The following is a 72,089-nucleotide window of genomic DNA, read 5'->3' on the forward strand; positions in this document are numbered from 1 at the left end:
CATGTAGTCATGCTTGTCATGCTTCAATCCACAATGTTCAACGCTTAAATTCAAAATATTTTGGCGCTTTCCGCCATTTTGTCTCGACATACGCCCTCTTTACTCATATTCTTTTGTGTGACGACTATCTGAATTATCACGACTTACCTTGAAGATGATAGTGGGCATAGTCTTCTGTAATTAATATTACTTTTGGGTCAGAACAGGGCGGGAGACTATCATCTTCGAACGAGACACTTCATATAATCTCGATCGTACAATTATATTATATGTCTCGTTCTCGATGATAGTTTCATGTAGTTCTTTAAAGCTCGAGTGATAATTCTTAATTCTTGCACTTTATTTTATTTTTAACCACAATACATTTATATTATTATTATTTTTATCTTACATCTATTCTAAAATTGCCTTAGCAAACTGATCGTTTGTAGCCAATACTGGGCGATTGTAAAACTTAAAGAAGGTCTGAGAGCTTGAAGACCATCCAACGCAGGACTTTATAACTGATATGTCGACCCCACGCTTATGAGCAGTTGACACTGCAGCGTGTCTCGTGTTGTACGCCGTAAACTTTTCGACATCAACTCCTGCTTTACCTAGTAAGGCCTTGATCCAGTGGCTAATAGTCTGCGATGAGGCCTCTTTAAAAGGTTTCATAGTCGACAGAAACAAATTCTTTGTTTCTTTCTGTCTTCGCTCCTTGGTATAGTCCAGATAGTCTAAGACTGCCGATGCGACACAGAGACCTGGTTTATTCTTAAAAAATGGCAAAACTAGTTGCGGTTGAAAAACGCCAGGCTTGGTAGTTTTTATTTGATCTGGAATCTTTATTTTTATGCCAGATTTTGATGTCTCAATATTATCTATATTTATTAGGGCTAAAGTTTGAAGTCTTTGGCCCGTTGTCAGTGCCAGTAAAGTTGCAACTTTTTCTGCTGCATCTTTAATTTTTAAGTCCTTCAGAGGATGTTTCTTCTCCATGTACTCAAGAACTGGTGTGACATCCCATGTCGTGTTGTACCTAGGTTTTGTAGGCCTCTGTTTAAAAACCCCTTTCAAAAATCGTGTAATTAAACCATCTTCATTAATATCATAAGCTGATATTAATGCTACTGTAGACCGAGTTGTGTTTAATGTGCTATATTGAGCTCCTTTTTCAAAGATTTCTGATAGAAAACTGATAATGTCTGTCATTTTAGCATTATACATGTTGATGTTGTTGCGGTGTGTAAAAAACCACTAGCGTTTCAAGCTGCAATTGTATTGTTTTAAAGTTGACTCGGTTATGGCACCCACCATGACATCCGCTGCTTCTTCTGGAACTCCTTTATTTATGTAATCCGTCCTGATAATTTTCCTGCCACCAATGAAAGGTGGGACGCTAGCGGATGACTCTCCTATCTGTAAGGAGAAATTAATAATTTAATATCAGGTTTAAAAACTATTGTTGGCTCGATTAGTAGTGATGTGAAGAGTGGATACCACGGTTGTGTAGGCCACATTGGTACTACTATTATGCCTATAGCTTGGTCATTTATAATCGTTCTCAACGTACGCGTAATAAGCGCAAAAGGTGGGAAAGCATAAAAGTTTTCACCTTTCCATGAAACCGTGAACGCATCAACAGAGCTGGCTTGCGGATCCAGAAATCTCGAATAAAATTTTTTACACTTCCTATTCAACCGAAAAGCAAACAAATCAACTGAAAAAGGACCTGACTGTTTTTCAATTTTTGAGAAAGCATGTCCTGACAGTTCCCACTCGGAATCAAAATTTAGATTGCGTGATGCACTATCGGCTTCAGTGTTCTCTGCAGACAGAATATAAGACGCTTTCAGCCATAAACCTCGTTCTTCGCACCATTTCCAAATCTTTTTTGATAACATACTTAGGTGTCGAAATCTTACTCCACCCGCTCTGTTGACATAAGCAATTGCCGTAATATTGTCTAGTCTAAGTAAAATTTCGCAGTTTGACAATTTAGATGCAAAGCATTTAATTGCAAAAAAGGCTGCCAATAATTCAAGATAATTTATATGCTTCTTTCGTTCATTCTCGTCCCAAAAACCGAAAGCTTTTACCCCATCACAGTAGCAGCCCCAGCCCGTCAAGGAAGAGTCAGAGAAGATCTCCATCGCGTAACTTTGAGTTCTGATCGGATTGGTTTCAATTGCTGCATTTACTTTCCACCAATTTAGATCCTCCGACATGTTCTCATTAATAATTATATTGCCTTCATAATTACCACCATTGAATTTTAAGGCCAGATATTTCCGTCTTTCCAATTGCTTGCAGTGTATGAAACCGTACGCTACTGCTGGGCAAGCTGATGTTAATATCCCGAGAAACTCTGCGAATTTCCTAATCTTAACCGATCTACCAACCTTAAACTCATTTACTAACTTGACAATAGTTTCTTTCTTTTTATTTGTTAGATTTAAGGAAAATTTCGCTGAATCAATGACAAACCCCAGATATTTACAGGTCTGCGAAGCTACAAGTGAACTCTTTTGGAAATTTATAATGAAACCCAGCTTCTCCAAAAGTTGTATTGACTTTCTCATGTTTTTCTCACAGGTAACTTTCGATTTATTTATAAACAAAAATCATCCAGGTATAATACTAATAATATCCCCCATGATCGAAGTGTATAAACTACTGGTTTAGTTATTTTAGTAAATACATAAGGACTAGAGCATAGTCCAAAAGGCAGACACAAATATTGATACAATTTTCCCTTAAATCTAAATCTTAAAAATTTTTTGTGCCCTGGATAGATCGGAACTATTAAATATGCATCTTGGAGATCCATACTTCCAAGATAGTCACCTGGAGATATTAGTCCTAGAGTGGACCTAATATCTTCTAATTTAAAATGCGGAGGATCAATGAATTCATTTAATTCTTTTAAATTAAATATAAAACGATTTGTGCCATCGGGCTTTGGAACTAGAAAATACGGAGATATAAATTGATCATCACACTCTTCACATCTTTCAATCGCGCCTTTTATAATTAATTTATCTATTTCTAATTGAATTTTTTCTGTTTCTTCAACAAATAAATTTCTTTCCTTTGGGGAAATTTTTTGCGTCGGTGTTTGGGTAAATGGAATTTTATATCCATTTATATAATTTAAAACAACTTTATCAGTTGTAATCTCTTTCCAATTGTTTATAAAATAACGCAAACGACCGGCTATTTTCTTTACCCTTTTTTATTTCTTCAACGATGACTGGTTCGTCTTCTTCGATGTTGTCTTGGACTGCTGTGTGTACGGCTGCTGTTGATAGGACCTATGTGTCCTCGGTTTGAACCTCAACGCACGGGATCTTTGGTTGTAGCCCACCTGACGGTATTCCGCCGGTGGGCGTCTCCCATTTCCCTGACTCTGATGTTTAGTTGGCAACTTTGGTATCGGTTTGTCTTTAATATTAGCACAAGCCTTCTCTATCTCCTTGATATCTTTGACCTTTTCCTTAAGGTCATCACCATAAAGCCATTCCTTTGATAACATTGTGTCCACCATCGGTTTGATGTTTTTGTTTAACTAAGGAGTAATGTACGACTTCCTCGCCACCGATTGTTGGTAAAACACATCTGTAAGGATCTGGCCGGCATGACTTATGTAATTAGTCAGAGCGTCCTCGTCAACACCTTCTTCTGGTTGATCTAATAACAGAGATACTGCAGCACCTAAAGCACATAATGCCGTGCCTACGCAATTTTGAGTTTCGGCAAAATGTTCATCTCTTTTCTTAGCTATGTCGCTAAGAAGAGGAATTATTTCCAAGTTTAATTTTGGTGCTTCAGTATAAAAATCACCTTTTCTCTTGTATTACTCTAAGATCTCTTTTTTATTCTTCTCTGGAAGACCCTCGATCTTCCATTTTCCCCACGTATCATTTACTTGTGGATGATACTTGATGTTCTTAAGATTGCCTTCATTTGTATCCAAGCCTAGAATTTTTAAAGCATCCTCTTTCACCACTTCTAACTGATCCGATGCTTTAGATTCAGACTCAGTTGATTCCGTCACCGCTTTTTCCGGTGTTTCAGTCATGACATTCCCAGAGTCAGACTCGATGTTTTTATCTTTCTCAGCATCTGAGAAATAATTTAAAAAATAAATAAATAAATCAGCAATTTTCTAGGGAAAACAGACACTTATTGTGTTCTTGTGATATTTATGTTCTTATTGAACTTTATCACTAAATTAGCGATGGTCGTATGGACCTGGTACTGTCGTGTGGACAGACCCCTCAATCTTCGTATGGAAAGTTGAGGATATTTGTGTATAAATAATTAGTGTAATTTACCTGATGTAACAATAGGCGGGTCTGAATCTACATGAGAAATAACTGCTGATCTTTGTTCTTGTTGAACATTTGCCAGCATTTCAACCACCTTTGTGAGGTTATCCACCTGAGCTTGTAATTTCTCCCATTTATCTTCTTTTTTACGTCTCGATTCTTTTAAACGAGATCGTGAGCGAGATCTAGAGCGTTTCTTGCCTATGTCGAGAATTTAATTTTTATTATAAATATAAATTTTTATTTTTTATTTCAACAGTTGCGTATAAAAACGTGTTGATATCTCAGCACAACGAAACAATATGAGTAAAGAGGGCGTATGTCGAGACAAGATGGCGGAAAGCGCCAAAATATTTTGAATTTAAGCGTTGAACGTTGTAGATTGAAGCATGACAAGCATGACTACATGAAACTATCATCGAGAACGAGACACATAATATAATTGCTTCCATGAAATAAAATAGTTAGATTTCTATAAAATCTCATAAACATGTTGTTGTTTATAAACTAGGACTTTTTGAAAGATGAAATTTAGGCCATGTCTATTGAGTTTTAATAACATTTACTAAAAATTTCCTTACAACAAACGTCTCTTTAGCAGCGGGAAAAAAGTCATTTTAAGTGATTTTCAAAACTTAATATTATATGTAGTAATTCAGTCAATGGACTTACAATTTTACATACATGTTATTTTTGCTGATTACATAACTTATAAATTGTTTTTTTGTGGGATCGCGGGAATGTAACAGATTAAAATGAATGGATTTTCCAAACACTAAATATGTGAAAGATCAATTTGGCTACTTATTTAAATAGAATTCGTCAAAAAAATGTTAAATTTATTTTCTGTAAAAAATTAATGTCACTGAGAAAATTTTAAATAACAGAAAAATTGTTCGCACTTGAAGCTAGACAGATTTCAACTTGACTTATGAGACTTGCGATGATTTTAACTAAAACTTTCAATGCTCATTTGGAATCTATGCAAATCAAAACAATACTCCGATTAAATTTCAAGTCTAGATCTAAAAATGCAATATTACAGCAGCGCCCAGCGAAGCGGGAGGGTAAGAGCTAGCACACACACACACACACACACACACAGCATCGTAAAAATCGTCAGGAAAGCTTCCTAGGAGTTCAAAACGTCAAAATAAGATATAAACTCGATTTTGGAAAACGGGGTTATACCAATAAATTCCCGATTTTTGAAAATTTTCAATTTTCTTAGCGGGAAGTTTTAAAATGCATTTTATCTTATAAATATGCCAAATACAAAATTTTCTTTATCTCTTAATTTAGATAAATTATAATTAGTGCTTTGTTTCATGAAAGTAAAATTTTTTGGCCTAGATTCCAATTCTAAATTGATAAGAAACTGATATGATTACTATTTACCAAAGTAATTTCTTAAGAAAATGAATAAATTTTCAAAATCTATCAAAGTAATAACTAGAGCATTTCTGTAGAAATTACTGTTACTTTGACAGATAATTTAGATAGACATTCAGAAAGTTCGTCATGGTAGAAAGTTATTTACATGGGGTTATCGTCCTGGCTTTGTTGTATGTCGCCTCCCACATATGTAGTCGGGTTGTCACTCAGAAGATGTAAACGTATCGAACCTTCTGTGGATTCATCAGAGGAGTAGAGACAGTGAAGAAAAAGATACCGAGTGCGGATGTCTCTTATCTTTTCTATTTGTATATTTTTGTTTTCATTTTTTATTCTCTTGAAGCGGAACCTCCCTGCTAGGGTTTACCCTATATCCTTTACTGACTTACCTGCATTCCTGCATACAATTATGTATTCTGTACTTAACCATTTCATGTGTAGCTTTCTTGCATACAATGATTAAAATATTCTTTAACGAAAATAATCGTAAGCATATAGAGTTTCAAGTATTTTTAAAATTAACTATGGGATATTATGTAAATTATTTACGTTATGTAATTTATTTTATGAACATAAAATTATCTCTAAGTTTGTTTAAGACACTCTTTGTTTTGATTAGTAATATGAAGAAAAACTGCAGTTATGAATGTGAATAACAGTCGATCTGTGGTATTAAACAATTAATGCAAAATTAGGGAAATTGTTTTGAAATTTCAACAATGAGGCTCTGAGGAGTTTGGAACGTAGAGTCGAATCCCGTATACAGATACCAAACTGGAATGAAACAGAGATGGAGGCCACATTAATAAAACATTAAGGTTTTGTAGAGTATGTATCGATGTAGTGTTTATATTATCTTCTTTGATGTCGACATGTGAATTGGACAGATTTGTTATTCAGAGTACGTACATAAAAGTGCTGAAGTCTTGCTTCGCTCCGTTTGTGGACAGAAGAGTTCTTGGATACCTCGTGTTGAGAACAGAGCCAGGCAGCTATACCATGCACGAAAGACAGACGTGGACGAACGTTTTCAAGTTCAGCATCCCGTTCTCTGCAATCGTCTGCCACTCACTCCCATCAAGACAACCTTCTTCCACCTTACTTACAAAAGAAAAAGCGCTACCCTAGTATTGCGACTTCCTTACTTTAACAACAACAACATCCATAGATGATCTTTGAGGGCTTTTCGAGATTAAACTAAATAGTTCAATTATAATATATGATAGTTTAAGTTACGACGTGATATTGTCAGGTGAAAAAACATAGTTGTATGAAAACTATATTGAAGTAAATTTATTTCCAGAATGTAAATAGCAACAGCAGAAATAGTGAGATTGTTAAAAAAAAAAATATAAGGAACGATCGAAGAGTGCGGCGAAGATGAGATCGTAAATTTGCTGCAGCAGCTTCGGCGCCAAGATCGACACGACAGTTACGCTAACGACCGGTAAATTCCAAACGAGTCAAGATAAATTAGTAATAATATTTATGGAATTACTAAAGTCAACACTCACGACGTAAATATTGCATTACAGATAGAATTCGTACACTATAAAACCCATCTTGATATGTAGCCTTACTAACACAGCTTGTTTTTAATTTTTCTTCTGCTTTTTTTTTTCTTCAAGTATGTGCATAAAAATATTCTACGATTACAAAAATCTTTTAATTTCTACTTATTCTCACATATGACGAATTTTAATTACTTTTTTATTGATGCTTTAAATTTTTGTCAATCTTGATTCAAGAAACTTTTTTCCTTCAAAATTTGAACTCTTGAAACTAGATATAGATATATTTCTTTCAAGAATTTTTGTCTTTTGATTCAAGATAGGCGATAACATTGATTCAAGATGTTACCGGGTTGTGTTAAGAATGGCTTTTTTTTGAGTCATTAATGTACTTATTTCCAAGAAATAATTTTTTTTTCGGCATAACAATTAAAGACTATTTAGTTTTTGAAAAATACTTTGATAAATTATTTTAAGTTTTTTAAACGATAATATTATTTTGGTTGAAAAACTAAGTGTATCGATTAAAGATAATATAGCTCTTACGCGAAGAAAATCTAAATCAAGACAAGAAATTCTTAAAGCAAAATAATCATTTGTCTTCCAAAATAAATTCTTAAATCAAGAAAATATCTCTTGAGTCAACATAAATTTTCTATCAGTGTACAACACGAAATTGTTTCAAAAATGTTGAAAACAAGTGCACCATAAAAGAAAATTAAAGTATACGGAGATATACTTCTCCAATTTTTTTCGTAAGCTCAAAATGATACTTGTATTGATTTACTAAAAAAATCCGAATTTTTCATCTTTCCAACTTAAAGATATACATAGCAAATTTCACTATTTTTAGAATCACCTCTCATTGAAAACAAATAAAACTTACTATCCACCCAAATATATTTGTTTCAATAGAATTTCAAAAATAAAATCAAAGCAAAAGAATATGTACATTATTAAATAAATAATTTATTGTTGTTTTTCACTGTTATCGTAGTTATTCATAATAAATGATGATCTAAAAACATCAAGCACAAAACCATTTCGAGTAATGTAGAGTAAAGAGTGAAAATTCTAATTCTTTTGTAGTATCAATACAGCTTTATTCCAAAAAATTTTTTTCTTTTATTTATTCAAAATCAGCATTAAATATAAATAAATAAAATATAATAAATAAAAATATATAAAGTGACACAGAATGGCTTCTTTGTAAAATCAACCATATTACTTCTGTTTTTCTATTTTTCATCTTTGATCGTCCAGTATCGACAAAAGTAAAAGAATAAATTTGAAATCTTGAAAATCAAAACTACTGTGGTAATGTACCCAGTATTTCAACACCATAAAAAATGAGACTTTTTCAGTACTTGAACAGATTTATGTAAACAGTATTATTAGATATTTCTGATAATAAACATAAGCTATATCCATATATTAATATTATTTAATATCTTAGCAATTAATTTTGAAAAGCTTTTTTAAACTGTAAATAAAAATAATTATATCATTAAATAAAAATAATTATATCATTAAATAAAAATAATTATACAATTATTGTTTTGAAAATTACTGATACATGCTAATTTACCTATAAAAATTTTACTAAACAATTAGTAAAAGGTTTATGAAACAAATAATTTTTCAGAATATCATTAATTAAAGAGTTAATTAAATCGTAAACGAGTTAATTCAGTATTAAACTGATAAGAAATTTTTTTTATTACTAATCTTAAATAACTAATTTACTCCAACAGCTAAATGAATTAGTAACTCGGTTTTTCAGTATACTATTCAATTTCTTTTTTTATATTGTATTGTATTTAACAACACTATTAAGCAAAGTCGTAATTTATTCAATGATAGCAAAAAAAAAAAAAATTTGCTTGAATCGAGAAAATAGATTGAAAGAGTTTCATTGTCTTGGATCAAGACGAAACATTTTCGAATCAAGTAAAATTTACTTTGAATTGGCCAATTTGATCGCAGTTGATGCCATTCGAAAGGCCTTGACCAAACTTAAATTTGGAATACAAGTTGGACCGACTCGGACCGGTAGATTTTGAGAAATCTCGAAAAAAATACAAAACAAATTTGTTTCAAATGTGGTTTTTTTTAAATAATTTTCAAACGACTTCACCGATCGATTTAAAAAATTAGTCAGCTCTCAACATAAAAAAAACCACTTCGATCGCCGCCAGTCCGGTCAAAATCGGTTGATTCGTTCGTGAGTTATCGTTGACGAAAAAAAGTGATTTTTTCGAATTATACCGGAATTTCCGGTCTGATCAATTTGTGTTTGAACTTATGTTATCGAATTTGAAAAACTGTGCCGAATGCTGCCAATTGCGTGAAAAACGGTTTATTCATTCAAAAGTAATTGCAGTTTGAAAATTTGAATAGCAGTGTTTTATTAAACCTCTATCAGATTTTCGAGCTCGAAGAGCTCAAAAACTTGGAACAGCTAATCCATTAAGGTCGGAGAGCTTACAATAATACATAAATTATATTTTTGAGCTCAAAGAGCTCAAAAAAGTCATAAGTGAAATTTTAAGCGCTTAGATATGGAATTAGCGGGAAGTTGCAGAGATGGCCCTTAGGTTCAACCGTTTTCCGAATTTCTTTCTGTGTAATATTATTATTCATCACAAGTAGTCATATTCTATTCTCTTAAATGTTCATTGTGTAAACAACTTGATTCTAATATTTGTACTATCATCGAAACAAAAGTTTAAGTTGTATAAAATTGAAACATTATTAATATGGCATTTTATGACAGCACTTGAATAGCTTTATCATATTTGATCAGTGACATTATTATTAATAGGCACTCTACGATAATGACTTGCATTATAGATTTTTCGACCACTTCTAACCTGATTTTGTTACGTCATGCTTTAGTGATTATGATTATACATCTTGGAGTGTAACTTTTGATAAGGAATACAAGAAACGATCTCCCAAGACTCTCATGGAGTATTATAGACACTTCTACAGAGTTAAGTTACCGGTGTCAAATCAGTGTAAAAACGAAGTAAATGCTAGGTAATCCAACCCTGTTCAATTTAAAAATGTTAAAACTTTCGCAAAATATCAAATGAGATTTATTTTATCGGTTCTTTGTCAATTTTCCTTAATATTTTTTACAAACGAAACGATTTAGAAAAAAAAATTTTTTCTTTCAATTTTCATTTTTTAACGTTTTTTGAATTAAAAAAAAATTTTCTCAGCCACGCCGATGCTAAAATACGACAGAAGTTACAGAAAACCTTGTTTTCAACATCAAACAAAAATTATTGATTCTAAAGCTACTTTCGAGAGCCAAAAATTTTTTTCAAAAATTTTCTCTCCTTTAAGGATCTTTTTTCCGATTTATGAAATCACCTATAGTTATTGAGTTCTTTGTGGAAAACTAAGATTTTGTACTTTTTTTTTTTTCTTCAAATTAATTGTTGATAACAAATTGGAATCTATCAAAAAAAAACAAAAAAAAAAGAACACTATTTTCAAAATTATTAATTCTGCGCTGAATTAAACCTCGAAGTTTTATGGAAATTTTTTCAGTCGCGTCTCTTATCGGATGGGGTGCACATTCTAACCAGGTTAGTGTACACGGGTTCTGGTCCATTCAGGAACGAAAACTCCCTATTAACCATCTAGAGCTCATCGCCGCGTTTTTAGTTCTTAAATGTTTTGCTAGGGAATATGAAGATTGTGAGATCTTGCTTAGAATCAACAATACCACGGCAATTTCTTACATTAACTGAATGGGAGGGGAGGAGGTATGCATCCTACATTCCCTCTAAAGAAAATACTGATGCAGACCGGGAGTCCAGAAAGACTAATATAGACACCGAATGGGAACTGGGTGGATCGTATTTTAATCAAATTGTAAGTAGATGAGGATTACCGGACATTGATTTGTTCGCGTCGAGAAATAATGCAAAAATTTCGAATTTTAGCTCGTGGAAGAGAGACCCAGACGGGTTATTCATAGATGCACACAATTAATTGGAGAAAACATTTTTTCTATGCCTTTCCTCCGTTCTCGGTCATCGCAAGAACTTTACAAGAAATTAAATTAGACAAAACCGATTAGATGAACCGTTGATATTTTCACCATCATCTGATTTATTATTATCTCCCTGCAGGCTGCTGACACACCCATTGGCGGAACAGCTTACCCTGGTTGCAAGGAAGCTCTCAGGTAAACATCAACGAAGAGGACTACCAGAAGAAGCCCTGGATATTCTAATTTCCTCTTCAATGGACTCTACTATCCAACAGTATAATTCAGCATTTAAAATTGGTGGAATTTTTGCAGCAAATTTAAATTATAACCCTTGAATCCAGAGATTAAAATGGTGCTAAAATTTTTAGCAGCAAGGTTTGAACAGGGAACAGCTTATGGCGCGTTAAATACAGAGAGATCTGCAATCAACCTTTTCAGTTCAATAGACTTAGGTAATGATCCGTTAATAGCTCGTTTTTTCAAAGGCGTATTTGGAGTTCGGAGACAGTTCTTAAGTAGGCAGAAACATTGGAGCCTTTGGAGTCACTAGACTTGAAGACTTTAACTCTCAAGCTAGTGTCTTTACTTGCGTTAGCGACAGCTCACAGAGTTCAGACACTATCGCTGATTGAAATAGAAAATATTGTATTTTCGAAAAGTGGATCCAAAATCAAAGTAACGGATCATATTAAAACATCAAGAGTTGGAGCCGCACAACCGGTGTTTGTCTTGCTATTCTTAGATAGTTGGAAATCTGAATGCGTAGCCAGAGTCTTAAGGTTCTACATCAATCAAACAAAAGACCTCAGGGGTAAAACAGAAAATTGGTTCATTTCATTTGAAAAACCATATCACGAAGCCACATCTCAATCGATTATTCGATGGATTAAGCTGTGCTTAATATTCGCAGGCACAGATATACGCTTTTGTGCCCATAATACTAAAAACGCGGCCACGTCAGCAGCAGAAATTAAAGGAATAAACATCAATGTAATTAAAAGCACAGCAGGATAGTCAGAACAGTCCAAGACATTTGCTAAATTCTATAAGAGACCTATTGAAATTGATCGGGGTAATTTTGTAACTTCACTATTTCTTGATAAGAAAACCATAATTAAAATAGAGCTATTTCAAAGTGTATAAAGTAATATATCAATGAACAAAAACAAAAGGTAATAAAGATTCGTTAAAAACTCTGAACGTCTACATTTTAATCTCGAAGAACAAGACTTGAAATATAATTATCAATCAAACGAACTTACCTGTAAGTGGAGTTCGATTCTAATTATATGAGTTTCGTTCGAGATGATTACAACCCACCCTGGTTCCTTAAGGAAAAAAAAAGATGATTTAAAATTTGCACCACTAATGATATAAAAATCCGATTGTACGAGTGGCGTTAGTTTTAGTTTGAGGTGATACAAATATTGTATCACCGTGATGTAGATTTCTTATCACAATGAAATAAATTATGCGTGCGCTATACGCATGCGCCTGAATATTGTATAGGTTATATCTATTGTTGATGTTTTGTGTCGTGTGATTTTTTTATTTATTAAGAATTTGTTATAAAAAAACGTGAAAATAACATGGCCGATCATTATGTATGTTCAATGCTAGACGAATATTCTCTTGAAAAATTAATTTCAAGGTTTAAGAGTACGTATATTACGTCAAGTTAGTGCCATTCAAAATACATTAGATACAAAAATTGTATCACCGGGTGATGTAAATTTAGGTTCACCTCTGTTCATTTCACAGGTGATACAATTTTTGTATCACCTGATGAGATTTTAAAGCCACTTTTTTTTTCCGTATTTTAGTAAACGTTTTCCACCCTCAAATTGTAAGTAAGTATACTAACATAAAGTCCAAATAGCTAGGTAAGTTTTTGTTTATTTAAAATTCTTAGCTTTAGACTATATGAAGATTCAGCGGTGAAGGGCGGGTCGACAGTACGCGTAAATTTTAAGTTACTCTAAAATTTGTGGTTAAAATCTAGGGAAAAGAAGCGGTACTACGTTGTAATCATCTCAAACGAGACTTTCATATGATTACTATCGAACTTCACTTACAGGTAAGTTCGTTTGATTTATAATTTTATTTAAAACTACACATGTTCACTAATTCTCTCAGAAATAATAATAATTAATTATAACGAATTTCATGTAATAACTGTGTAAACTTTGATTGTAATGATTACAATAGAAATCGTACGTTAAAATCTAATTGTAATTTTGATTAATTTCTAAAAATAAAATCGATTTCCATTTCGCTGCCGAATGGCACTTTTTAACTTCCCGCTAAGAAAATCAAAGATTTTCAAAAATCGGGATGTTATTGTTTTCACCCCGTTTTGCAAAAATCGAGTTTTCATCAGATCTCAACGTTTTGATATCTTAAGAAGCTTCCCTGACTATTCCCGCGATGGTGTCCGTGCGGCTGTACACACACACACACACACACGCACGCGCGCGCGCGTGTGTGTGTGTAACCCTCTATAACTTTTGAACGGCTTGACCGTTTGGATCGAAATAAGTGGCGATCCAAATAGTATCATTGCCATTAACTTTCGTAATAAATTGGATTGATTCGGTTCTCCAGATTTTGAGAAATCTTAAAAACAAAATTTTCAACAAATTGTTTTTTTGGAAGAACTTCAAAATGGCTTGACCGATCGATTCCAAAAACCAATCCGCTCTTAAGCTTGAAAAACCATGTCGATTGCCACCAGTCTTGTCAAAATCCGCCGGTTCGTTCAAGAGTTATTGAAACCGAAAAATTTCGAAAAAAGTTGTTTTTTTACATAACTTCGAGATTTATTTTTGGATCGTGTTTGATGAAACAAAATAATTATTAGAGCCCAAAAAACCACGTCGATCGCCGCCAAGAACGTGAAAATCGGTTGATTGGTTCGTGAGTTATCGTTGTCGAAAAAATGAGGAAAAAGTGAATTTTTCAAATTTTTCTAAGATTTTTGGTTTGATCAGTTAGTGTTCAAAAATATATTGTAGAATTTAAAGAACTGGGTGGAATGCTGTTAACTGCGTGAAAATCGGTTCATTCATTCAGAAGTTATTGCAGTTTGAAAATTCAAAAAATGCTGTTTTATTACACTTCTATCAGACTTTTGAGCTCGAAGAGCTCAAAAATATCATAAGTTCAATTTTAAGCGCTTAAATATGGAATTAGCGGGAAGTTGCAGTGATGGCCTTGAGGGTCAACCGTTTTCCAGATTTTTTTAGTTTGATTTTCTATATAAAACGTATTTTTCAGTTTTTTTTACTATAATTTATTCTAAAAGATAGTATAGGGATGTCAGCAATTTGAATTCTTTAAAACTTTCAGAAATCGATACTTTCACGGTTTCTTTGCAAAATAACTATTGAATGCAGCAACGTGTGAAACAACTTTGTGGATTGCATCAGAAAGCTCAATAAATGAGTTTTGATTTGCATACCTAACCATCGGTCTAGGCAAAAAATCACCGACTTTCTTTGTCTACCGAATAAAATTTTACTTTTGCATTTGTTTTATATTAGATCATTATTTTATTAATTATTACGTCAGATGTGTGTTATTTATTTAGGCATTTTTACGATGTATCTGATGTACGTAAGCATAATTTTTTTTATAGTTCTAGTAGTTTTTCTTTAATTCATTATTCATTAAATCTACTTTCATTTTGGTTGCCGAATAGCCTTTGTTACAGTGTAGCAGTTTCTTTGCAATTAATTGTCGGGATACTTGATTTCTTCAATTTGAATAGTGGATCAAATGGAAATTGAAAAAAAAAAGATTTTCATCATGGAAACGGTGTTAATAAGTAGCTTTTTAAGATCTTGGAAATTGATAGAAAATCGCATTGTTCAGCTTGAAAAACTCAGTCATTCAAGGATGTGTATTTCTAAGCGTTTAGAGCTCTACAATAGCTGAACCCACTTTCAAGAGTGGTTTGCAGAAGATGCCGCCTTCTAGATTTTTTTATTTTGATTAAAAGTCATACAATCATATCACTTTGAATTATTGTTTTTTATTATGTAAGGTATTTAGCTTATTTCATTTTGAGTCTTTGGATGAATAATCAAAAGATTAATGTCAAAATTTTTTATTGCAAAATAAAAGTATCTAGCAAAAAATAGTAGTGTTTGCCGTATAATAGTATAATCTGTAATTCATTGAACATTGCAATTACTTATTGTTTGTACACTTACTGAATTGTGCAATAAGTGCTGTAGACTACAGTACTGAGGAAGATGACTGATATAAAAAGGCAGAAGGAGAAAGAACGATTTTTCTTTTCGACATACCATTTAATAATTACAGTTTTAATTATATATAATAATTATAGGTTCGTACACATATTTGTGTTCTAAATTTATATTGTTATAGCCAATATTTTTTTTTTTTATTAAAACTATCACGTATATTACATGGAATGGATTAACATTTTATAAAGAAAATCTACGCGAATCTAATACTTACGGTTGATTTTCGGACAAATTTTGTGCTAATGAAATACATAAATATTTTTACATGACATTTTATTTAATTTCAGTGTTCTAATATAATTTTTTATACATTTTTTAAGATTAAAAATAATGACCAATCAAGACATACTAATGCCTTAAGTGAAAGTGTGCGGATAATAATTTTAATAATATTATTATACAGAAAAATAATGATTCAAGATTTTCCATAGCTACAATTATATTATAAAATGTATTAGTTTTCATTGAAAAAATATACTTGGAAAAATGACGATTGTGATTCTTGTTAGTTCACTTGTTGACTTTAGTTATGTCATGAGTGAATAAAAGCTATTCGCGTAGGCTTAAGCGTGTATATAACCGACGACACGCAGAGTTAAATAACAAAAAAATTATAACGAAACAAATAAAATTTAATATTAACACTGAACTAAATCAACATACAATAGATTCACTCAAGCAATATCATGCTAATCATAATAATAATAATAATGATAATAATAATAATAACAATAATGGGAATAGGAATAATAAGTAAAATTAATAATAATAATAATAATAATAATAATAATAATAATAATAATAATAATAATAATAATAATAATAATAATAATAATAATAATAATAATAATAATAATAATAATAATAATAATAATAATAATAATAATAATAATAATAATAATAATAATAATAATAATAATAATAATAATAATAATAATAATAATAATAATAATAATAATAATAATAATAATAATAATAATAATAATAATAATAATAATAATAATAATAATAATAATAATAATAATAATAATAATAATAATAATAATAATAATAATAATAATAATAATAATAATAATAATAATAATAATAATAATAATAATAATAATAATAATAATAATAATAATAATAATAATAATAATAATAATAATAATAATAATAATAATAATAATAATAATAATAATAATAATAATAATAATAACTATTGTAATAAATAAATAAAAATTTAAATACATCGATACAGAAGTATCGTCATATATTTTATAAATTGAAACAAAGGAAGCTGAGACATTTCGAGTAAAAATTCAGCCTTTTCATTTTTCTCAATATATCACGCCAACATAATTAATCATTTTTACTAGTATTATATGTATTTATATTTATATATTTGTAATAATTATGTACAATCGCTTAATTTATTTAACTTATTTGTCGTATACTCATAAATCCCTGTATGCTTCCGAATTTGTCTTTTGAAAACATTAATTAACTGTTTAATAACTTAATATAAGAAAATTCATATAATATAATTTTTATTTGTGAGATTCATATCACAAGACATAACACCACAATTACAATAATGTACAATTTTATATCAAAAACGTCATCTTGCTCAACTAATTTTATTGTGAACACTTCATTTCACTATTGAAAATTTTTAGTCAGTTTTAGTTCATTACTAAAGTTCAGTACATTATCAAGGACGCATGATTGATCAAACTGAATTATTCAACAAACATGTAACTCAAGAGCTTAAGAGTAATTACATTTTATTTTATTAAGTATGCAACCATATTATAATTTTATTTCATAAAGTATCATCTTAGTTTGGTATAAATCTGAAAATTTAACTATCTGGACTTGTAACAAATGAAAATTAGTCATTATGTTTATGAATATGATACAATCTTTTGACAATATTGTTTAAAAATTCTACAAAACAAAATTGTAATTCAGAATAAAATCACTACCATTGACTAAGTGATAGTAATCAATCAATAAACATTTATTTTCAGTGATTTAAAATTAAAAAGTATATTCACTACACTGTAAAGTTATTTGAAATATCAGAAAATAATTTATACATATTTATGTATTTTTGCAATCAAAGAAATTTTTTATTGAGTAATTTACTTTTTATTTTTTGATTAAAAGCGACTTGAATATCATTTATTGTTTTCGTAAAATTTTCATTAACTAAATGATTAATGTGCAATTTATTTACTCAAAACTATTTCTTGGAAGATGACATAGAAAACAAAAGAACAGTTTAGTCTTTTCTTATTTATCTTTATATTCCGTAGACATGCTTTATGATTCAATTGAATTTTTTTGTTTATCGAAAAAGCTATGAGTATTATCAGGCATTTATAAATATTCTATAAATTTAATTGAGACATCGTTTTTTTTTTTTTTTTAAATTTTAATTTCTATGTAACAAATATAGAACGGTATACTTTGTACATTTAACGTTCTAACCAATTGCTCTTAATTTTGCTTTTGTTAAAATTATTTTTATGACTATTATTAAGTCTAACTTTAACAAACAAAATTATTCTTATTTAGTAAGAATTTACAAATTCAAGAAAAAATTGTGATAAAGTATCAATCATATAAATTAATTTACCTATTCGCCTGAATTGAAAAGTTTCAACATTAACTCACTGTTAAAGCTAAATTGAACTTTACATAATACTGTTCAATTGGCTAGAGATATTAAGTTCAAATAGCTCAGCCCTTTAATGAAATTAAATTAAAACTAAATTTAAAATAAATAGTTCAATTGTATAAAATCATGAGATTGAATATCTGATGTATCAGTACCGAGAATAATAAAATAGTCATTAACTCAAAATCTGAACATAGCACTATGGTCAACTGTCACAAGTCTTTTTGAACTCAAAGATACTAAGTTCGAATCCCGCTTAAATTAAGTGTGATGTATTCGATTTTTTAGGGATACGTAATAACTAAAATACGAAAAAAATTTTTTTTAAATAATTGGTCTTACCAAGTTTAAATCAATGTAGGGAGCTTAAATTTGATGTTATATAACTATTGAACTGAATAGCAGTATTATAATGCTGCAACTTTTCCACTCAAGCGATCATTTGAGGGAAGCTTGAAAGTATAAGTACTTTTTATTTGTATTTTTTTCTTCAGGCTTTCAAATGTAAACATTTTCGGCCGCTTACGAAAAAGATAAAACAAATTATTTTCAAGCATTTACAGTCGTATAATAATTATATTCATCGAAGTTTATTCTTACAAACTAATGAGATTGTTCCACCTCGCCCACAAAGTCTGACTCTCTGCAATTTAATTAGATTTTATTTAAAGTTTATAATTATTTTTAAATCGATTATTCATTTACTATTGCATTTTTACGAGAGTCATCTCGGAGTATCGTCCAGTCTTGATGAATTATCGGTCAGGTGTACGGATATTATTTCAGCAGAATTTTTAAGTTTTTGCTAATGAGCTTCCTTCAACTTGTATCGGTCAAATTGACTTAGAAAAATATCTGTAAGCAATTGAATGATATGTTATGTTTCAGTCTATATAAATGTTTATCATGCGATTGTAAAATGGTCAATAAATAAAATGTATTAAATTGGAATAAATGAATGAATTTTTCAGATGTGATTGATGTAATTGGTTTTGATGGTAGATTGTTTGTCTACAAAGATGGATAAATGAAACAACTAATCATTCAAGTGCTCCAGAACAAGTCAAGTATATCATTGGATCTATCGTATTTTAACTTGTTAACAAGTTGATGGGATGTTATATCACAGGAAGCCTTAGAAATTCTGCTCACCGTACATACTGGGAAACCGGACAGCGTGCGCTCCGAGCTCGGCGGGCGAGAACTCGTCCTATGTAGCCAAATGGGCAAACTGGCTCGGGTGCGGTGCAAACTGGTAGGGATGCCCGTATGGTGACATATGGTACGGTACGATGTTCATACTCGCCATCTTGTGTTCTTTTTTCCACTTCATTCGTCGATTTTGGAACCATATTTTAATCTGGCGTTCTGTTAAACACAGTGCATGTGCAATTTCAATACGTCGCCGCCTTGTTAGGTAACGATTAAAATGGAATTCTTTTTCCAATTCTAAAGTCTGATACCTCGTGTAAGATGTTCTTTGACGTTTTGTTTCACCATTAGCATTCACAGTACCTAAAACAAAATTAAAACAGAACATTAATAAAAGCTGTCAACATTTCATTCGCAGTAAATGATCATTATCAAGTATATAAACTGTTCATTTATACATTATACAATTAACATCCATTGTTTTATTTTCTTCCAATCATCAAACAACCTGTAAAAAATGTTACTCTTTTTTACAGCTTAGCTTATAAATATAGTATTTGAGACAAAGCATGATCAGTTGGATTAGATTTATTGTCGTGAGAGTTCTGTAAGTTTTATTTTCAGGAAAATTAAACTTCATAGAATGACACAATCAACTTCCTTTCATGTTGCATAAAATACCATCCACACGAAGATAGTATATGTTAATATTACTTTATAAATAAGAAAAAATTTAATTAATTTTACTCAGAGATTTTTTTTTAAATGCAAATTATATACATTTTTGTGTAAAAACTATGGACTATATCGCTAACCAAAATTGCAATTTCAAGTTTCAGTGTGTCAAGGAATTTTCATACACGCGGATATTAAAGTTACGTCCCATTAGCTGCAGTAATGGAATATTATTAATACGCCAACTGTTCCTAGAAATTTTACTTGAAAACTTCCATGCTCCTAAATTATATTTATGAATTAATTATCTGCGCAAGTGTGATGTATGAAACAATATACCGATTTTTTCAAAATGAAGTATCAATTTTCTACAGAAGTATTGAATTTTTACACTTAACCCTTTCCCGGTCGACCTTGAATCCCTACTTTTAATATAAGTCGTACATCTCATTCTTAAAATGAGAGAGCTATAGTCTGTTTTCTAGAAAGGGGGCTGGAAAAATGTAGAAGGGGGCGCTTGTCTACACTAAAACAAATAATATTTCACTCATAGAGCCTTACAATAGATTTTAATTGGCTCTATCTCCAATTAACTCATATCTAGATTCACCGATACTTCGAGTCGGAAAAGAATTAAAGTTTAGTTAATGTGTTGCAAGGAATGCTTATTGTACTGCACTTGTAAAATAATGAAAGTGTACAAATGTGATGAAAATACTTTTATAAACACATCAAAACCTCAAGTTTGTTATTAAAAAAAAAATTCAAATGACTAAAAATTTTTTTAGAGGGCAAGTAATCTTAAAGTTATGTATAGACATATATATTTAGTTATACGACAACCCTCGAAATAATATAAATCGATCCTACTTGGGGTCTCTTGCGTTAAGTTAACCTGTTTCTATGAGAAAATTCAGTCAATCTCTTTAGAAAATATTAATTTATTTTTGAAGTTTGCTCGCAATTAATTCATAATAATCATAGCAGGTATCAATAGCTTTTTTGTCAGGTGTTTCATTTTTTAGCGAAACATTAATAATATAAAAAATCCACCTCATTTAGTTGATTTTAAATTTCGTATTCATAATGTGCTGGACATAGATAAAACATTACCCCAAAATTATGACTTGCTAAATGCTTAAATTAGTGAAAATATCGTGTTGAATAAAGCAACTTTAGTTCTTTGGTTATAAAGAAAAAAATAAAATGGTTAATGGGTGCGTTATCGGTTTCCTCACGATGTACCACGCTTTTCATATTGCTCAGCAAAGCACTGCCTGAACAACCGCCTCATTCCACGGGATAAAAAATTGCAATGTTCAGTCAATAATTCATCAGAAATTTTACACTTTAGTCTTTTTCGTATGATGTCATGCAAAGATAAAAGAGCCATAATAAAGAAGAGCGAAGCTGATTAATTTTTTCGTTGAGCTGTTTGATTTCAATCAGAATGTCAACGGCCTCAAAATGAACCTCAGGTACATTATAACTGACAGACAGCGAGACTGTTGACGAAAAAGAAAGACACATAAAGAGAAAAGTTTTTTGGAGAGGAAGAATAGGTATCTGATATCTTCTCATGGATAAAGGTTATGCACCGTCCCACGTGTGGATATTTGATGCATTATATTGATGGTGAACTGGTGTGCAGGGTTATCCCCGATCCTCATCGTGATTAATTGATGCCCGTGTCCCACCGACATCGATATAGCTAGGAGAACAAGTCCGTCCGAAGGCTGACGGGTCCCATTTTTTTGCGACATTCCGAACACAACGATTAAAATATAGTTTCTTCCGGACTATGTCTTACTACTCGCAATGCTTTGTTGTAATTCGTCTTTTTGGCTTAACGCTCAGAAAAAAATTATAAATTTTTAAAAATTGGAAAATTCCTTGTTTTAAATATCATTCCCGGTAAACGAAAACTAGACAAATTACCAGACTTCATAGCTTTGAGATTTTAAAAAGGTGTTTTGATTATATTCAAATTAAAGTCTGTATAACTGTGCATAGCTCAGCTGAATTTGTTCATTCTTTCTAAATAAAAATTGACTAAATTATTTCTGATTCTGTTCACTAATGGAAAAAGTTGTTTTATTAGAGCAATTTTAAGTTTCAACAAATTAGATGATGAAGTTATAAAAATAATATGAATCAATGTTTCAAACATTTTTGAGTATGTAAATACATTCTAATGTATTTACAAGCAAGTAAGTTTGGACTAAGAGAATAAATTATAAACACAATATTCTCGGCTTAAAACTCTTTCATCTTTCCTCTTTTAATAAATTTGACAGCAAAAAATCTACATATGAAAGAGACGTACATTTTATTAAGAACGAAGAGTGCAACACGAACGCGGTAGATGTCACAGACGTCACTATCGGATGGTTGTCATGACCCACTACGCTGTTCGTTGATGGCTATAATGTTTTTCGCTTTTACACTTATTTATTACGTCACTTTACCTATCTTCGCCAAATATACGAATTTACACTTCAGAATATATATTTAAAGAAAAATGCAAAAGATATTTGTTTTCAAACATTTTTCTTCAAATATTTTGTGTGAACCCAAATAAATATATATTCAGCTAAATATAAATGTTTGTATACTAAGTATATTTATATAACTAGTGAAAACTTTAAATAATATAAAGAAAATTATAAATTTCTCAAACTTAACATGTAACATCTAAATCCTTTCATGAATTTAGCTTTGAAGTTTTGCATTTAATAATATCGTAGTACATTTGGATTAAGTCTTATAATCATGATAGAAACATAACTACGCCAAGTACATATTTTACTTCGCAAAATGGAGGAATGAGTCTAATGATTAAATTCAGTTTTGTCAGCTATGCAAAATAAACAAAAACGAGTTCCAATTTGTATTTTTATTTTTTGTCTAATCTATAAATAAATTAAAATTTATGCAACTATATTTATTAAATAAACCTTTTTTTTTTTTTTTTTTTTTGAGTCGATTTCTCTAACATTTTTAAGATTATCTCATTGGAAAAACTTATTGTACAATTTCACATTTTCAATAATGTGTTTTATTTTTGTCAATGAATTTTTTATTTTGAGAGGGAATTGAATTATTTCTTTTTACTATTTTTTCGATAGTTGTTTACGCATTTTCATAAATAAAAAAGTAAAAAATGGACAGAATTAAAAAAAAAATTTAATCTGTGATTGATTTCAAAATTACAATAAAAAAATATCTTTTGCTTTTTAAAAAATATATTTAGGAGCATGCGATTGAAGATCTACATATGTAAAACCTTAACCCTATATCGGGTTGACCATAAAACGGTTGACCATAACGGCCATCCCTGCAACTTCCCGCCAATTCCATACCTATACTGGAAATTACACTTATGACGTTTTTGAGCTCTTCAAGCTAAAAGAAATAACTTTTGTATGCTTCTGAGCTCTTCGAGATCAAAAGTCTGATAGAAATTTGATAAAACACTATTTTTCAAATCTTTAAACTGCAATAACTTTTAATAAATAAACCGATTCCTCGGTGGTTGATAGCATTCTACGCAGTTTTCAAGCCTCATGAAGAATCTTTAAGTTTAATTTGATCGGACTTTGAATTTTAAAGTAATTCCGAAAAAACACTTTTTTCGGTTTTCTTTCGTTAACGATAACTCACGAACGAAATAACCGATTTTCACCGGATTGGCAGTGACCGAAGTGGTTTTTTAATTTTAAGAGCTGATGAGATTTTGAAATCGATCAGTAGAGCCGTTCAAAAGTTATTCGAAAAAAACCACATTGAAAAAAATTTTTTTTTTTTTTAGTTTTTTTGAGATTCCCCAAAATTTACCGTCCGAATTGGTTCAAATTATATTCATAATCTAAGTTTAGTCAAGCCCTCTCGAATGGCACCAACCGCGATGAAATCGGTCAGGCTGTTTAAAAGTTATGAAAGGTTTACACACACACACACACACACACACACACACACACACACACACACACACACACACACACACACACACACACACACAGCAGGAATAGTCAGGGAAGCTTTCTAGGACCTTGAAACTTCGAGATCCGATGAAAACTCGATTTCCAAAAAAACGGGGTGAAACTAATAACTTCACGATTTTTGAAAATTTTCAATTTTTTTAGCGGGAAGTTAAAAAAAGCTACGAAGAAATAATTAATAAAATGTATCCTATCCGATAAAATGAAAGAATCATCAATAACTGAATAAAGAACAGTTATTTGATGGCTGTTGTACTGTCAGTTGTGATTAAATCTTGCTGTCTAGGTGGTCTTTAAACTCTTTCGCTTCTGTGTCGTGATCTATGAGAATGTTCCTACATAGAAGATACACAAGATATAATGTCATATGTTTTTCATTCAGCTCTTAAACTATTGCTAGTCAAATTAAAAAAAAAATTTTTTTTTTCTATAATATAGAACATTCATACAAGTGAAAAAAATATTAAATAGTTACCAAAAATTGGTGGAATAGCCATAATATAAATTATTCGAAGGATGTCATTATTATGTAATTAGACAACGTTGATAAAAAATACATTTGTACTTATAATCATTGATATCTTTCGGGTGCATAATATCAGGCAAGACTAATTCATTACGCACAATAACCATTCTATTGAATGTATGAATTTTCGACTCTCTTAAACTTTCTCTAACGTTTCTTATTCAATTACGATAAATGATAATCCATTAAGATAAACTTAGTGCATTGATGTACTTTTTATAATGAAACAGATGCAAACATATTTGTTGAGTGAAATTATGTCAGATATTGTCTTAATATTGGGATGCTAATATGTATAAGATATATATGTATATATATACATAGTATATATACTTTACATAGTAACGTTGTTTCGCTCTATTTTCGAAAATCAAATTCGAAAGAGCGATAATAGCAGTAGACGACTTCAATGCTGAGCCCTGGCATATAGCCAATATTATGCAGCAATGATGGTTGATCTACATATAATTTAAATTTACTTAACTGAGTGTCATTTCATACTACAGGAGGATAGAAAAGGACATAGCATACAGTCTGTGAACGCATGACTTTTGATTTGCGACCAGTGTCGACTAAACAGCTGCATGTCAAGTTAAATTCGAGATATAGTACATCAGTAAATGTATTGCGGCATCAATGATCTTCTGATTCCATGGATAGTTTAAATAATATATATTTATATAATTCAATTAAATATTTAAATAATTTGTTATCGATCAGGTTACAACAAATCTTTTCATCATCAACGACAATTAATTTTTATTATGAACATACGAATTCTTTTTTATGGTTTAAAAAAAATTTAATTAAAGAAAAAAGGATAGCAACGACTAGAAATATATCTAATAGCGTTATTTACTTACAAATAGAGATGTTAAAAGTCGATTGCTAACATTTAGGGATGTTTAAATATTCGCTGCATACATAAGATGAGGTCAATACTTGCACCGACTATCAATGAGCGATGCCACAAAACCATGGATACACGTTAATTCAATAAAATCGAGACACTATAACTATGACGTACATTAAGTGTTTAGAGGCAAAATTACGTTTGACAATTTTAGAAGGTAAAAATATATTCAAGTGAAAAATTCTATCAAAATATACTTTTTAACCAAAAATATTTTCACCTAATTTGTTATTTACAATTTATCTTTAGTAGACTGATACAAAAAAAGTAACCATTATTATTATTTAATTCTCTTCTATAAAAATATATTAGTTCGTTACGTATAACGATATATTGTTCACTCTGGATTTGGTACGACATGCAAAATTTTAAACTGATTAGGAAGATGCTTTTGAATTTGCTTCTTACACATATAGAAATATGAAAAGTTGGAAAAGAATGATCCTAATTAGAATAAAATGGCACATGTCGTTATATCATTGCAGAGTGAACAATGTCGTCATGATTTAGATTTATCCTATGCTATCCTCATCTGCATATATCGTGTAAAACAGCATTTTCTGTCCTCCAGCCAGAAAGCGCCAACTTTCGGGCCGCTGCGCTAAACGAAGTTGCCGCTTTCTGGCTGTGTCGAACAGAAAAATAGTATACTAACCTTGGCCAGTAAATAAGAAAGCCTCAGATCACATGTTTGTCAACGTCGGCTTCACCTCGGCCAACAATTACATGTGATCTGAGACATTTCTTACTTTACTGGCCTAGGTACGAAATATACTAATTTAAAACAACTTTCAATTATTGGATGGGAATATTTTATCAATAAACTGCCTACAAGGAAAGAAAAGAATAGAACTTAGTCTTATGTAGAATGGTAACGATTCTCTAGTAGAAATCTAATCGAGTATCTGGCCAATAACTGGCTAACTTAACTAGACTTAAACTAGGAACTGCCTAGTATAATATCCAGTAACTGTCTAGTTACTGCACTAATAGAAAAACAATCTTGATTCAAGAAACTTTTTATCTTCAAAATTTGAACTCTTGAAACTAGATATAGATATATTTTTTTCAAGAATTTTTGTCTTTTGGTTCAAGATAGGCGATAACATTGATTCAAGATGTTACCGGGTTGTGTTAAGAATGGCTTTTTTTTGAGTCATTCATTTACTTATTTCCAAGAAATAATTTTTTTTCGGTATAACAATTAAAGACTATTTAGTTTTTGAAGAATACTTTGATGAATTATTTTAAGTTTTTTAAACGATAATGTTATTTTGGTTGAAAAACTAAATGTATCGGTTGAAGATAATATAGCTCTTAAGCCAAGAAAATCTAAATCAAGATAAGAAATCCTTAAAGCAAAATAATCATTTGTTTTTCAAAATAAATCCTTAGATCAAGAAAATATCTCTTGAGTCAACATAAATTTTCTATCAGTGTGGCCAGTTTTATTAGACATCAAATAAAACATGGCGACATTTTTTGATCTTCTTGAGGTTATTTAAAAATAAATATTGATAAATTTATTACAAATAAAAATAATAATAATCATAGAATAAATAATAACAATTAATAAACGGAATAATTATAAAATTTATTGATTTATTTATTATATTAGAATCTCAAACATAAAACGAGAAACATTAATAACATAAAAATCCATGATAAAATAATAAAAATAACGTTCATTTTTTTCGACTGCCCTCCAAATCTTCTGCATTACTTAAAATAACTCCCACAGCTTGTAAAATATCAGATGGATTACCACAATTGTTGGCTTTAAAAACGCCGTTTAAACACTCTATAACTTCAAAATCTTTTATGATAGTTTTCTCACCACTTTTTCTAGAACCGGTAGATTTAAAAGCTAAGTTCTTGATTAGCATTCTTTTAAATAAATTAATTGATTGTTTACTTATTGTAGTTATGGTCAGGGCATACCAAAAGTTCAATAGAGAAATAAAGTCTAACCGTAATGATGATTCAGTTTTAAGACGACAATGGAACTTTTCGAATTCGTCTTTGGTTATTAAAAGGAAAATTTATTTTATATCGATTATAAATTGAACTCTTTTTGTTTAATAGCTGATTCGAAAAGTTAACAACATTTAATTCTTGTGGGGCATGAATAAGTTGTAAATTTAAATCTAAAATTTCTTCACTTTTTAATATCTTTTTGTTTCCTTTACTAGGTATTAAATTAATATGAGGTTCACTTTGAATACCATCAGCAGCTATTATTTTAATTTTTTTTTTGTAAATTTATTGCTACTGATCGAAGACTTTCTTTTATTACATGTAAAATTATCACGTTTGTCATCGTCAGATGAATTTTCATGTTTGTGATCAGATGAGCTCAGACCATCATAATCCACTATATCAGAGGACTGTACTGATAACTGCATTTACTTCATCATGCTGTGAGCTTCTTTTTTTAATTGCTCTTGACGTTTTTCTCGTTCAATTCGCGCAGTTATTTCAGCAGGTGGAACATCTACGCCTGAAAAGGCATGGTTTTCTGTCTCTAAGACAGAAAGTTTTCTCATACCTTCCTCGTAAGATCTTGCAAAATTAAAAACGTGTTTTATAAAATACATTTAGCCTGTCTACTGAAGAACAAACAGAAATTTCATCATACTTGCTTGTCCTTTAACCGTAACATATCATGTTGGCCAGTCATCATTGGGTGCTTCACAATTTTTCATCATTTTAAGCAATTTTTCAAGCGTTTCTGCTTTGTAGGATGGAAGGAGGTATTTAGTTGAACATTTATTAGTATTTTTATCATATGTTACCCACGAAGAAGGTAAGCATTCGACTTCTTTAATTTTTTTTTCGTCGATGTGAATTGGACGAGATCATATAAGTTCTGATTGTCCATTCTTCTTGAAGCTAAAAAAAATGAATTTTTATTTATTTTTTGTTTAATACATTATAATCGAAATAAAAATTAATTTACCTGTGTATAGTAATAACAATAATAATATCTGTCGTAATTAATGTTCCTTAATTTTTTTTCACTTATTTGCACAAACTGATTAATAATATATAATAACCCTTATGATTCTCAAACCTATACCATGACAAATAAATAACGAGTCAGGTGACCTCTATCTATCTCTGTTTTCAACCATGTTAAAAAATCTCTCAAAATATTTCTCTCTTTTTAGGTTGCCATAGTAACCCAATATGGCTATTTACATGAATACCACTACTTGCATACTGCTTTGTCACATAACCAAATGTAAGTTTTGTATTTATAAATAAATAAAATTTTAAAGTATATTAGTGAGTTGAATATAACTTAATTTTAAAATTGTGCTTATTTACTTTAAAAAAGTTAAAAGTTGTGATAATCATCATAGTTAATATTGTTAAATAAATAGCACAGATCACTAATAAATGATATGAATTAAAAATACACTGACATTTTGAAAAAATGTTATTGTTTTTAATTTAAAAAAATTTATAATTATGATTAAACACGATACAAGTACTTCAACCATTATACAACTGTCATAGTTTGAATTTGAATATAATATACACTACAGTTGATAACTGGATTAAATGTCAGTCAAAAGTTTTTAATTTTATCTTTTAATGCAATAAGAGTATCATAAATTTTAATGGCCTATCATCACAAGATTTTGATTCCAAAGCCACCAATTTTTTATAAATACGGTTAACTTCAAATTTTTCCAGAGAATCAGAGATTTTACAACTACACTCGAACATGTTACGAATACTTGAATCACAAGGATATTCAAAAATTGGTTTTTTAATGCTCCAGACTTTTCCTCGCATTAATTAAAGTCCATCTTTCTGATTAATACTTCTAATTTGAAATACATCAGAATTTATTAATACTACCATGTTTTCAGGTGCTGTTAAACGAATAAAATAACTCTTATATTTCAGGGCTTTAATTTTGTAACTCTGTCGTTTCAGGATTTCAAACACAGGCTTCATAGAAGCTTTTTTGCGAGTAATTTTCTGTTCATATAAATAACGTCTTGCGAACTGAGCGAGAGTTCAATGTCCAGATAGTATGAACTTTCTGACTATCTAAAAAATTTTCAAAAGCATAAGCTGAAAATTAGCTAGTAGGTAGACCAGTAAATTCCACATCATCAACAAGATGAGCTACATTATGCATATTAATTACCAAAGACTTTTCTCCATAGTGTTTTTCTCAGTCTAGACAAAATTTCGAAAGTAATCCTCTGGCGAAATTTACGTGAGTTCGTATTAGGTTTTCATCAGGAAGTACTCTTGTCGAATCGTGAAATAGTCAAAAATGATTATAAAGATGATTAGGTATAATATTTTCGAATATTATAGGTCCACCTATTTGACGAATCAATCGAAATTCTGTTGCTTTGAACTTTGATATATATTTTAATGATCTTGGTTTCTTAGAATATTCCCTTGGCATTTGATTTCTTAAATCTTCCAATCTTTTTGAAAGTATTTCCTAGTTATTTTTACTTATTTTAACTTTTTTTTTCACCATTATACCAATAATTCAGAAGTTTACTGGTTACTCCATTATCTAAAAGATGCATCGGATTCAATATTATAGATCTAACTATATAAATCGACGGTTTAATAGTAATTAAAGGTGTAATTTTTCTGTGATGTTCTGGGTCATCATATGCACAAAATGATTCATCAGTCTTCAAAAAAGCATCATCAAATCCATAAACAATTGTTCCATCAATTCCAGCAAATTTACACAGAGTTCTCACAAAACTTTCCGTTACTATGTAACATAGTAATCGTCACCATTCTACATAGGACTAAGTTCTATTCTTTTCTCTCCGTGTAGTAGCTAAAAGTAGATTTCTCAGAGAGAAATTAAAAGAATTTATAGTGAAGTCACAGTCTAAGTTCAATGAAAATTAATTAAAGCCGTCTTTTTCTCAACATATCTCCTATATATTCTCAATAGGAATATGATATCAAATGTACGAAATATAATTTTTTGTATTATGTATATTTAAAAATATTCTTGACAGCAAAGAGATATATAAAGAAGAGTTTTGTGGGAAATTTCACGATAAAAATTTCTCTGAACATACACAAATACTCCAAGATTGTATTAGAACGCAGAGTTTGAATAAGCTGACAGAGTATGGTTTACATGTTTACAGAAGAAGCGAGGGATTGAAATGGACCTTTGGATTGTGGATGATCGTGGATACGAGAATGGAGAGATGCTTCATCCATCACACGTTACTTCGATCACTCGACGCACGCGACTCAAACGAAACCGACAATCTTTAAGATACTTTAATGTCTTCTATAGATATATCTTTCGTGTTGCTATTTCCATGATTCAATTCTAAATTACAATAAATTTAATATTTATTTTCTCGTCTATTAAAATTTTTTTATATTTATATTAATCATCCGTTTAAATTGTAGCAGCCAGTACTGTACAAAATTATACATTGAAATTTTCATCGAGTCTATAAAACTCCGAGCACACAAGTTCAATGGCTTACTGATATAAAATCTAAAAAAAAAATCTTATCTTTAAGACGTTTAAGATGTCTCGTTCGAAATCGAGTAACAGCATTTTATCTAAACAGACACTTTTAAAAATCCATGAAAATCTAGTAAGAATTTATAAACCGGTAATGAAATATGAACTGTCATATTATTTAATAAGATAATCAATTTTTACTGCTCATGTGCATACAACATATTTCACAGTTTACTTTAAAATATATTCAATATTTTTATTCTAATTCGCTATTAATTTATAATTCTAATTTTTTAATTAACTTATAATATTATTATGAATCATGAATCACTCGGAAGTATCAAGCTTTTCGAACTCACAAGTTTATCTTTTATTCATTTTTGAGCTCTAAAATTTAGTAGTAGTATTGGTAAAGTACTTTTTTGGAAATTTTTAACTTCGATATCATAGAACTCCTATAAATTCAAAGCAAAGAGATAGAGAATTCTAAAAAGTAAAATTTAGAGGACCCCCTTTACCAGAATATTCTAATTAAAAAAAAAAAGAAGACATAGCTACTTTTTTCGCTCGCTCTCTAGTTTTTACCGCATGCGCATACTATCCTCGGAAGGACTAAAAGAATCACCTTCCATGTACCGGTAGGGAAAGTCGAATTTATAGGAGTTCTACTGTATTTTTCGAATGGATGAATTCATTTACATACGGAAAAATTGCCCAGGACTTTGGAATGACCTGATGAGAGATGCACAACTCATTTGATGAAAGAAAAAATTCGTTTTTTTTTTTTTTTTTTTTTTTTCAGATTTTTTTATCAGTTATTAATTTTCCACTACGAACACCAATAATTGTTAAAAATTAAAAATTTGTTGTTTCTTCCTGTTTTTTAGAAATCGAGATTGTATCTATCAGATCCTCACGTTTTGAGCTCCAAGAAAAACATTCTGACTATTTTTACAAAGACATCGATATGTGTATATGTGTAAAAATTTCTCGTAACTTTTGAACGGCTTGACAAATCGAAACGCCGTGTTTGGTATCCCGAGTCGAAATTTTAAAACTCTAGTTCAACCTAATAAAGCCTGATTCCTTTGATGTAGACATATGCCGCTCTGATTTAAGAACCTTTTTCAACCTAACTCGTCTTGCGTCAAGGTAAGGAGTGTTGAGTTGGGGTATAGTTCAAATTTTAAGACTCTGTTTAAACCTTATACGTCTAAATTCAGGTCGTAGAGGAGTGACCTGGAGTTTAATGAGAATTTTATCGCGTAGATTTTTTAGGGTGAAACAGAGACTAAAACTTTATACTTTTATAAGAATGAAATTATCTTTAGTCGAGAACAAAAATTCTTAAGCTAAGAAATTGTTTTTAGCTCGAAGAAATTCAAGATAATTAAAAATTTTTTGGCAAAATTTTTGAAGAGGGCCGTCATGCTCCACCTTTCCCTGTACGTACGTTAAAAAAAAAGCTAAAAGTTATATAAGTTCTTATGGCTTAGCTTAAGAGAGGAAAGGTCGAGATAATTTAAAATCTATTTCTTCGATTGACTGAAAAATAAATGCAATTATAAAATCCAAAGTTTATGATATATTAATGCTTTTGATATATCTTATTGGTTCTTTTGGTTTAGAAAAAAATCCTTATCCTAATAAAACGACTTTAACTTAGATTCGTAAATTAATAAGCTAAAGTGTATAAAAATGCCAATATAAGTTATGACGCAAAGGTAAAAGAAAAATAATTTAACTCGTCATCTAATTTTTTTTTTCTAGGATTCATCAGAATTAGTGGAAATCAATTGTTTAATAAACGATATCTATAACTAATAATGGGTTAATAATATTTCTCTTTCTTTTTTTTTTTTTTTTTTTTTTTTACAATGAATATAAACCAGTTTAGACTATATAAAGTTGGAATAGGTTTTAATAAAACCCTGCCTGACACTTCGTCTGAGATACAAAAATCTTATACATTGCACAAGCCCAGCCAGGTTCTAAAAGAACGAAACAGGGTTTTATTAAAAACCTTCCTCGGCCTCAATTAGTTTGAAAATGCGGTTAAGTAGGCGCTACTAGGTTGAAACAAAAATTAAGTTCAACGTAGATCACTATATCTTAAACTCTATTTCAACGTAGCACATCCTGACTTTAATTTAGCTAGGTTAAAACAGAATTTAGGCAAAATAAAATTTCGACTCAGGACTCTTAAGAGTTACAATGCATTCGATTTTTTTATGAATCGATTATAAATAAAGTCGATTCATTCGGGCTAGATCACAATTCAAACTTTTTAAAAAAGCGTTTCACCTGCGTGTCAAAATATGAATTACAAAATCTTAAATTCATTTTGAATCAGAATTTGTTTTGCACGGGTAAGCTTTTGAACGTGATGAACTTGAAAATGTATACAAATTTTCTAAATGTTCACAAATGTATACAACCTCAACATTTTAGAATGTTTTTCAAGTGTTTTAAGCTTGAAAATAGCGGTAAGTTTCAGTGATACCCCGCAAGATCAACTATTTTTCAAATTATCGCGATTTTTTCTTTCACAATATCACCCGAACGGACCAATTGCGTTTAACGTCTATTAATTACATCCATTAAATTTTCAAATTTAATGGTACTGTTATTTAAAAGTTATTGAAAAAATATGTTTTGTTGAAGATTCTACTTCTGCTATTGATCAAAATCAATTTAAATTGGGGCCAAATCGATTTAAATTTTCTGGAAATCAAAGTGCAGGTGATCTTTTCGATTCTACAGTTCGCGTTTCAATCTCTTGAGCCGTTAAAAAGTTATAAGAAACTTATACACAGTTATAAAGACACCATTATAGGAATAAATGTAATCTTTCTTAGGACCTTAAAACATCGAGATCTGATGAAAATTTAAATTTTTAAAATGAAATATATAAGTTAAAATCTTGAGAATTTTAGATTTTAATAACAGAGAGTTAGAAACAATAAATCAGTTTTACAATAATCCAAAAAATTTTACGGGTATATGCATACAAAAAAAGAATCGATCATATAAAAATAAAAGCATTTCTAATTAATTGGCAATAGTCAAGAAGTCTCACAAACGGTTTAGATTTGTGATATAACTGTGAGTTGTATTCAACCTACTGAACAAACACGCACGCGTCTAAATTCATACATAATAGACAAGGGTGCGAGAGATGCTATATTGTAAATGTATTCTATGCCAGAAAATTAATGACCTACCTTTTAGAAGGGAACAATGTAGTCAGCTGCGAGACTGACGTGTTCACGTACGAAATGCTACTCAAATGATCAGTATTTGAGGTTAAGTACAAAAACTTATGAGCTACAAGCGACCAGATAGACTACTTATTCTTCTGTCTATTCTTAATGGACAACTCTTTACCGGGTAATACGTATTACTGCGAATAGCCTATTATTAAGACATATTATACATATCTTCGAACAGTCAAAACTTGAGAAATTTTTGATTAATTAACATTTTGAACGTGTAGCAGGATAATTTAAATATATGTAAGTTATTTTCTTCGATTATATTGAATTTCTCTACACGTTTTATGGTAAAATCACAATACGTTTTTATTTGACTAACATAGTGATGAATTTATTTCACTACTAAATAAATGCTACAAAGTCAACATAGACATATAATTTTTGATGATTTAATAGTGCAAAGGGTTAATGATAGGACGTGACAATCCGATGCATGCGGGGTAAGTACGCGTAGGCCCATACGTATTTCAGTCCAGAATGAATGGGTTTGTTCACACTTCTAATAAAGGTGTACCCAGCATGACTATATTGGTGAACGATGATATGTCAAGGAATTTCTCACATAGAAAAATGACTAAACAGTCTTCAAGTATCAAATATTTTGTTTCTCCACTTTTTAAAAAGATGGCACAATCCAAGTCGAAAAAATAAGCCTTCACAACCTTACGTAAGCTTACATGAATTGTCTTGTGTACGGACGTAGGCTCATTTTTTCAGACTCGGAAGCTCGCGCAACTAATAAAATAAAATATTTTTTGATTTACAAAAATTGCACATTTATCTCACATTATATAGATATTTCATGAATGTTTATTTAGATGTAATCGAGTTTCTGAATAACGATATCTTAAAAGTAGTTGTTAAAGCTTTTGTTAATCCCTGAAGTGTATGTTGATTATCTATATATATAAAAATCAATTGATGTGCGTTAGTCTCGCTAAAACTCAAAAACGGCTGGACCGATTTTCAAAATTTTTTTTTGTTTTGTTCGTTATAGTTCAGGGATGGTTTAGAAAAAAAAAAATTTTGGAATTTTGGAATTGAAAAAAATTTCAGCTTAAAAAATAAAAAATTGTTAATTTTGTATCGAAATCGCTATTGTTACGCTTGAGACTCAAGGTTGCAAGAGTATACAAAATTGTCCAATATGCAGGAAGATACGTACAAGTATACTTTGGGTATCTTTTATATATATATATATATATATATATATATATATATATATATATATATATATATATATAAAAGCCATATATAATAGCTAAATTTGTCATTAAAGACAAATTTTTGGGAAGTGGGGGACATAAAGGATAAAGGGGGAAGGGGAGGACCTTTACTCAGTAGGAATTTTCGGTAACTGAAAAAGTAATTCGAACAGCCCAGACCGGGAATCGAACCCGGATCGTTTGGTTACGCGTCAAAGGCTCTATAATTTGTTATACATTTATTATATAAATAAAACACATAAAACATATTAAAATGACCAACAAGTTTCATTTAATAACTTAATACCAACTTAACCGTCTACAATACGACCAGTGTTAATTGTTGACAAAAATAAATTAGAGTTTACAGGTTAAAAATCACAAATCAAAATTTGTAAAAAAAAAAATTTTTGTAGGTGATACGAAGTTCACCGGGCCAGCTAGTTTTTTATAAAAATCAAATCATTTTGAATTCTTTCTAATTCTTTTTTTTAATGAGGGTAGGTAGATTTCATCGAAATCTATCTATTGCATTGACTCTCATGTCAAAATTAAGTCGGAATGTTGCTATAATATCATCTAATTAGTCGAGTATAGCTCAAAAATAATATTGGTTCGAAAATTTATAAATTTATATATGACGTGGCTTATGTAAACGATAGCACCTACAATTCTTAACGGATTTAGATAAAACTTGGTACACACATTCCTTGGATAATAACCTGGAATGAGTTGTAAGGTCCTACGAATCATCACTGACAAATTTTAAGATGGTGTCCGTGTGTAGCTTTTAATATAATTTGGATCGATTCAGACCCGTAGATTTTAAGAAATCTCAAAAAAACTACTAAAAAAAATTTTTTCAAAAGTGTTTTTTTTTTAATAACTTTTAAACGGCTTTGTTGATCAGTTTCGCAAATTAACTACCTCTCAACATCAAAAAACCACGTCGATCGCGGCTAGATTGGTTAAAATCGTTTAATTTGTTCGTGAATTAACGCTGACGAAAATAATCGAAAAAAGTGATTTTTTCGAATTACTCCAACATTTTCAGTCCGATAAATTTGACTTTGAAAGTAAATCATAGGATTCGTCAAACTGTCTCGTATGATACCAACCGCGTAAAAATCGGTTTATCCATCCGGAGGTGATTGTAGTTCGAAAATTTAAAGAATAGTGTTTTATTAGACTTTTAAGCTCGAAGAGCTCAAAATCATAGAACAACTATCTCTTTGAGCTCGGAGAATTTGTAATAACACATAAATTTTATTTTTGAGCTTGAAAAGCTTAAAAACGTCATAAGTACAATTTTGAGCGTTTAGGTAAGGAATTTTCGGAAGTTGCAGGGATGGCATTTGAGGTCAGCTGTTTTTCTAATTTTTTTTTCTTAAAACACTCGAAAATTTTCCATTTGGTAGAATTTTAAATAAAGAGTTTCATATTGTATCATCTCATTATCTTAATCGATTGATTTGTTCACAGACATACCAAAATTTTATTTACATTAGCATTCCCACCCCCACATATACACACACACGCGGCCGGACGTGACAAATTTACTTTTGAAAATGACTACTCTATCAGTTAAAATTCGCGGATAAATTTTTACAGGTTGTTATACTGTAGGAATATATTGTAATTCGGGAAAATTTTCAAATCAAATTTGTACATCAGTTACTTTTATCATTCAATATTTTATTAATACTATTAAAATATATTTTAGTTTATAAAAGAATAGTAAATTGTATATTATTTTTAAGTAATTAGTAATAAAAATATATACTTTGTTATTTTTTTAAAATGTTTCTGACACCAGTTTCCTTCCTTTAAATAATTTACTCGAATATGATGCTTTTCTAACCTGCTATAATAAGGTTATCAAAGTAACAGTGATAAAATAGACTCGCCTGAAAACAGTTACTAGCCACCTAGTAAATTTTGTTGTGGGACTACGTCCTCATCACATTTAAAATTAAAAATAGATCTCTTCATTGCACTGGGGTGTTTTAAATAAGGTTTTTTAGTATAATCTCTATTAACAGACTGACTGCAGTATATAACTAATGAAGGGTTAATTAATTGCTGGAGTTTAGATTACCCGTTAATAAATATTTATGAACAGTTAATAAATGTTTGTTAGTAGTTAACAATCGTTTATTAAACGCAATTTGTTAACTAATAATAAATATTTATTAATTCTAGAAAAGTATTTGCTTAGATTTTTGAATAGAAATTTAATCAAAAATTCTACTTTGACACTATTTATAACCCCATAATTTCCATAGGTGGTAGAACGTCTTTAGATCGGGTAGATTAATCGTTTTATTATGAAAAATAGTGTGTTTAAAATGAATATTAAAACAAGAGATTTCATAGAGTGCAAATTTTTTTTTTTTTTTTTTTTTTTTGAAACTTAATAGTTTATAATACTTTTTAAATTCCCCATACAAATAATAAGGATCGATCGATCATTGGACGATGATAGACATTCGATTCTTGATGATCGGTCGAGAATCGGATTTTTCATTGGGCCAAGGCTGGCTGGGTATCGGATGTTAACATCGTTCCAAGACTGGCGACTCTAAGCATAGGCCGCCGAGCATAATAACCGAGCGTCGGCTGAGCATATTCAAACGGAAAAATAATTTTTAAATCAGGCTGAAGTATCGCGAAATTATTGATTTTTTTTAGTCGTATTGTTATGTAGATTTTTAATTTCATCCTCGGGTTGCACAGGAGCGGTGAGCCTATCGAAGTTCCTTGAAAAAAATTTTAAGATTAAAATGCGATGGGAATCGAACCTGGTCCATCTGCGTGGAAGTTTTGAACATTACCAACTGCGCTGCATGCCGTAGTTAATAGAAAGAATTTAGTTTAGCTATTTAAATGATCAACAAGTATTTTATTCCAATGCATACCAATAATTCGCTTTATAGGTACTTTATTTTCTCAATTTTTATGAGTAATTAATGAATAACTAATTGAAAAGTTTTCTCTAATAAAAACGGTAAATTTATCACCTAACTTATTCGTTTGATAATATTTATCTCCCATAAATACAAAATAATGCCAGTAAATAAAATTTAAGAAATAGCTGATGTGATATTTAGAGGAGATGCATAACAGAAAATTTATCATATCGGCCAAGCAACGTCTGATGATCGTTTGCCGTTGCTATGAGCTTAGTAGAGCGGTCGATGGTGAGCCATTCATAGGCTGATCATAAGGCGCTGATCCTTGTTCAAGCATTAATAGCCTAGCCTCGAACGATACTCCGTACACAGTAAAAAATTTACGTCATTGCGTCAAAAAATTTAATGTTAAAAATTTTTGTGTTAAGTATTTAACACTGTTATGGGTAAATTTAACATTTTTATGTGTAAATTTAACAATTATTATGCTAAATCAACACAAAAAAGTGTTAAATATTGAACATGAAAATTTTTAACACAAAATTTTTTACTGTGTATGGGTATGAGTTTTTAACTTGAAAAGTAGTTCAGTCAATATATTTTTTAATAAAAATAAAATTTTTGTAATTTACATACAATTTTTGCATTTATTTTTTATAAGTTCTGCTGAATGTATTTTTTATAAGTTCTGCAAGAAGTAAATTCATCACATCATCGGCCAAGGATAGACTGATGATCGTATGTCGTTAGTAAGAGCATCGATCGGTGGCCAATGGTGTACCAGCCATAGGGCGATGTTAGAGTACCGATGCTCGGCCTAGCATAAGTAGCCTAGTCTTGGCCGATCATCGGTTTTTTTCGAGCATCGGTGACTTCGTATGGGTTCCGCTAAGAACATTGAAAATTTCCTAAAATTGGAAAGTTATTGGGTTTACCCCGTTTTTCGAAAATTAAATTTTCATCAAATCTCGACGTTTTATGATCGTCAGAAGCGCAATTCTTGTACGGCTTGACTGATTAAACCTAAACTAATGGCGTTTTATCAAACTAAGATTTCCTGCATTTTTTATCGATTCAGACGTTTAAATTTTGACTTGGGTAGTAAACAAAATATATCTAATATGTAAAGATACCTCAATGGTCAGATAAAATTTTTCTTCATAAAATTTGAAATAATTTTATTTTAAGTTATCTTTTTAGATATTATTTGTTTTTTTTTTTTTTTTTTTTCCAGTTCTATGATTATTCATTCAATCTTCAACAGCTAATAAAAAATTTCTAAAAACGGGATAAGATTTTGTTTAACTGATGAGGAAATAAGACAGTTTAGTTACAGATCGAAATCGTAAGGGAATCCATGAGTTATGAAATAATCACCCTGATTCAGATCGGAAGCAGACTGTCCATTTTAATCACTACTAGCGTCTCTCTTAGTTATACCCAGTAGTCTGCGCGAAGCTGTATTTTGTGAGAAGATAGTAAGCCTCGTGCTAGCATTTATTTATGGCCCTGGGTCGTCGAGACGCTCAGTAGAACCGCCTTAACATCAAACATTTTGTACTCTTCGCCACCCACAGAATAAAATCTTTTCTCACTATTCTTATAATTCCTACTTGTGCGATTATTTCTTTTTGATTAACATGATTATTATAATATTTTACTTAGTTTAGTAGTAGAAATATCCCAAGTGTTAGAAGAAGACTATTTTTATAAAAAGATGCGTTGAGCATTAATTTTGTTCACATGAAAAAAATCTTGATTCTACAGTCTAATTAATCACTAAAACAGTTAATGGACATTAATTTTTTTTATTTTAGAACAAATATTCTCAACTAACGAAAAAATAATTTTTTAGGGAGATAACATTATCTTGGAGGAAGTAAAATTTTTTGGTGTCTAGAAAGAAAAATTTTAATAATAAAAATATTTAAATGGTTTTCATGATTTTTCGCGTAATTATGAATTCGATTATTTTTTTCAAAAATAAAGGATTACAAAATAATCAGATGTTATGTGAGATATATACAAACCAATCATCGAATATATGTGGTTAAAATTTCATTATTTAATTCCAAGTATTTATTAATATTCATTTAAATTAAAAAAAAAATGCAGGAGGTCACTTTCAATATCTTAAAAATTACTTAAAAATGTTCAACTATAAACGGGAACTATTGTTTTGTATACTCATACTCTCACATGTACAATTATCCGAAAAATAACATCTTACAATTTTTATACCTGAATACTTGAAATATTTATTCTATATACATAATGCAACTCACTAAAGTTGAACTGATTTCAATAACTTATCTTTAATTGAAGCCATTAATTTTTAATTACTGAAAAAAATTAATGTATCAATCATTTTTTACATAAAATATCATTTTTCGACAAATTATTATTATAATAAAGTAATAAACAAAAACAAACACCTTATTTATGACTCAAAATGTAATAACTAAGTTTTTTTTTATTGGTAAAATTGATGACAATTTTCAATTCTCTATAAGTCTCTTCTTATCTTGTTCTAGGAAGAATAATAATATTTTTTACTTGTTTATTTCCAATTATTAATTTTAATTATTAAATATTTTTATGGTATTTTAATATTCTATTGATATCATATATGATTACTCAGATTTTACGAAATATTTAAGGTTATTCAGTAGACAAGCGTAGGGGAAAAAGTAAGCGTAAAATGTTTTCGACAATAGTAAACTGAAAAAATAAACGATTTTAATCTTAATTTTAATTTTAAAGAAGCCTCCACATAGGTCATAATTTTATAAGTATCTACAAAGGAATGAGGATTTATGTAACAAAGTACTGTACTAGGGTCAAAGTGAAGTGCTTTTAAGAATTTCTTCAGAGCGTATAAAATCTGACATATGTCATTAAATATTACATAAAGAGTACCCAAGAAGAAATGAGAGAGGAAAAACGGATGTCCCCGAGAAAAACTTAAGCATTCTGAAACTTACTGAATGCGTTTAACGTTATATCAATGATAATTACTAGTATACTGACTGTAAAAGTAATTTTCTCCAAAGTTGTTTGCGTACCGTAGATAAAAAAAAATATAATTTTTTTGAATATTAACTTTACCCTAATATTATTAAAAATAGTAATCGTTATATAATTCTGTTACTCTAATTTTGTGTTTAAGGTGAAAAACTCTTTTTCTCGTAAATGTGAAGAATTCTCCATTCCTTACCGAGCTCGTAAATTTTCAAAGCTGAGGGTGATCCTTTTTGCCTCCTCGGGGGGTTCACGAACCGAAAGACGACTGAAAAAGCATCAAAGATCGAGAATCCCCATGGCGCATCTTGGCATATACAACGCAGCAACAGGCGGCCTCCTTCGAATCCCCGTGAGCACATGTATTACCACCGTCCGCCGTCGACGTGATTCTAAATATGCGCATTCGATGTGAATATGCACACTTAAGAGGGAAATTTATGTTCCAATAAACGATTTGTATATTTAACCAGAACACGTACAAAAAAAGTTATCCATCAAATAGATTATTTGCAGTACAAATATACTATTTTCTATTTTATTTTGACGTCAATTGATTGAATAGACTTACTTTAATAACTTTATTTTTCTCTACGTAATTAAAAACTTATATTTGACCGACCAATTAGTACAACAGTCAAACAGAGTCCTGTGATACACTATGAACTTTATTTTATAGCTAAATAATAGGGATTCTTTATATGTTCATTTAAAAAAGATAAGTCTTTTGATTATTAATATATATCATGATGTATTTGAATTTATAAATCCGCTTTTTACATATGATAGGATTTGATTAATGTTGATCATTTGATATAATAAATGAATTTAATTTGAAGATTTATGATTCACGATAATCTATCTTGTTTAGTGCAAAACCGATTATGATATTCTTCTCAAATAAATAAAATAATAAAACAAAAATATTTTTATGGGCACCAATATTTTTTCGTCTCTTTATTAACTAATCAGGAAAAACGTAAGCTAATAGTATTTGAAAACTCTTCTTCGCTTATCACCTTGAAAACTATTAGAGACCGCTAAAAAATAAAAAATGTTCAAATTCCGAAAATTAGCTCAAATCATATTTTTCCCTAAATTTTAAGTTCCTTTAACGATAATTTATTAGTAATTTATTAACATTACACAAAATTGGTTGAGTTAATATTGGTAGTTTCCCAAAATCAAATGTAAAATACATATAATAGGCATATAATATATAATAAGAGCCTTGTTTGAACTAACGAAGTATTTAGCGTAGACAATATCGCATTGGAGGAAAAGAGACCGAGTATGTTGAGAGTTTTATTCTTCTTAGTACGCCTTTTCATTTTTGTTATGTATACCTATAGTTACCGTGTACATGATTATGATTCCCACGCTACATAACGAGGATTATTAAATTCGTCTTTCGTACATAATTTTCATGATTTAAGGTACATAAACTTTAATTCCCAATATCAGAGTTCGGAATGATTCAATTAACGATTCAAATCATGCATGCATGTCAATTCAATTGTGAATTTTATCGATTAGATTTTTACATTAGATTAACCAGTATATGGTAGAAATTATTGTTATTTCAATAGAAATGGAAACAATAACGTGCAGATCATTAAATAGGCATATTATGATACAGTAATGAAACCATTATGTATCTAGATACATCTAGAGCTTTGAGAAGCCTTTCAAAAAGTACCTAATAATTCTATCCAAGATTTAAAGAATCGTATCATTAATTAAAATGCATTAGCAGTAAAGTAATTATAATTATTACTACACAGAAAGAAAGAGAATCTTGAGTCAAGCGTAAATTTTCTTAAATCAAGAAAATCTTGAGGAAGATTGAAAATTTCTTGAATGAAGTTAAAATTTCTTGAACAAAGTTAAATTTTTTTAAGTCAAGAAAATTTCTTCTTGCTCTAAAATAACTTCGTACTTCCTTATAATTTTCTAGGTTTAAGAAATTTTTTTTTTCTGTATACATTACCAACACTATTGTTGTTGATGTACTCTAATTTTATCCTATTATTAACTGAGAATGACTGTCTGATAAACAAATTATTGATCTTCCGGAATATCTTAAAATTTCACTTTTAACAGCTGATATCTGTATTACATTTATTACTCTTAACAAAAAGATGAAAATCTAAATATGTAGTAACAATCAAGAAAAATAATTATTAAATGATTAGTTATACAGTAATAGATTTCATTAATTTTCAATTTTTCTTCAGATAGCAAACTTTAGGTCATTAAATATATCAATTAATGTTGCATTTTCTCTTCATGTATATTCTTTCTATTGATTATTAGAATTGTTTTTTTTTCTCTGCATGTATATTCATACTGCTAATTATTGAAATTATTTTTTTATCAGTATTAACTCTGCACTAACTTTGATAGATATATTTATGGTAATCTGAATCGGTCCGATCGAGTCATAATTACATAGCCTCCGGATCAAAATCGTTAATTTGGTCAGACACCTTGCTAAACTCTTAAGTTTTTTAATTAAATAGCCTGCACTTTATACCAATAAGCAATTTGGTTATTCAGATTCTGAATATTTATGAGTAGTGTAGAAAGTTTTAATGTAATGGGTACAATTTCGATTTGAAATTAATCATCCCTTCGTACACAGAAAACAAAAATTACGTAAACTAAGAAAATTATCAAAAAGACTTGTGTAGTTTGGAAGCAAGAAAAATTTTTTTTATGATAAGAAAATTTTACATCAACTCAAATAATTTTCTTTCTCCAAAATATTCCACTAAGCCGAGTAAATTGATTTTACAGTAAAGATTGTTTTATGTGTAGAAGTGGGTAATTACTATTTTAATAAATTATCATCAGGTAATCACTCGTATTGACATTTTTAACGTCGATGATATTTATGATTATGAAGTAAATGATTAATATTCACATATCTGCAATGAATCTATCTAGTAATTATAATAGCTCTATAATATGACTTAGCTAATCAAATACTCAAACATAAAAATTTTAGGAAGTATGATTCAGGTACCTTTATAAAGAAAGAGCGATAATTCAATTTAATATTCTAATGATTATAATACTTATCAAGCCAATTGATTATTTCACGACTTTTTAAAAGACTCCAAGTAACCAATGATCAACGACTTAATGAAATCTATCTAAGAAATGGACTGAATGATCAATGTATAGACGTATAGAAGAAAAAAAAATTAAATTTACAGTAAGTATTGAAAATTGTACTCCAAATAATATTTTTTTGTTGACTACAAGTAATATTACTCTAGTGAAAAATTAAGAAATCCCAATCATAATGCTGTTCAGTTGCCGGTCACATTCTTTGCTTAGGTCATAAGTTTTCTATAAATAGATTTATTTTTCATGGCAGAAGTTGACAAGTAGTTCTATCGTAGTTCGAAGTTTCGTTATGTGATTATACTTATAAATAAATGTATTAAATCAATTTTTCTAAGCTGTATCGTACTTTTTATGATTAAACTCAAATAATGTAAATTTTTGATGTTTTTCTTGATGTTTGACAACTCAATTAATACATTAATTTGTAGATTAACTGATATTTTGTCTCTCTGATTTAAAAATTAAAATGAAATAAAAAAAAAAAAAAAGATAGTGCGACTTGTTATTTAAAAATTGTTCAAAATTTTTAACCGACTGCGTAGCTTATCTGTCAGTCCATTCACAAACAAAAACGATATCTTAAAACAATGAAGAAAGAATAATTCACTGTGATAAATTTTTTTATTTAAATCTATAGAGTAAGTTGATAAATAGAAATTCAATAATTTATTGCATATATATTTTAAAATTTTTCTACAGTTTTTGAATAATTTACGTTGGACAAGTCTATAATGATACACGTGAACATAAACGATATCTTAAAGTATGGTTAGAATATTTCATGAGAATGATCTTCATGAAAGCTAAAAAAAAAATTTGAAGACCGGCCTTGCAGCCATCTCTGAAACTTCCCATTATGGATAAGCTCAAAACACTCAAAACACTCAAAACATGTAACGAATTTTTTAGCTCTTTAAACTAAAAAATATAACTATTATACATTGTCGAGCTCAAAAATCTAGTAGTTGCGTTGGTAGACCACTTTTTGAAAAACTTTAAACTGCAATATCTTCATTCATGAATCAAATGACTTGAATGTAGATTGTGGCATCCAATGCTGTTTTTCATTTTTTTTTTTTTTTTTTTTTTTTTTTAACAATAATGTTATTCATTTCACTCAAAAAACGATCCCACAAATAATTACGACGTCGTTGGTAAAAAACCCCTTATTTTTTTCTAAATTTTTTTTGGAAATTCTTCAAAATCTATTTAACCAATCAGTTCAACTATTAAAGAAATCTATGATTAAAGAAATGCTTTGAAACGCCGAAAACTGCGTTTCGGTCGATCAAGCCGTTCAAAAATTGTGAGAGGTTTGCACACATACACACACACACACACACACACACACACATATTTCGTAGAAATAATCAAAACTGCTTCTCACGATTCATTCAAAGCTTCGTGATAATTTTTTAACACAGTCGATTTGTAGATTTTATTTCTTATAGGTATGTTCGGTTGACATTCTTAATCGGATTTGGATAAAAGAATTTATTACTATTAAAAAAAAATAGAACCTAGAACCTATTTAATTAAAAGTTGGATACATGTTATTGCTCTTAATCGGAATTCTTTTAAATAAGCGTATAAAAATTTAATTTATTTTATAACAAAAAGGGTTTTTAATATACAAAAACTTTTATTCTGAAAGTAATCTCATAATCATTGTGCAATATTTTAAAAAAATACTGCTATCTTATTAGACGAATTTTTACAGTAATATTGTTTAGAAATATTTCTGACGGAGAAATAATTCATTCAACCCAAGTAAATTTTGGAGAATGACTGAGGTAGTCTGAGCCGAAGCAACAATTATTTGAGCTTAAGAAAATTTTAGCTTTTCCATAATTGCAGTTTTTTCCGATTTTTTTGTTGATAAATGAAAATTTATTATTTAGTCATCAATTTATTTTTCTAGAAAGGTAAGAATAATTTCTATTTTGTGGGATGTTAGGGATAATTCCAAGGTGACTATAGGATTTATCCTTGATTGCCTACTGAAACTGACCACATTTGAGTATAGTCATTATTACTATAATTTTATAGCAATATGACAAATGTACCAGTTTCATAATATGTGATAGATATTTTCACATAGTTGTGGGGACTTCGAAAAATTATTTCAAACTAGATCAAATGATGTCTAAATTATTGTAGATCCTATAATAAAATGTATAATTGTTTTCATGATCACATAGGATTCTCTTTAAACAGTAACAAAAGTGGTAAGCAAGACTACTTTACTCTTGATCTTTACTTATCGTTTTCTGTATATTATTTGAAGTAAGAATAAAAATCATTTTTGCAAGTAACCAGAACAGTATTATAAAATTATAAATAATATATCTTGTTAGCTTCATAAACGAGTTCTTTAATTTAAAGGGCATTCTAAAATAGCTCTGTAATTACTTAAACACATGTAATCACCATATAATAATTTAGAATAATCAAATTTAAATACTCAGAAAATATTTCGTTTAAGATCCTGTTTATAAGAAAGTGAACGTACTTTACATACTTTTATCGGCAAGAAAAATGTTTTTAAATAAATTGCGAAAAATGTTGTTTTTAAAAATAGCTTTAAATGTATATTAATAAAAATTTTAACTCATTAGTACAGCACTTCGTGACGTTCATTATACAATTACATAGTAAATATTGCTGCTCAAAAAGTTATACTTTGATCATAATTAAAGACATGTTTTCTCCCCTTTGTTTCTCTTTAATTAGGTTTGTGAATTTTAATATTTTTCAGAGAGTTTTTCCAAATTCTATTTTAATAATTTCATCCTAACATTACAGCATTAATTATTTAAATTTTGATTGTTCAATCCTAATATTATATTCAAATATTTCATGAAAAAGAGTTTTCGATTTAGTTTGAAGTATGCAAAATTTTTGAAATATGTCAATATTATATCATGGCCTTCGACGTCAGTCAGGTATTGAAAAATCCATGTAATTGGTGACGAATAACAAACCGAAAAGTCTTACATATTCTATATTGTTTGTTTTTCTAACCGATTCAAAGATAGAAGGGTATGGTGTATACACCATATAACCTGAGTATTGTATGCATACTGTCCTTGAAAATTGGTTCGAACGGGTATGAATAAATCAAAAATTTTTTTAAATGAATGCTCATGGAACCAGTGTCCTTGAAATTTTTCGAGTGCATAAGTATAAATCTTTTACTTTAGCCGTGATATCTTTTGCATTAGTCTCACATTGTTGCAGTTTACAAGAAACTTAAATGTATATTCTGTTGAATAGGAAACATATTATCTTGTACATTTTATCTTCAAATCTCAACAATCTTATCCTTTTTGCGTAATATAAGAAAAAAGAACAAAAGCACAACTGCTCTTTCTTCAGTCATTATAGTGTGCTTGTTAAATAAAACAAACGTTGTTTTTTTATTTTTTTTTTTTTTTTTTTTTTTTTTTCATTAGAATAAAAAAACGAGAACACGAAATTCTATAAAAATTATTTTTCTATTATGTAGCAAAGAACTAATGACTTTACAACTCTAAATATGATTTAGATATTGTTGATATCAAGCATTTAAAAGTCAAATCTCAAACAATAAAGTATTGCCGAGTACGAGAATACTCTAGTATAAAGGCTATCTTGGTTTCGTTGCGAGTGATGATGAAGAAGGGAAAAGTTAACCGCTCCCCCTCTCCTTGTCTCACAATACGACCTGATTTATGGCCTGAACACATATATAGAGTTACATACGATATCATAATACCATTAATTCTTCGTCAAATTCCCCGCTGACTGAATCATACCGGTCCAGCGCAGTAAATCACGTTAGGACTAATGCACATGCTGGCCGCGTGCAGATCGGATTGAATGAAATGAGAAGTGTTTCTTGTCTTCTTATCTGTTTATATAAGTAAGAAAGGGCACTGGACACAAGAACAAGAGGCAGGTGAATTCGTTCGCTCTGTGAATATTATCCGGCGGTAACAGTAGTTAGATTATCTACATTAAATTACAGTTTTTGAAAGGACAAGCGTATTATAACAACATTAAAAGTATTATTAATTTAGGTTCTGATTAACTTTTCTCAAGTGCTTTTATATATAATAATAAAAAAAAAAAAAAAAAAAAAAAAAAAACTTTAATTAGTGATTTGAAAGGTGTATTATTTTTATAAGTTGATTCTTGTTTATAGAATGATTTAGTCATTTCTTTGAAGGAATTTACTCTCTAGTTTTTTTTATTATGTGTGATACTTATTTATTATCTATTTCCGAGGGTTCTGTAATCTAAGCCTGCCGTGTTTCTCCCTATTCTTTATTTCAAGTTTACGAACATGTCTTATGTTATTCTCACTATGATTGATAATTAAATTTTTCATCGTTATTAAAGTTTTTCTATTTTTTGTTACTTGATGTAACTTGTTTCTGCTAAAAGGATAAGTTATTTTTGTTTTTACGACTTTATGAAAAGAATTTTTTTCAATTGGATTACTTTTAAGATATATATAGAAAAAAATATTTAATTAATAACATTGATAAAGATACGTTAACGATCTAAAAATAAAAACACTATCATGAATAGTCTGCAAATATCAAGTACGCACGAAGAATAATTGATAGCAAAAGAGATATTGTGTTTAATTAAAAAAAAACGTTGATGTTAAAAATAAATATATCAAACTTTCATTATAAAATAATACTATTTTTAAAACGATAATTATTTAAATAAAGAGTAAAAATGATAAATTATTTTAATTACTTGTATTTACACTAACGTCGCTTGATTTTAATCTAAAGGTTTATTTGTTTAATTAATTGATATAATTATTAATATTCTAATTACTGGTTTTATTCGCATAATAATCTACAAACATTAAAAGTAGGTTTATAGACTAATTAAGATGTTATGATTTTCATCACAGGTTTAAGAATCAATTTTGATTCATAGCTATTAACAAAGTATGATAAAATTAGCTGTACATTAATATTAATAAAATCACGATGACTTATGTGGAAAAAAATCAAAATACCAAAATCAAAATGATTAGAACGCTAAATATTAAATCTTAATTACTTTGAATAAATAGCTATAAAAAGATTCATACAAATAATAAAAGAAATACTCTATATCTTTTCAAAAGCTAATTCTCTAATTTATTTTCTACAAATTCGTCAGAGCCTAATTTTACGATGTTATACAGAGAATAATACGACTTCAAGGGTCTTTAGAGTATTTACCACCTCTATTTATGATGTTTTTATTATAAATATTGTCATTAATAAATGTTATAAGTATGCATTAATTTCGATTACATTAAAGGAAGATTATATTCAAAATTTATGTGGTTTACTATTAGGTATATTTAATGTTTAACTCAACTAAAAATAACTTCACATCAATGAATATAGATGACAAAATAACGTCCTTCTGCAGAATGCAGCTCTAAGTTGATGAAAAACTGTATTTATAACTGTAAATAAAGACTTGTGCATAGTTCAATAATATAAATCGATTTCTATTGTAATAATATCATTCAAAAGTTTAACGATAAAGTTATCAATTCTTAGTAAATGAATTTCACGTCATAGAAATGTGTTATAATTTATAAGAGAATCAAAGATAATAGCAAAAAATAAAAATATATCATCTGTGTGGGGAAAAAAAAAAAAAAAAAGAAGAAAACATAAAGACTATGTATTGTGAGTCATATTTTTATTTTGAATTATGAATCAATCGTACTCCTAATGAAAACTCAAGAATGGCAACCTCTCATGAGATCTCTGACCTTTCAGGCTACTCGGAGTGTTTCAAAAGGCGATAATAGCCTCTGGACCCTTCTATCAAGCTTTACCATTCTGTTAAGTCGTGATTCTTTAAAACTCTCTCACAGTTGAACACCTCTTAAGTTGGCTTCATCTTATCGACATTGCTTAAATCTCTTAACAGATAAGAATGTATAAAATGTTCTACTTACTTTGTCCGATGTGAACCCTCTTCATCCACGGATATATTTGAGGTGGATTACTGTTATTTGAGTTCCCTTTATTAGATGAGTTATTCCCAGTACTAGAAGTACTTGATGTGGAGGAAGCTGGTGATGATGCCGAAGATGCTGTTGTAAGAGAGGTGCTACCTTCGGCAATACCTCTCGAACTCCCACTCGGAGGTGAAGAGGCAGACGCGGCAACCGATGGTCGTGAAGAATTTCCAGATGGTGATGTAATTGTGGTACTAGATTTACTGGTGCCAGCCAGTGGCGTCGGGCTATTTCGTGATGTTGATGTGGTAAGATCCTGAGGGGAAGCAACGCTTGTCGAAGACGTTGAATCAGCGTATTTACAACTTGAAGTTGAAGGTGCTGATGAGGGTGTTACACCTTGTAGAAGCGGTGCAGCTGGATCTGAGTGAATTTGTGACTGAGAATGATGCTGCGAGTGATGTGATTGTTGAGCGTGCAAGCTATGTTGAGAAGCCGTTGCATTCAACCTTGGCTGAGGTTGAAGTTGTGTGTAGTCAATCATCCCCGTAGGTGCTGGGTGCTGCAATCCTGCTGCTGGTGTTGCATAAGGATGCTGAGGATAGTGCTGCGGTGGTGAATAGCATGGAGTTGGATAACCAGTTGTTGCAGCATTAGGATTATAATAATCATTACCGGCGGGAGATGCAGCTTGCAGAGCCTCACTCGGAGAATTCGGTGTCGGACGTGGCTGCTGTTGCTGAGGTTGGCCTCCATAACAGGCTGCTAAAGAATTTACGAATTGATAAGAACTCATTGTTAGTTCAACAAGTCAACCCCTTGCACGACTCGTAGCTTTGTTAGGAAAACAATTACTGCCTGCGATATCATGCAAGTGTTTCCCCAATTCCTTCACTTTACTATATTCACAACATTGGTACGGTTTTTTAAGTAATAAATAAATTATCAATCATATTTTAAACAATCGACTGCTTCATTTAACTAAAAATAATATCTATCAACTTTACTTAAAATCACGATTTGACAGCAGCATATCACTTAAATTCCGACACCTGTATTTGTTGATGATTTAATAAATCCTACAATAGTGCTAAACGTCTTTCATCATTTAGAAGTTATGATATAAACAAATGGATGATTTATTATCACAATAATGATTCAATAATGAATGATGAAGAAGATCACACTAACTAATAGAGAGGTAAGTAACCGCTACAAGAGCTGAGTTACTTTACGAGCGCCACGTGGGTCGGGACTATAAAACTGTCTTCCGCTTCTTTACGACCTTACCGGGTACAATTACCCACGGGGAACTCGTGAGACCTGACACGTTATTGCTACTACTGCCTGGCGTCAACGCAGACTCTGCTCCATTGAGAAATAGATGGAAAATCACCCTCATTTGATGGTTTTCTCTTTAAACATGTAAATAAATTTTTCCAAACTTGCATTGTTACATTATTCTAACGATCACAAGCAATCATAATAACTATTCAAAACAAAACAATACATTAAATGGTTAATTTAATTTCACTACACGAATCCGAGTATCTTATTATTTTTATGATTCAAATAGTTTTATTATTTCAAAATATTTAAAACAATGCACTTTCGTAGTACCGTAGACTATTACTAAACGAATAAAATAAACATTGGAGGTTGATCAACACTACAGTTTGTATCGAGACCAAGTGACGGCGTACAATTTAAGACTGGCTCGAGTTACCGTCTCACTTTAAGTGTAGCACCACACGCCTTCGGGTACAGTAAGAAAATAGAGGTATAGAGGCTGCCGAGACAAGCCTGCCCATGTGCTGCCTCTCTCGTGCAGTTGCGTGCGCGGAGGGAGGTGGTATCGTACTGAACCGCGATTCTCGTAGTCGGTGCGGTAGCTGTCACGTGCCCGCGCTGCGTGTCAGGCGAACGGACCAATCCCCGTCGTTCGTCAAACCTTGATTGGTCTCTCTCTTTCTCTATCTGCTGGATACTCCATCTCTCTCTTGCACTACTAACTCCGTCGGCGTTCCGAATTCTTTAACCCTGTTTTCTCGATAAGCAGTATTACCCGTCACAGAGACTACGAGTGAGGAGGAAAATACGGTGACCCGACAGGAAAGAGAGAATGTAAGTGAGTAAAGGGGATGAAGAATTTGAGAAATAGAGGGATGTTTTACTGACAAGGTAGTGGGGTAGTCGAAAAAGAGAAACTAAATAAAGTCCATCAAGGGGGGGGGGCTAATATAAGTTAAGGTAGAGACATATAACATATATTTGCTTGGGTGCTCTACTCGTTTTATCAACAGCAGAGAGGGTGTTTTTTTGACATTTTCTATCTTCTTCGTACATCTCTCCCCTTTTTCCCTATATAGATATGTATTACGTCTTCGTCTTTCCTTCAATATATTCTGTGTATTATATACTAGCCTTTTGGACGTTACCAAAGAGTGAGCAGTTCTTCCGTCGCTGTTGTTAAACGCGGAGTAATGTGTGCGCACGCGTGTCTCCTTTTATTTATTTCCGTGAACCCCCACGTACCACTCGTTCAAGAGTAATCAAAAAAACTAGTTGAATCATAAATAGATTGATAACGATACCTAATCAAGATTATCTACCTCAAGGGGAACTGATTAAACCTTGATCTCTTGTAACGTTTATTTTTCCCAATATTTTGATATTAACATGCGAATTCTGATTATATTTTATTCGATATAGTAAAATAATAATTTTATGTAATGACATTGGGTATATTATCAGAAAACAACAAACAAACAGGTTTCATGAAGGTAACAAACCAAAAGTATCAGAAAAAAGAACGTAAAAGAGCAAAAAAAATAGAAGTAAAAAAAGCAAAGGGAAAAAGAAAGGACGCACATAAGTCAGTCAGGCGGTCGTGGCTGACAGTTTTATGAGAGTTTGATAGCCTCTTGGTTATTCTTTTTCTCTCTGTCTTTCTTATAAGCTAATAGATACTGAAAGAGTGGAATGAAAATAATGCAACAGAGAAAGTGAAAAGGGAAGAAGATTCTATCCACAATCCGTAATCGCAAATGAGTGAGTAAGAGAGAAACATGCTCCACGTACACACTACCACTTCTTATAGTTCCATAAATTTAAACCTGTTGCCCAAGCTTTGGTATACTAGAGAATAGGTAATTGTGGATAGGTGAGCCAAATAATGAGTACACTCGGCCACAAAAAACACTTTCTATATTTACAAGAATTTTGTTATTGACTTTTGAAAAAATCGTGCTGCTATTCAAAAATCTAATTTTAAATATTGTTTTTTTTTTTTTTTCCTATATTTCAACTTAATACTTCGAACAAATTGTGACATTTATTTGATTAATAATCTGAATGATTATTTTATTGGTTAGAAAAAAAAGTAAATTGAGCAATTAATAGAATTTAAAGGAAGAAATTGAATACAGCTATCGTTTAAATATCGTCAACAACTTTTAAGCGGATGAAGGCGTCAATAAAAAGGCGTTAAAGGAGGCGGAGCACAGGTTACTACTGCAAAAAATCTTTCCATTGATTAAAAAAATATTTTTCAATTGATATAAATTAATTAATAGTCATTTTATTTATCACTTATATTATATCTTGTTGAAATACATTTTTTTTATTCTATAATAATATAATTTTTATTAACATACATAGATGCTGATGATCCATCAACTGACAATCAATAAAACCACATCACGTATAAAAATAAAGTTTATTTTGAAATAGTGATTTTTTATGGTTATCAAATAACGTGTGTGTAATTAATAAGTATTGAGAAAGAAAAAAAATTATTAAAACAACTGCTTACAAGATGTGGTAAACGCGGTTGTCCTGTTAAATTATAACGCACCCGCCTTCGTTTTCCCCTTCTCTCAAATATAACCCCACTACTCTTAAATTTACCCTTTCTCTTAACAACTTAAAGAGCTCAGTATGAATCTGGGAATCTCTTATATTTCACATTCCAAGTGAAGGTGTTCAGTGTTAGCAAACTCACAACAATAGAAAAACTGACCATCTTATTCTACCTCAGCTACACTATGTTAACTTATAAGTTACGTGTGTGCAGAAGTTACGGAGAGTATTCGTTTTTGTTTATGAATTCAATCAATTTCCTTTCTGATTTAATTACTATCTCCGTGATTTTTGGATTCTTTGACATAAATTAAGAACGATAAATCTATACATAACGTTTAAGAAATATAAGTTTAAAAGAGTTTGAACTCTTCCAGCTATATACTTGAGGATTAGTAAACAAAAAACCCTGGTTTTCAAATTTTTGATCCGCTGTAACTTATGACTAAATCGTTCGATTTTGATCTACTTAGCATCATCCAACGCAGTCTCAAAGTTTTTCAAAAACGGAGAGATTATAGGTTTCACCTTGTTTTTTATAACCGAATTTTCATGAGATCCTGCGTCTTTGAGGTTCTACAGAACTATTTTTATGATGGTATTCTTGTGGTATATTTGTGTGTATGTGTATGCCAACCTCTCGTAACATTTGTACGGTTTTGAAGGCTAAAACACAATACGCAGTATCAGGAGGATCTCGCTGAACTCCAATTTGTTGAAAATTTGAACTGATTCGATCTGATGGATTTAAGAAAATTAAAAAAAAAAAATCTACAAAACGGTTGACCCTAAAGGCCATCCCTGTAACTTCCCGCTAATTCCATATCTAACCCTAAAAATTGCACTTGCATGACGTTTTTGAGCTCTTCGAACTCAAAAATATGATTTTTGAGTTATTCCAAGCTCTTTGAGCTCAAAAAATAGCTATTCTAAGCTTTTGCGCTCTTCGAGCTCAAAAGTCTGATAGAAGTTTCATAACACAGTGTTTTTTGAATTTTTAAACCACAATAAATTCTGAATAAATTAACCGATTTTTACGCGGTTTGTAGCATTCCACACAGTTTTTTTAATTCTATGATATATTTTTGAACACAAACTGATCAAACCGAAAATTTTAGAGAAATTAGAAAAATTCACTTTTTCCAAATTTTTTCGACAATAATTACTGACGAACCAATCAACCAATTTTCACGTTCTTGGTGGCTATCGACGTGGTTTGTTGATACTAGAATGTTGAATGCGTTTTTGGAATCGATTGGTGAATCAGTTTAAAAGTTATCCAAAAAAACCACATTAAAAAAAAAATTTTTTTGTAGTTTTTTTGAGAATTCTCACAATCTATTGGTCTGAATCGGTTCAAATCAAAAGTTACGAGAGGTTTACAAACGGCCACACACACACACACACACACACACATACACACGCGCGCGCGCGCGCACACGCGCATACAGACATTGTCGCGAAAACATTCGGGGAAGCTTTCTAGGACCTTAAAACGACAACATCCGTTGAAAACTTTCGAAAAACGGGGTAAAACCAATTACTTTCCAACTTTTGAAAATTTTCAATTTTCTTAGCGGGAAATTACAAAAATACTTCATACAATACAATTGACTTCAGTGAAGAAAGCTAAATTTTGATACAAGTAAATGATTGGTCTTTATTAGAGAAAATCCTTACAATAAAAATACACGAGAGTGTGAAGTTAGTGAATAGTCGAAACTCGCAAAAAAATGGGGCCTGATTCCTTATTGGTCAAAATAAAGACGCGCACGTAGCGCGCTATTCAAATTTCTGACTTACTTAAATAGAGAAATTAAAAATCTTGATCAAATACACTGTAAATCCAAATGTTTTAAAAGTGACTACAAATGAGCATTTAACATAGGAAATTAAAACACGTGGAAGTGTTTTAAAAATGACTACAATGCTTCAAGATAGGAACAAAACACTTTAAGTGTATTTTGTTAAAACACTTGGATTTACAGTGTATAAAAATTCATTGCATCTAGTATTTATGATCATTTGGATTAAGAAAAAATTATTTTTTTCCCCTCCGGACGTAAAGCGTCAACTTTAGCCCCGCTGTGCTAAACGAAGTTTCCGCTTTACGCCTTCGTCGAGGAAAAAAATAGTATACACTCGGCTTCACCTCGGCCAACAATTGCATGTGCTCTGAGACATGTCTTACTTTACTTCTCTAGGGGTGTAATATACTATTCACCAAATAGAATTTCTAGAAAAGTTTTTATTTTGGCTAACACAACTGCGATCTTTCTCCAGGCACGCGAAAATTTTCTTGAACCATTCTGAAAATCATAATTTAAAATTTTCTTATTGCAGCTGTCATATGGTATTTTTGTTCAAGTGATTGTTTTTACAATTGCTTGAAATCAAGAAATTTTTTTCTGCGGTTAACTCTTTTAACAAAGATATCATGTCAACATTGTGAGATCACACAATAATGTGATGGACTTGAAATTTCCACCGATTCAATGATGTAGAATAAAAAAGATCAAGTAAGAAATCAGTATGATTGGATTGTTCGATCCTTAGTTGCTACCAGTCTTGTGTCACTGCTTGTCTTATATCGACAACTGAACTCGATGGAAGAAACATAACCACCTTTATTAGAATTTCTAATCAGATTGTCGAAAAGTGTAAAAAACATATCGAAACTCCCATAAATCACTTGTCCGAAAGCCTGTCACCTGGACACATGGATCTGTTTTATTCTATACCTGAGAGTGCTGTAGACATTTCCACCCTATATAAACTTTACATCTACTCTTCTTAATGCTATATTCATGTATATGATTTGGCAGACCATTGATTGTTGAATGTAAAAAACAAGTATCCATAAAATAATTGTATTATTAATTTGGATGTTTAAATGATCGGCATTAAATACCGATGAAAAAAGGTATATTATGTATAATGACCATAAATAAACGGCTAAATGTGTTTGTACATGAATTTTATTCATGCTTGAAGATATCGATGATATAAAAAATATTTTTCGAAGATATATGATTGAGACAAAATAAAGTTCTCTTGAACCAAGACATTTTTATCGCTTAAGAGCTGTTGATAATAAAGTTTCAAACGTACTTTGCTTATGTATAAGATAAACTTCGAAAAAATAAACTCCGAGGCGTAGCCGAGGACGCAAATTTACGCTCGTTTTCGAACATTCGCGTCACATTCATTAAAGCGAATATCGAAAAAAGTTTGTTGTCAAAATCGCCACTTAACGGTCGAATGACATACAATATTTTTTATTATTATTGCTCTATAAGTTTAACTTTTGAGGGATAGGAGGCAAATAATAATGACATATTTAAATTTTATGAAGTTTCACAAGGGCAACAAAACTTAATTTTATATTAATTATCTTCTTATTAATATTTATTCATGGCGTGGTTGTTATTTTATTAACATTAGGTCCGTTTCATAATAAACTGCCAGCAGAGAAATACTCAGCGCCACTCAATAGTAACTGTTTAAAATTTACTCACAATCATTGGTCGGTGCACTTTTGTGACTTTTTTTTTTTTACAATCTCTCTCAATTTCGTCTGGGTGTACTCGAAAAGTTCGTAAAAAAAGGAGGGGGTAAAACTTCACGGCCTAGACAGTGAAAAAAAGACGGTATAGTAGAGTCTCTAGAAAAGAGTCCTTTTACGGACGCCACCCAACGTTCAAAGGTTGAACTTTTGGAGCGAGTATAACAAAAAAAGTATTTACTTTCTTTCAGGTAATTTTAATTTTCATAAATATTGCGCAAAGTTGAACTTGTTAAAAATTTTAAGGTTTTGCCACTTTTTTGGTGAATTTATCATACTCATTACAAAGTTTTTTTCTATATATATCTTCCTAGAAATATTATTGTAATCCTAGAATATTTTTATTACATTTTAACGGTAGATTACAAAAATTTTAAACATTCTTGTAGTCTTTAAACTAATAGATATAGTTTTTAGGCTCGCTGATCAACTAGTTTGAGCTATGATTAAACCAATTAGACGCACTTTTCAAAATACAAATAATGTAACAATACTAAAAAAATTGTTACAGGATTTTTATTCCTGTGTGCGTCCCTCCCTGCGCCTAGTATTGGTAACAGATCCACACTCTGTGTGTCTCTAAAACTTTTATTATTTTGTATTAATTTATTTATTATATTTTATTTACTATTGTCTATACTTGAGAATTTATGTATTATTATTATTAGTTCTTAAGTATTAATTTGACTTTTGTTTCAGAAAATTGTATTGGACTATTTATAGTTTATTATTTCATTATTTATGTATTTATCGCCGTAGATCTTTGTCATAATGTACCTAATCATATTATAAGCTTGTTTCAGTGTTTAGCACCAAGGTCCAACGATGGGTATCGGGACAGGTAGTAAAGAAAATGTAAAAGCATAATATTGATTACTGGTACTAGATCATAGCCCTTACTCGCATGGGTGGTACCCTGTAATATCGGCCGCGAGTAGAGGGACTTGTAAATTTTGAGAAAACCGCTTGAGAGGCCCTCGTGATCGGACACGAGGCCTCATAGTTTTTCGAAAATATAAAATTGGTAGACACGCGGGAGCCCGCATAGTGTGAGGAGTTTGGATCTAGCGCCTTGGTTTGAGTCCCTTTTCTTTTTGGTGAGTACTCACAAGTTGAGCTAAATTATTATCCGCACGTCGCGTTGTCTCCTGGCTCAAATAATTTGGTATTAAAAGTTATTATTAATTGTCGAGTCGATCCCGTCGTTAGTAAGGGGGTTTGTAGTAAAATACCTGTCCCGAAAGCCACACGTTTGGGTCCTCGAATCAGCCAGTATTGATTTAAAATTTGTAATTGTATTTTTGAGATAACCCGACTGAGGAGTTCGGGTGTATCTTAGTTCAAAATTATTGCGTAGATAAAATTTCTATTCATCAATTAACGTCGTAGTAAAATAACCAAACAGTCTATCGAGAATCGAGACAAATTATTAATAATTATACGCGACATTGTTATTATTATTTTAATTATACAGTCCATCCGGCTAAGGAATTCGGCTCTGGACCTAATTTTAAGTAATTTGTTTGAATAAACATCTGTTTATATTATTGTTAATTTTTCGTGATATACAAAATTATTGTTTCTCCTTTTCCTAACACCTTTATTTTATTTATTTCCCCGGAATACCTGCATATAGGCCCTGGAAATACAGGGTTGTTATTTTTCCCTGTTTGAGAAAAAATAACTGGCGTCCAAACGTGCACTAACCCAGCCTGGGTGGCTGCTGCGGTGTTGCTTGGGAGAATAAGAGCATCTCCTAAGCTTCCTATTTGTTTTGTTTATTCTATTTTGAGCGACCTGGACAAAATTCCTACTTTACTCAACGTATCCACCGTCGAGTCGTGTATAGAAATAGTAAAATTTTGTTATAAAATTACTACGAAATGATTGAGTCACAAAAATTGCAAACAAAGAAATGAAAGTTACAGATACATTATAAATTGTCACATTAACCCTTTAGCACTTGGTCTTGAAGTTCCATTCCTTACCGTATCACGTGCGGAAAGGATGTAAAGTACGAATATACAAATAATAGTTTTAAAAAACAAAAAAACACGCTTTATATAGAAAACCAAACTAAAAAATAGAAAATAAATTTTAATAAATTTAAATTAAGAATAGTGTAAAAAATTTGAATCAATATAAATTACTAATAGTGTAAATAAGAAAAAAATGTATTTTATTGTAAAAAAACATGAGGTGAATAGTCTCAATAGTTACAAATATTTTATTGACAGACATGAGAAGAAGAATTATCATTTTGGTAATATCTTAAAAAGCACTCCACGCTTTTTTTTCTTACTTATCCCGAGTTGAAAAAATTAACTTAAATGAACTTAACTGCTATGCTAAAACAATTGATGTAAGCTCATATAAGTTAATTTTTTCGACTCGGGAGACTATTATTAATTTAAATTTATTTTCTATTTTTTAATTTAGTTTTTTATATAAAGTATGTTTTTTAAATTTTTTAAACTATTAGGGGAGGGGGGGGGGCAAAATGGGGTACCCCAAAAATTTGGTAAAAATTTTGATATTTTCAAATTTGATACTATTGAAAACAAAACATGATTTTTCATTGTTAACAGCATTTTATTTGATAATAAAACACAATTTAGCGAAAGCAACAATTATTAATCAAATAACCACTGAAAATCGGACGTTAAAATTAAGAAATAACTATAAATTACAAACAATAAACTTATTAATACTAATTTACTGAAACTTTTCACAGGTAATCACTGATAAACTCCACATATATTTTAATTTTTCCAATTTGACATTTCATATTAAACAGTATTTTCTTCGCCAAAAAACTTTTTCTTACATAATGAAACACATTAGAATGAAAATCATAATTAATCACTTGAAATAACATTTTAACACTAATATTTAACTATGAATCACTAACGAGAAACTATAATAACATTAAATTGATTAACAGTTCATTTTTAAAACTTTTACAGTTAATCACAAATTAATTGTCACATGTAAAAAAATTAGGAATACGGTAGACCCTAAAGGCTATCCGTGCAACTTTCCGCTAATTCCCGCATGACTAGGTGTATAAAACTGCACTAATGATGTTTTTGAACTCTTCGAGCTTAAAAGTCTGATAGAAGTATCATAGAACAATATTCTTTAAATTTTCAAATCGCACTAACTTTTCAATAAATCAACCGATTTTCACGCGGTTGGCAGAATTTGACGCAATTTTTTTAGTTTCATGGTGAATCTTCAAGTTTAAATTGATAAAACTAGGAAATTTGGAGTAATTCCAAAAAAACACTTTTTTTGGTTTTTTTTTTGTTCATAATATTTCTTGAACGAATTGACCAATTTTGACCGGCTTGACGGCGATAGACGTAATTTTTTCATGCTAATAGCTGATTAGTTGTTAAGATCGATCAGTGCAGCCTCTTAAAAGTTATTCCAAAAAATGTCGGAGTTATATTAAAAAAACACTTGTTTCCAAATATTTTATCTAGAATATCTCTCGAACTAATCAACCGATTTCCCCTTTTTGGCAGCGATTGACGCGATTTTTTAAGCTCTAAAATTACTCTACATCATCAAAAACGATCCGAGAAGAAATGACGAAGTTATGTCAAAAAAACACTTTTTTCGATTTTCTTTCGTTCACGATATCTCTCGAACGAATAAACCGATTTTGACCGGATTGGCAACGATCGGCGTGGTTTTTTAAGCTGAAGAGTGGATTAGTTTTTAAAATTGATCGATAGAACCGTTTAAAAAATATTCCGAAAAAACCACTTTCAAAAATGATTTTTTTCTTATTTTTTTTTAGATTTTTTAAGATTTCTTAAAATCTATCGGTCCGAATCGGTTCAAATTCTCAAGAAATCTAAGTTCGAGGGAACTCTTTAGAACACCGTTGAGTTCGTTTTGATCGGTTCAGTCGTTCAAAAGTTATAAACGAGTTACATAGTCACACACACACACACACACACACACACACACACACACACACACACACACACACACACACACACACACACACACACACACACATACACACACACACACACACACACACACACACACACACACCGTGGCAATATCGCAGGGGTAGTCAGGGAAGCTCCCTGTGACCTTCAAACGTCAAGATGTGATGAAAACTCGATTTTTGCAAAACGGGGTGAAAACAATAACTTCCCGATTTTTGAAAATCTGAGATTTTCAGCGGGAAGTTAAAAATTGTCACATGTAAAAAACTTATTAAACTTATTATGACATTAAAGTTAGCAGTCACTAGAAAATTTTTTAATTTTTGGTCTCAAAAAAATTTGCTCCAAAAAATTATTTAAAAAAAATTGCATTTTTAATTTTTTAAAACTTCTAAATGTCAATTTTTTGCATGCCTTAAGCGCGAAGCGCGCAGGTATGCTCTACTCTCGCCTAAAAATCGTGATTTTGAGTAAAACGTGATTTTCATAATTTTAACGAAAAAAATTATGGATAAAAAGCATATTGAAATAAATAATAATAACTTTCGAACATGTTAAAAAAATTTTCTTATCGATTAACTAAGAGTTCTCAGAAAAAACTCCTTTTTTTGATGAATTAAATGAATATGTGCTTGGTATTCACGGGAGCACTGGGCTTGATAACACTACAACTTTGTCAAAAATCACTTTTATGATTAAGTTTTTTTTTTATTTTATTCCTGAGGATGTTTGTCAGAACCCTTGTTAAAATTGCGAGTCAAAATAATTCCGTTTTGATACAATTAATTTTTTTCGATTGTCAGTTCTGTTACTTTTCTGTGATTTCGGCAGCCATTTATATTATTTTTCATAAGACAGGATTGCAATAACTATAAACAAGCTGCAACTATACGTAAATGATGGTATAATAACTAACTGTTTTATCATCGGTTAAAATTTTCCTTCAGCTCGATCTACAGAGGGGATAATACTGCTCGCGGGAAAATTCAAAAAACAAAAAATCGAATACACGAAATAATCGTCATATTCCGTTATTGATTTAATTTCATCATATAAAATAAAATCAAAGAAAATATAAAACTTTGTTCGCTATTATTATTAAAAATTATTAGAAATATTAGAAAAAAAAAAATAATTGCATGTTTTTTATTATCATTAAATCGAACATAAAATTGCAGGCCTTAAGCGTGAAAACTATCATTCACGCATTTTTATTACTGTCTAAAATCAGAAAAATGAGAAAAAAAAGTACGCCATTACTTCAGAAAAAGAAATGAACGAACAAAAAAAAAATTTTTTTTTCTTTCATTTTATTATTACATTTTTTGCATGCCTTAAGCGCAGAGCGCGCAGGTATGCTCTACTCTCGCCTAAAAATTTTTTTTTTTTTTTTTTAATGCACCCATCGGAAGCGGTAGAGCGCTTGAATCGCATTGAGTATATGTTATAAAATTTAAATGAATTTCAAGTCTTGAAAATTTAAATATAAATATAAGAAAAGAATTATGAATGTAGTTTTTAACATATTTATGTATATTATGAGCGCTTAAGGCATGCTCATTTGGATTTTCCAAACTTTTTTAATATTTTTTTTTGTCATAATTTATTTGTTAAAAAAAATTCTAAAAATTATTAAATATCTGCTAAATTTATCATCATAAAAAACTTTAAAAACTATCAGTGCAATTTTTTAGAAATATCTTTTTAGTTGTAATTTAATTAATAAAAAAAATCAAAAATTTTCAGACGTCTGCTAACTTCAGTCTCATAAATTTTACATTGATTTTTTTAATAAAAAAACCTTTAGCAACAGCTATTTCTATATCTGGGTTTTGTCGGTAAATTGCAACATGACGTTCTAAAGTCGTTTGAAGAACTCCAAATCTTTGAGCAGCAACCTTATAACCCATTTCTCCATCACAGACAGCTTGAATAGCATTAACCATCGAAATTGGATCCCAGCTTTGTCTATTAGTTGTACGTTTGTACTTGCGCACCATATTTTATTTTTTTTTTATCAACTATCACTATCACAGTTCATTGAAGTTCAAATGTAAACAAGTTTCAAAGTAAACAAAAACAATATGTCAGTTCACGTTGCGGTTAGAAATTTAAAAATATAATTCATTCTACGCCACTGTATAGGGTAATCGTGAATGGAGCGCCATTAGCGGTAAAGTAAATAAACATATTTAGAATTGGAGCTAAATTAAAAACAGAGTGAAATGCAAAATTTTAAATAATCATCATAAAAAAAAATTTTCTTTAAACAATTTTATTTTTGAAATTATTTTCTAGCGTATTAAGAATTTTAAATATTTAAATGGAAAAATATTGATAATATAACTTTATGTGATAAAAATATTGAAAAAATAATTGTTTTTCGTTTCTGCATGTATTATTAATGTTAATAGTGATTTGTTTTACGTAAATTATTAAAAAAAAATTATTATTTATGAACTTCATGTTGTTATAAATATATTAGTAATCTTACATTATTGAAGGGTTCAGTATTGCAAGACTATGCGCTTGTCCTATTCCTCTTGCTCTCATGCAAAGGATGCGTGAAAAAATCATTTAATCCTGATGATCCTAATTAGTATAATGAATTAATCTTATTACATTATTGTATTATCATTGGTCCTCGATAAGTCTACGAAGTTTAAATGAAATCTGACCGTTTGAAGTGGGTCAAAATCAACTCCAAAGGAGTCGGTTACAAACAAACATACAAACATACATGTGAAGCTTTTATAAAGTTTGTAAAAATAAAGCTTGTTAAAAAAAAAAAATAACACAATTGAAATATCGGTACACGCATCATTAGTTCACTAAGTGGGAGTTAAATCAATGGAAAGGTACTTGCGGTATCACTACTACATTTGCGTTTGACTGATACACGCGGGACGTTGTAATTCACGCTTTTCTGCCTTGTCACACATGACGATGTTTTAAGACTTGTAGACACTAAAAAGGGTCAATAAAACTCTCAAAATTAGATCTTTTGAACAAAATGACCGTTGAAATAATAAAATGTATCGGAGATATTCTGGGATTATCAAAAAACTTCTACGCAGAAAAAGATATGCTTCAAAAGTTACCATTAATTTGACTGTTTTCGAGGGGCATAATGCGACTCGTAATTTATGGCATTTTTTGAATAAAAATTACGAAAAAACAAATATATTTTGTGGTAGACTGGATAAAATTTATAGAAAACCTGATAAAATTTACGATATACTACTGTAAAATTTGTTAAAAGAAAACTTAAAAATTATCTCACTTACCGACAACTGATGAGGCCGTGCTATCCGCCCCACGATCACTGTGAATTCTACGGTAATTTTCAAAGAAAATTTCGTTCAGTGTATGAAGAAAATTCATAGCGAAATTTTGTAATTCATATGATAGATTTACAAAAGAAGTGAAAACAATCTCAAAATTTAATCTAAGTACAACTTTATCCTCAAATAACTTTTTGAAGAGTGGATTTGCCAAAGAATTATAAGAGACCTTTTTTGATGAGCGTTCTAAATGGAATTCAATTTTCTATAAAAGTATGTATCGATTATTTTACTACTATTTTTTTCAGAATAAAGAAATCAATTGCAAAAAGTATACAAATCTCATGTTATTGAAACGACAAATCTAAAATGGTTTTGGCACGGTTTAATATCAAAGTCAACAAATTTTTTTTAGTTTTACATTTCTTTTTCGGAGAAAAACTAGAAGTTTAGGGGGTGGTAGAAAAAAAAGCCAATTTAGGAAGTAACGAATACCTTAAAATTTTTACACTCGTTAGTCAAATTGATTCTAATAGAAACGTCTCATAATCATAAATTATATAAAATGATGGAAATGTATCGTTCGAAATGTATTCTACCTATAATAGACAGATAAATAAAAATAATTATTGCGGTTATCAATTATTTATCGAATAATAATAAAATTCGTACTTAGAGATTGAAACAATTAAAATTAATATAACCTTTATGAATTTTTTGAATCTTTATTATTTTAATTTTTCTTTAATGAAGAAAAAATAATGAAAAAAAAATCATTTTTAAATTGAACTTTTTCTTATACCAACAATTCAAATTTTTTCCAAAATTTGAATTGTTTTTTTATGACAAAAAAAATTTTGACACATAAAACTAGTTTCAGCTGAATAAAAATATACGTTATTCTAAAAACTTTGTACTCGGATGTTTTTCGAATTGAAATCCAGGCTTACTTCGGAATCATTCTGCTGAAAAAAAAATTCCGGCTTCAATCCATACACGGAGTGTTTCATAATACATTGGAAAGTTTAAAAGAAAATCTCCAAAACTCAAAATTCCGTAAAACTAAATGTTACCAAACACTTACTTTTATTGCTAAATTTTCGTTGTGTTTTAAAATTTATAACAATGAAATAACATAATAATGAATGAATAGCATAGAAACATTCAATTTGAGACAAGAGCTAAGACGTGTACTGAGAAAAGCAATACATCTTTGCGAACCAACAATGATGAATAACTGAAGCAATGGGAAACTATCTGTCAAGCACAATATCGACCCTCACCCTTGCTGTTCAGCCCCTGATGCTCCAGCTCCACTTTTAAACTAGTGTACCTTTGTCGTATTTTTGAAGAACGATGTAGAATTTTTGTTCATCCTTTTACATATTTCGAAATGCCATACTTTTCTTTTATTACTTAGCACCAATTTTATTTTTTATTTTTAATCACTAAACATAGTTTCAAAACATTGAAATCATTGATTTGAAATGATAAACTTATTATAGCAACGACACGTTTAATTGAGAGAAAAAAAGAAATAAATATATTCAATAAAAAAAGATTTCATTTTTTAAAATTACATTTTTGTTTAAAAAAAACTTTGCTCTCATAATTAAAGAGAATTATTCATTTACTTAAGAAATTCGAAATTTTGAATTCGGGACCTTGAAATTTTCCACCTGGCATTGTCAATTTTACATTTCAATACAGTATTGAGTTTTCTTCGAACAAGTTTTATAAAGAATTGTCTTCAAGAAAATCTTCATTAAGTTTGAAACTTGATAATATTAGTTCAACAAGGTTAATATTGTTCAAAATATATATTGACATGTGAATTGCCATAGTGATAAAAGAGAAAAGAATTTTTAAATAAGAAAAAATCGTTCGAAAAATTTTAACTATCTCGAATCAAGTAGAATAATTTTTTAACCAAGAAATTATTTTGGCTTAAGAAGTTTTACCCGGTTTTTTTCTGTATATATTTTTTTTTGATACAACTTAATTCGATGATATCGATTTAAAAAAAACAAAACAAAAAATCAGTTTAGCTGTAAGTAAAAAACTTAAGGATGGAACAGTACTCTCTAAAGCTTAGACAGCAAAAATCATTAAGCAATAGCCAATCGTTACTGAGTTAGATTTACGGAGTACAAACAAACGAAAAATTTTTAAACTAAAATTGATTGCGGCCTCAGAAAATACTGTTGTTATTCTAGAAAAAAATCTGTTGGATGCGAAGTCAATTCTGAATGGGTTTTAAACTTTTAATGATTAACATTTTTTGTAATATAAAATTTAAAATTATTAATAACATACATTTTTCTTTATGGTTAAAAATAATAATTTATTTGTATACCAAAATACTATTTTTAATCTATCTATCTGTCTTAAATTGATGACTATATTACAGAAAAAAAAAATTAGGAAAACGGTTGACCCTAAAGGCCATCCCTACAACTTCCCGCCAATTCCATACCTAAACGCTTGAAATTATACTTTTGACGTTTTTGAGCTCTTTGAGCTCAAAAATACAATTTGTGTATATTTTTAACTTTCCGAGCCTAAAGAACTAGCTTTTATATGCTTTTGAGCTCTTCGAGCTCAAAAGTCTAACAGAAGTTTGATAAAACACTATTTTTCAAATTTACAAACCGCAATAACTTTCGAATAAATAAACCGATTCTTACGCGGTTGGCGGCATTCAACGCAGTTTTTGAAGCCTCATAAAGAATTTTTAAGTTTAATTCGATCGAATTAAAATTTTCGGTGCAATTCCGAAAAAACACTTTTTTCGGTTTTATTTCGTCAACGATAACTCACGAACGAATTAATGGATTTTGACTGGACCGGCGGCGATCGGTGGTTTTTTTATATTAAAAGTTGAATGGTTTTGGAATTGATCAGTAGAGCCATTTAAAAGTTATTCCAATAAAACCACATTGGAAAAAAATTTTTTTTGTCGTTTTTTTTTTTTGAGATTTCTTAAAATCTGCCGGTCCGAATCGGTCCAAATTGTATTCAAGATTAAAATTCAGTCTAATTTTTTCGAATGACGCTAACCGCGATAAAATCTTAAAAATTGTGGTAAAATATGAAAAATCGCTCATTCGATGTGGATTTGAATTTTGAAAATAATGTTCTTCAATTTTTTTTTTTTTTTGATAAAAATTTGAATTTGTTATCAACAAAATACATGATTGAAGTGAAAAATCTCAGTTTATTTGTAAATAACTCAATAACTGTAGATGATATCAAAAATCGAAAGAAAGATTAACAGCCGGTCTCTACGATTGCAACTTTGTATTCCTCTCCTAGACAAAGAAGAATTAGAAAAAAACACTCTACTACGTAGTAAATTTTTTGATTTTCTATTTCATAGCAGAGCGTTTTTTTCAAAGTTATCATTTGTTAAAAAAAATAAAAAACATAAATCTGCAATAGCTACACAGTCATGAGTGCAACAAGGATCGTACCGTTTCTTGTAGTGAGTACGACGCGAGAAAAAGAAGGGATCGGCTGTTGATAAGAGGGAAATTTTTGAAAAAAAGTCTGTAGCTTCGGAAACAGTAATTTTTATTTAATGTCGAATTAGGGTTCCGCGCGACTGCTGTCGTATTTTAGTATCGGAACGGCCATGTGACAAAAGTCACGCTAAACTCTATTTTTAACAATAAATAAAAATTACTGTTTCTGAAGCTACAATTCCGCGAGTTGTGACTTCCTTTTTCAGAATTTTTCTCCTCTTTAAGCATCATTTTTTCAATTTTCGATATCACCTACAGTTATTGAGTTATTTACAAAAAATTTAGAGTTTTTATTTCATTTCTGTATTTTGTTAATTACAAATGAAAATTGTTATCAAAAATATAAAAAACGAAAAACATTATTTTCAAAATTCAATTCTCACAAAAGTTTCCGTTACTATGTAACATAGTAATGGTTACCACTTGACATATGAATATGATCTATTCTTTTTGCTCCGTGTACAGTGAATTTTCATTCAATAAAAATACATCCAAAGAATTTAAGGAATTATCGAAATTTGTTGTGGCTGTGAATATTTATACAATTTCTAAAACAATTAAAAGTGAATAATACAAACACTACACAGAAAAAAAAAAAATTTCTTGAACCAAGAAAATTATAAGGAAGACTAAAGTTATTTTGGAGCAAGAATAAATTTTCTTGGCTTAAAAAAATTTATCTTTGTTCAAAAAATTTTAACTTCATTCAAGAAATTTTCAGTCTTCCTTTTCTTGATTATCTTGATTTAGAAAAATTTTCGCTTGACTCAATACTTGTTTTCTTTCTGTGTGAAATTTCAACCCACTCTATACCTAGGAAAGCTATCGGTTTGACCTTCTCTTTTACACTGATCTTTTTGTCCGTTCTTATACGATTTTGTAACTCTATGATTCCAACTTCTACATAGAAAAAAAAATTCATTTGAATCAAGAGAAAATTTCTTGAACTAAAAAAATAATTTTGAAGAGTTTCATTGTCTTAGGCCAAGGAAAAATTTCTTGAATCAAGTAAAATTTACTTAAACCAAGAAAAAATTCTTAGTTTAAGAATTTTTTTCTTGAATGAAGATGATGAAATTCTCTAAAATTATTTTCTTAATTCATGTAAATTTTTTATTCGGTGTAATTTCAGAAGTTCAAACAATACGTTCGTCAATGTTATTAAAAATAATTTAGAGTCATTCATACTATAATCGAAAAATCTTACAATATATAATATTAAAGGCAAGTAAAATAGGGTAGGTTCATAGTAACAAAATCAAATATTTATCAAAAAAAAAAAATTTTTAAATTATACAACAGTGATTTTTCTTCAACTACAAATACTTTTCGTTTTTAATATTAGAATATATAATGTACACTCTGATTATTTGGGTTCTCTTCAGACATAGAACCCGTATAAATTACAATTTACAACTAAAAATTTATTTGCATAGATAATTTATTTAGCTATAAAATTTTTGGATATACTATTTCAATGAGACTTTAAATTCTTATTCATTTAGAAGAGAATAGAAAATATTTTCAAGTAAGACCCGTATTACGATTTTTCAATGTAATTTTAAGTATAAAGGAACGGGTCTTAAATACCTGACGTGAGGTGCCTGTTGAAAGATCATGTCGTAAATTATAGTACTCATTTTAAAGCAGCTGCCTAGAGTTACAATTTAGGTATTTATGATTTTTAGTTAAGGTTCAACTGAGTTTCTCTGAATAGGAATGTACGCCACGATAAGAAAAGTGTTCCTGACTTGGATATAGATGCTCTTGTTGATATTGGTGATAGTTTAGATAAGATCCTTGTAATTGATGCTGATGAACGTTGATAGAGGGTTGTGGTCCTGAATTGCCGTTATGGTTTGGCGTTACGTTATGAAATATCGGAGGTGTAGTGTTAATCGATGGAATAATTGGAAGTTTCTCTGGTTCGCATTGTTTTAAAGGTGGAATTTCTTCACTGTAGCCTGAATCGAGATTGAATCCAGTTTTGCAATCTTTTTTGGCCTTCATTCTTCTATTTTGAAACCAAATTTTGATTTGCCTTTCGGTGAGACTTAATGTATTTGCAATTTCATTTCTTCTTCGCCTTGTTAAATATTTATTGAAGTGGAATTCTTTTTCCAGTTCCAAAGTTTGAAAGCGGGTATATGTTTGTCTTGTACGCTTTTGGCCCATTGCATTAGGATCTATCAAAATTTAACATGGTATAAAATTACTTAAAAAAAGGTTAAATGTAGACATTAAAGAATAATGAGATGATTAAGTACAAATTATCATTTATACATAAATAAAAATTGGCAAAGTTAAATAAATAAATAAAAAAAGGTACAACTGCATAATGACAATTATCAAGACTAATTATAGATAATAAAGGATATGTTATATATATCATCGATTGTTTAATTCTTAAATTCCGTAACCTACACTCAATCTACACTCAAGGTCATGTGATATTTGTACTACAATTATTTAATTCATTCATTTTTAAATTTTAAAAGCTAAAAAAATGTTCAAATATGGAATAGTATAAAGGCATTCGATGAATTGATGAACTGATTGCAGTAAAAATATCAAATGACCTTGATATTAACCAAGCATCTGATAAAGTAATAATTTATAAAAGGTTAGAATTAATGTTAGAATTCAAGATCATTGATTAATTATTTATAAAATTATTTACTAAATCATAAAATAAGTAATTAAAATGTTTTTTTTTTTACCGGTATAACTCGACTTCATCCAAGGATAATCAACTTGTTGATTAAACACTGATTTATCATCAGGAGAGTGTGCAACATCCGAGTCTTCATATTTATTATCTTCATCGGAATCATAATCAACATTAGCTTTAAAATTTTCCGTATCTCTCACTAGATTCGGATAAGTACAGTCCTTGAACTTTTCTTCAGTTTTCACTAAGTCTTGAGATAATGGGAACTTTTCTTGTGATGAAGTATCTGAATTAATAATTTTCGTTGGGGAACTTCGATCCGAACAAGATGAAAAATTGTATGGTAAAGTTGTATTTGGCATATATGTAGTTGAATGTAATACGTAATTTAGTTTATTACCTAAATGTGGGTATACTCCAGTAACTGCTTCTTTTCCGTGCTTCAAAATAGTTTCCAGAAGACTTGGACGTGTAGATCCATCCGAAGAAATATTATTATTAATACTATAATTTAATAAATTTTGTTGTTGGCTCTGATGTAGTTGCGGAACTGGCTGGGATGGTGTCATAGAATGTACAGCTTCGACACCTGATGCATTATCAAATGGATGATAAGGCCAATATCCACCTTCAGTGTTTGAATAATACGCCGAGCTTGACATTTTGAACACTTACTTATGTAAGGTAACATTAATAACTTCTAGACACTTAAAAGCACTGCACGCTATATTTAAGTATCGACTCAGTGCAATAAACTGCTTAATAACTAATTTTTACA

The 72,089-nt window shown here is 30.0% G+C and overlaps 2 protein-coding genes across 3 annotated transcripts in view; both read right to left on the minus strand.

Annotated features, from left to right (window-relative positions):
* Positions 1–16,726: 16,726 nt before the first annotated feature.
* LOC141529819 (uncharacterized) lies at positions 16,727–51,314 on the minus strand. Of its 2 annotated transcripts, XR_012479665.1 has the most exons (3): positions 50,436–51,314; positions 19,317–19,679; positions 16,727–19,019 (listed from the first exon to the last, which is right to left on the minus strand). XR_012479665.1 is itself a non-coding variant. In XM_074246534.1 (2 exons), the coding sequence occupies exons 1-2, from the start codon at positions 51,232–51,234 to the stop codon at positions 19,375–19,377; spliced, it is 1,104 nt and encodes a 367-aa protein (XP_074102635.1). In that variant the 5' UTR covers positions 51,235–51,314; the 3' UTR covers positions 16,727–19,374. The 2 variants fall into 2 exon arrangements, 1 of the variants encoding a protein (XP_074102635.1); XM_074246534.1 differs by having other exon boundaries at positions 16,727–19,679.
* Positions 51,315–69,945: 18,631 nt separating this feature from the next.
* Positions 69,946–72,089, minus strand: part of LOC141529437 (uncharacterized) — a 2,347-nt gene continuing 203 nt past the window's right edge. Inside the window, exons 1-2 of the mRNA XM_074245954.1 lie at positions 71,361–72,089; positions 69,946–70,826 (exon numbers count right to left, since the gene is read on the minus strand). The exon at positions 71,361–72,089 is cut by the window's right edge and continues 203 nt beyond it. Of these exons, the coding sequence (XP_074102055.1) occupies positions 70,336–70,826; positions 71,361–71,973 (1,104 nt within the window). The 5' untranslated portion in view covers positions 71,974–72,089 and the 3' untranslated portion in view covers positions 69,946–70,335. The remainder of the gene's footprint in view (positions 70,827–71,360) is intronic.

The sequence above is a fragment of the Cotesia typhae genome, unplaced genomic scaffold (genome assembly GCF_013202065.1).
Source record: "Cotesia typhae breed Kobodo isofemale line unplaced genomic scaffold, CoteBio_Ctyphae contig_48, whole genome shotgun sequence".
NCBI classification, from domain to species: Eukaryota; Metazoa; Arthropoda; class Insecta; order Hymenoptera; family Braconidae; genus Cotesia; species Cotesia typhae.

Excerpts from the sequence above, each read along its gene's own strand:
- LOC141529819 (XM_074246534.1), bottom strand. The coding sequence starts at position 51,234 with ATGAGTTCTTATCAATTCGTAAATTCTTTAGCAGCCTGTTATGGAGGC. Across the intron at positions 19,680-50,435 it reads GAGGGTTCACATCGGACAAA|GTACTGTGAATGCTAATGGT; the intron begins GTAAGTAGAACA and ends ATTTTGTTTTAG.